The following is a 72,089-nucleotide window of genomic DNA, read 5'->3' as shown; positions in this document are numbered from 1 at the left end:
ACCTAAGTGTCCAGAATGTATGTCTTTCAAGGTTTCTGGTCTAAGAGCCTCCGGAATAACAATTCAGTTTCTGTACATTAGAATACCATTCCAGACAGACAGTTCGGATCGTGCGGAAAAGTATGGTCGGATTTCTGCTTTCAGTGATCTCTCATGGTCTGGCCACCAGTTCTGAGTCTTCTTCAAAACTTCAGACAACTCTGGATCATCTGCTGTTGCTAATCGAATGCGCTCTAGTCGTTGGTCAGATATCGGAAGATTCTTTACAACACAGTCTACATAAAGATTGACTTCCTCCTCTGTATCCTCAGCATTTCCAGTTAGCGGACTCTTGGAAAGAGTGTCGGGAACCACAAGATTTTTCCCTGGCACGTGTTCTGCTATTGGATTAAATCTGCGCAAACGCATCGAAAGTCTTTGACATCTCACTGGTGTCCTGTCTAGAGCTTGAGTGTTAATAAGTGGAACGAGAGGTTTGTGATCAGTGATGAGTTTGAATGAATCGAGTCCAATGATGTAGCGCTCGAACTTCTCACAGGCCCATACAGATGCTAAACACTCCTTCTCGATCTGTGCATATTTGGTTTCAGCCGGTGTTAGTGTCCTTGAAGCAAACGCAACGGGTTTAAGTTGACCATCAAACTGCTGAAATGTGGCAGCTCCTAGGCCATAGCTGTGGCATCTGCACTAATCACGACTGGCTTTGAAGAATTGAAGAAGGCTAATGCAGGTGTTTCTGTTAGCATATCCTTCACCCTTTTGAAGGCCTCTTCCTGGGGGTTGTCCCATATCCATACCGAGTCACTCTTCAAAAGGTCAGTAAGGGGGTGCATGACTGTAGAAAGATTTGGTAAAAATCGACCAAGATAATTCACCATTCCAAGTATTCTCTTCAGTTCAGTCACATTTGTTGGTGCAGCCAAATCACGTATTGCACGCACACGTTCTGGACATGGACTGATCCCACCTGAACTAATCAAGTGTCCAAAGTATTCGATACTCCGTTTCCTGAACTCGCATTTGCTCTTGTTAAGTTTAAGACCAACTTCCTTAATACGGTCCAGTACAAGGTCCAAACGCTCGTCATGCTCCTCCACTGCACTTCCGTATACGATGATATCGTCCATGATAGCATCTGCTCCATTGATATCTGCTAATATATCGGACATACGACGCTGAAATATTTCAGGGGCTGACGTGATACCAAAAGGTACTCGCTGGAAACAGTATCGTCCAAAGGGAGTTATGAAGGTAGTAAGGTGACAACTCTCTGGAGCTAGAGGTATCTGGTGAAAACCACTACTAGCATAAAGCTTTCAAAAGACTGTAGCCTTGCTCAGCTTCGGGGCAATGTCATCCAAGTTGGGCAATATGTAATGTTCACGCTTGACTGCCTGATTCAGTTTCTTAAGATCAACACACAAACGAACATCCCCATTTTCTTGAATGCTGTCACGATCGGTGCACACCAATCTGTCGGTTCTGTGACTTTCGCAATGATTCCAGCATTCTCCATTCGGTTTAGTTCTGCCTCGACCTTCGGGATCAATGGAAAAGGAATCCTACGTGCTGTTGTGACACAATATGGAGTGGCTCCGGGCTTAAGCGTTATCTTGACAGGTGGGCCCTTAACGCATCCATGTGTACCGAACACATCCTGTATTTCCTCAATTTTCATCACGAGTCCCATACCGTGTGCAACACTTCGACTGAGCAAATTAGAACCACTGTTAGAGTTCTTAAGCACATACACTCGAAAATGAAACTCAGTGTTCTTGTGAAAAGTCTTAGCAACGAACATCCCTTTACACTCTACTGACCCTCCTGGGCTGTACAACTGATTTGTTGAAGCCTGCAGTTTGAGCTTTACTGGCAATGAATTGTATGTCGCTTCGGTTATCACCGATGTGTCAGCACCAGTGTCAATCTTAAATGTAATGTACTTTCGACACACCTTCAGCTTTACCGTCCACGCATCTGTGTTGTCCGACTGGCTTAGGTCAATTGAACCCATGTAAAATGAATCAGATGATGAACATACATCTTTTTTTTTTTTTTTTTTTTTTTTTTTTTATTGCCCCAGCGATATATAAGATTCGATGGATGGCGCCAAGGTTGGGGAGCCCTGGACTCACCAAACTTACAAGCATAAAATATAGCCAATAGTAATGATGACAGTCACATGGCACTATAGTAAATAAACTACTACATATAATGTACTACTAATATAAACACTGTATATTTTAATATTCAACCAGGACAATTTTTCATTGGAAAAAAAAAATAATATGTAAACAAATCCTTTCACACCCCATGCATCCAATATGTGTATGTATTTACCAGAAAAGTTATCAAAATAATGAATAACATAATGGTTTTAAACAAGTACAATTTTTAACCAACATTAGAAAACAGTGAAGAAAAAAGACCCCATCTCTTTTCAAATAAAGCCAATTCATTGTTCTTTTTATACATAAATTTTTCAATTTTATAATAATGATTGATTTCCTTTTTTGCTCCTTCTATGGTTGGTAGTGACTTACAAATTCTTTTCTTATAAATATGCCTTTTTACTATACATATTAAAAGATTCAAAATAATATGATATTTACCTTCTCTACCAAATATAACATCAATTATGTTTATTTCAGTATTGTGCTCTGTTTTATAATTGATCCATTCTACTAGTTTACTCCATAATATATCAACATATAAACATTCCCAAAACAAGTGGGTTATAGACTCAGGATGCGTACCACAAAAAGTACACAGATCGGAATCCACGATTCCTATTTTCTTTAAATAAACATTAGTACTCATAATTCTATGTACAATTCGATAATGAAACCATCTAAGTTGTACATCTTCAGTGATACTAAAAATCAGTTTATTATGGGTTTTCCACCACAACTGGTTTACATTCAAATCTAGTACATTTTCCCATTTACTTTCATATTTGGGTTTATCCCATTTAGATGAAATTAAAATGTCATAAAAATCTCTTGATCCCTTTTGACTCTTAAAAATTATTCGGAAGAAATTGGGATAATAAGGAGAATTATAAAAAGCATCCTTTTCAGTATAAATTAAATTCAATTTTCTGACACTTTGTAAGACACCGTGAAATAATGTAAAAGGGGTTGACAAATTATACACATCACAAAATTCTTCAAAACTCATAGGCTGGCCATCAGGAAGAAACAAATCTTTTATGTATTTTACACCTTTATCAGCCCAATGTTTATAGTATATAAAATTATTTGATATCTTAATATTGTCATTATACCAAAGAGGATCAAACATAGACAAACTGTCAGTCTCTATAATCATTCTTAATTCATATAGGGCATTAAAAACATCTTTCCAAAAATGGTTTGAAATTCTATTGGAAATAACCCTTGTAAAACTATTACCAAAACAGGGAAGAAATTCCACTTCTGGAATTATACTATAAAACAGAGTCTTCCATGCAGACATATACATCTTGAACTTCCTCTAAGTGCTTGGGTTTACTTCGACAAACTACCTTAAAGTGTCCCTTTTTCCCACATTTTAAGCATTTCTTCCCTGATGCTGGACAGTTTCCAGGATTGTGCTTCATATTACACTTGTCACAGTTATTGTAAACTCTTTCCTTAGCTTTAGGCTGTCTGCTGTAATTGTATTTAGGGTATTGGCCATTTTGCTGCCTAACTCTCACTGCATCCAAGTTCTTAGATTGTAAGTCTTTAATCTGATGTTTCACTAACTCTGAATTACGTGCCATCTCGACAGCTTTTGTGAGTGTAAGTTCAGATTCAAGCTGTAGTTTCTCGCTTAGTTCCTTGTCGATAATGCCCACAACTAACCTGTCACGAATTTGGTCGTTCTTATCTCTAAAATCACAGTGCACCATCAACTCGTGCAAACTTCGGAAGAATTCCTCAACTGACTCTCCCTGGCGCTGGCTCCGGATGTGGAATTTGGCGCGCTCATGAATCACGTTTTTCTTTGGAACAAAATATTTGTCAAAACTTTCAAGAACCTTCTTGAACTTCTTCTCATCACCATTAGAGAACGCCAAGGACTTAAATATTCCCTCTGCTTCCGGTCCCATGGCGTAAATAAGAGAACTTATCTTTATTTGTTCATCCTCGTCGGTCAGCTTCGTCGCGATCTGAAAACGTGTGAATCGCTGCTTCCATTCCAGCCATTCATTCGGCCTGGTGAAGGCGAAATTTTCTGGGGGGTTGAACTTCGGCATGCTGGCGACTTCTACACTTCTGACACCATGTTTGGGTGGCTTGGTTCGTTAAATATAACGCCGAGTTCATATGCACATGTTTATTCAATATGGCGCTTAAACTACACATACTCATTAGGTCGTACATCAAAAGGTTACACATTGACTAGATAGTTCGTACGATAGCACATTTACTAAACATGTATTAAGGTATAAGTTAATCTAGTTAATGCTTATTATTTTTGAGAAACTGAACAAGAGCATATTTCCAACTTTTTGAGGGTTCTTTTAAATGTCTTTGTTAAAATCATCATCGCAGCAAGAGACACATATTATCTCTCTAGCCAGGCAGGAGAGAGCAGATGATGGACGGTATGCTTAACAGCAATATACACTGTACTTGTTTAGAATTTTAATCCTTAATTCCAGCTAATTCCTCGTTTTCATTTTCTAACATACATATGAGGAATAAAGCTGCAAATATACAATAATATCATAAGACAGAGGTCTTTTAATCATAGTTTATTATTTAACAGCACAAGTGGTACATATCAAATATTAAAAAATCGTATTAGTCATTATAAAAGCACAGATTTATATTTTTGTATACATTTTACAAATTTAAAACAAAAATGTTTTCCTTGACATATTAATTAGAAAAGGATGAAAATGACACAGTTTTTTTTTTATATAAGATTAACATTATTCCCAAATCTTTGTTTAAAAAAGATTTTTGTCTATGATTATTTCATATTTAAGTCTGTTGTCAAATTTGCTCTTTGAACTGTAAATCAAATTAGGAAGATTTTAAACATTGTTTGCAACCGGAAAAGAGCGAGGTCCGAAGCATAAAAAAATTGCACAATGATCACAATAATACATAACAGTGCACTAAATTAAAATGTACGGTAGCAAACCTTAGCATTAATATACTTCGCCATCTTTTCTCGTAGTCAAGCACGTTGTTTGTCAGGTCAGCCTCGTTTTCGTTTTGTAATGGCGGACGCGTGAATAGAGTCTATTGCAAATATATTTTACGAATCTTTTCGATTCCTGTTGATCACTGAAGTCAAATATGGGACAATATTAAGAGTTTCGCACACATATATAAGCAAATATATAAAAATATATATATAGATAAAGCAAAAATCATGCAATTTAAATACAAATGATTACATAGATTAACCTATAGATATTTCGATAGGCTTGAATTTAGCAAGAGTTATTTCCGTCGCCATGTTGGAGGTCAACATGCTGGTATTCCTTCATTTTTCAACCAACTTTAACATTTTATAATGGCCATTGCGGGGTAGGAAGCATTGTTTTTCTGATTATATATTTGTTGAATCTTCCTTTACTTCATCATTCTTATCTTATAAAGATTTTTCTAAAATTATTTCTGCTACATCCGCTTAAATTTGGTAAGACAAAAAAGAAAAATCACCAGGTTCACCTCCAAGATGGCGGTCAAGGGAAATAACATCATACGAAAACTATAACTAATGTGCAATTTTAGTTGAATTTTAGACATCAAATTGAGCTAAACAATCATTTTGATGCCTTAGAATCTTTTATTTTCATGCGATTAAATCAAGAAAACAACGCTCACCCGATGAATTTTCGATTAACCCCCTTAATATCTCGTCCTGACAAAAGTTTGACGTATGAAATAATCATAATTTCAGTTCTGTTACTTACTATAAACTATACATCACCTGTATATCCGTGTTGTCGATCATATTTGAACAAACCAGACTTTACACTAGATCTTATTGCTAACGGTAAATATCAATTTCTTTCATTATGAAATCGCTATTTTCAAGTCGGATAGTTTTTAAAGATCTTATACCATATTAATTTTAACATGCACGACACTCTGATATCTATTATATCTCTAACCTTGCAAAATTTAGCTGTTAAACTTACTTAAACTACCTTTTTCGGATCTACTTTAGCTTAGGAAGCATGGTATTGAAAAACTTTTTTAAACTATGATGATTGTCTATTACACTATTTCACTGATTATGGTCCTAATATTTTTTGAAAAGGTTATCTAAATATATTCACGCGTCACTTTTACCCCTATTGGGACCAAGAATTAAAGACATTACCCCCTGTTGTAGGCCTACGTAGGTTATGATTTAACATACGTTTCATAAATGTTCTGTCATATTTATTTGGAATTTTTTTCAGAATTTATCATGACCTTACTTATGTTTACTATTTTATAATTATCTTCCCTTGGAGAGGACAAAGTCATTTCAACATATTTGAAATATCTTAATCAAAAGAGGATCTGTGATTTTGTTGTAGTTCCATAGAAATATTCGTAATGTTAATATATGCATGTGCATAACAATCAGATATATGAACATCAGACGACGAACTTCACAGTTCGATCACAAAATTGGAAAAATTAGCAAAAAATATTTAGAACTTAATCCTCTATAAATAGGCGTCATTTGATTTTTCAACTTTTTTGGACGTCCTCAGTCAAATAAAATGTTCGCATCCAGTATTAATTTTCAAAAATTGAATATGAACCATACTATGGGTCGCTATTCTATTCATTCAGCCCCAACAGTTCACGCATTCCCGAATTCAGAAACATTCCATTAGGATCTGCTCCACTTTTATCCAACTGTTCCTTGAATAATTTAATTGGATATTCCATTTTCTAAACATAAAAAAGAAAAACATTACCGTTTGATATCTCAAATTCATAAATAAAATATTTTTTATAAATTAAAATATTATTGTCGTGAATTGTTGTCAAGAGATTCTAGATAGATCATTGCATGACCGTTCGTTTGGCACTAATTTTGCCTTTTCTTTCTTCCATTTTTTTATGCACAAAGTGTTGATTGTTAAAAAAAACAACAACAACAACGACATCCAAGGAAGTCGTAGATTTTGCAGCATTGATGTAATTTCCTCCAGTGGGAATGAAATATGTGGAATATATGGAGATAACGAACAGTATTCGAGTTCAAAAGTCCATTAAACAATACAAAATAGTAGCAGAGCAAACACGGACCTCTATGGCATTAGAGGTGGGATCAGGTGCCATGGAGGAGTGAGCATCCCCTGCCGACCGGTCACACCCGCCGTGTGCTCCTTGTCATGATCGGGAAATAACAGAAAAAAGTGTGTAAATAATGGCCTAACAATTAGTATGAAAAATGTCAGTCAGCATGTGACTTAATGGTAGATTGTATTTGCTGACAAGGTCATTGTATCGACCATAGAACTTACGAAATGATGACTTTAGACGGGACTGCTAATATTCTTGTTTTATCAATTTGTTTGTCAATAACTTATGCCCTGTTCACACGGAGAGTTTAATTCGAATTAAACGTAAGTTACTGCGAATTAAATTTGAACCGCGTTCACACGGGGAATTTAATGCGAATTAGTTTAATTCGAATTAATTTACTGCGCATTAAATTACTTCGCATTAGCTCCGTGTGAACGCTAAGCGAAGCTAATTCGAATTAAATTTCGACGCATGCGTAATGGCACAATTAAGTCACATGCCACATGTCGGTGGTCAGATATAGGTAATTATGCTAATTTTTAGTGGAAAACAAAGAAAAATTATGTCAATCACTGAAATGTGTATAGACACTATGACAGAACGTCATATGGGTCTGCTCCGCATAAGGTGACGTGATTTTAAAATGACGTCATAATAGCCTTACTGAATAGCCTTACTGTAGAAATAAAATTTTAATTCGCATTAGTTTACTTCGCATTAGCTGCCGTGTGAACGCAATTTAATTCGCATTATTTTAATTCGCATTATTTTACTTCACATCAATTTACTGCGAATTAAACTCTCCGTGTGAACAGGGCATTACATCGTTTTAGAAATTGTTCATACGTAGCGCATGCTCTGGCGTATCGAATCAACTGAGAGATATAAACCCCATATGCAGGTGCTTAGAGTATATTGCTGCATAAGTAAGGGAAGTTGACGATTGAAAAATCAAAGTCATCACGTTTATCATAAAGTTTTATTGTTAGATTACCATTAACGTCTTTTTCTAATAAAAAAGAGATTGGATATCAAGTTCGAGGTAATTGCATTAATTTATAAGTGACCGTTTTAAGGTTGTCATTCCTTCGGTTATCTTCTTGTTTCCTAAACACTTTATAAAATCTCTTTAAATTCAATAAATAAAGTACGAATATCCATGCTACTTTTGTCAGACAATAACAGTATAAAAAGTATTAACTGTATTCTACAGGAGAAATAGTAACGTACATTTGTATCATTTCTGTGGTGGTTTTACTTTGATGACCACTGTGTTTTTATTTTTTTTTTTTTTTTATACACCTTGACTAGATGTTCTCTAACAACCATGCTCTAAATATTAAGATAGAACACGACAGGGTGATGATGCAACAATTCCAATGACCCTTAACCTTACATTGATTGATGAAAAAATATAAACAAAGTAGCCAACTATACAAGCAAAATACAAACTCGTGTAAACATAGTTAAGTATACCTTTCCTTACATTAAAAAAATTCTAAATTTTGCACGTCAATTTTTTCAATCCAAAATGGAATTCACACAGCACATTTTTCGCTCGACCGTCACGGTAGCTCAGTCGGTAGAGGGCTCGTTCCATGATCGGAAGGTCGTGTGTTCGAATCAAATTTTAAGATAGGTTGCAACTGTTCTTTCGCCAAGCGCTCGGCACTTTGACGATAAAGTTGCCGGTCTTTCGGATGAGACATTAAAAAACCAAGGCTCCGTGTCACTGTAGGCGTTGACACGATAAAGAACCCTCACTGCTCAATGGCCCTGAGTGCCGAGTAAAGGTCTAAATTTGAAGCCCTTCATCGGTATATGGTGACGTCTCTATACGAGTGAAAAATTTTCGAATGGGACGTAAAACAAATTCAATCAATCGATCGTATTAAATGTTTTCGTCTCTCATGAAGTGCAAAAAAATTCACACACAATGTAGTTCAGGAAACGAGCCTCATGTGAATATTCCGAACCGTCTTGTTTTAATTTTTATATTCCAACACAAATCTTTTTTTCATCTCAGTCAAAAGTGAGACATTGTCCCGTGCAGCACGCCACTTGTTGAACGTTTCAATTTACCATTCGGTATTTTTACGAGTGCTAGGATTTTTGTGAGTCTATCAAACGCTGAATTTCATCATCAGGCACTTGATCATTTTTCATCTCTGTCTCGACCTCGGGACTGGTGAAATTTGGCTCACTCAACTCAGTCTCCATCATGTCTAAAATATCACATATATCGAAATCCATGATAGGTTCTGATCATTTTTTTACTTCCGGTAGATCGAGCGTCAGTCATACTTTCAAAAATTTTTTTTATCTGTATTTGGTTTTCTGCGGATTCTGCAAATTGCAAAAAATCCCAGTAACCTGTCCATGTTGCTAATTTTTTTTTCAAAATATGCCACAGTGTCAGATTAAATTGTGATTAAATAATAGGTCTAAATTTTGGTTACAACATTTCTTTTTAGAGCACAGTTTTTAAATTATTGATGATGCAATTGTTTCTGAAGCGAATCTTCGTCTCGGGGGAAGGGTCCCTTCGTCTGATTTTTGGATACACTACATGTAATTAAAAGGTACTCTATATATTACACATCCCTGTGTTCTAACCAAAATGAGTAGAAATGCTAATTTCAAGAGTTATCAGTCCTTGCTGATGTACATCGTTAGAGTAAATATCTTGGCATTTCCTTTTCATACAAACTTAATCTTGCCTAATACTCTGATGCAAACATTTACTAAATACCTATCTGGTTGTGATAACTGATGAGGTGTCCCAAATACTTGTTTTCTATGTACATTTATATTTTGTTTTACACTTACTTCTCTGACATGATTAAAAATGCCAGGAATGTGGTCATATTGCTTTGCTAAATGTGGAACACCACCAAGATCCATCCACTTCCTTCCAACATCTTTGCTGAACTCTGTCCACTGTGGCGTTCCCTTTAAACTCAGAATTTCAATGCAAACTACATGACCAGATCCACAATAAGGCTTTGCTTTGTTTCCAAGTATCCCAGTACCAAGATATGCATCACTAAGAGAAATGGTCACGGAAATCGTCAAATTACATTATTTTTTGTGTTATAGATTTTCAGTTCTGCTTGAACTATCAATATCATGTATTAAATCGAAAGTAAGTGAGAGAATTTTACCTGTATGCCATGAATCGCATCTCAAGAGAAACGTTCAGTGGATACTGATCTCTGTCGTAGTAGCTTTTAACAGATTCTACGACAACATTGATGATTTTCAATACTGTATCAAAGTCGTCGTGGTAGTCAAATACAAATTCCAAATCATAAACCTCTGCTTTTTCTATGTATTTTCTATAAAAAAAAAACATATACATCAAATCATAAAGAAAAACAGTGCAAAACGGCATGTTTTATGCCGCATTTAAGATCTATGAAAGAAGCTCACCGGAAATGCACTGCATGGGGGAGTTCTTGGTAAATCGGTCCTTCTGGATAAAACAAGTGTTTAATGGCAGAAAAAGCTGATTTCTGGAAGATCGGTACGAGTTTCGGATATTCTGTCAGATAAGGGCTAACAATCCTGAGTCCTTCCTCGGTTCCATAATCAGAGACAGCTTTCAAAGCGTAATATAATTTCCCTTTTACATTCTCTTCATCAGACAAGGTCTCCTTGTTGAATGTTCTCACCCAAACATCATCTTCTTCGAGATCGTATTTTCCGAAAGGAAAAGCGTTGAAAGGAAACCAGAAAATCTGTACTGCCCAGTTTTTCGTGACTATGTTTTTTAATTCTGTGGTTTTGAAAACATCCTTCAGAGGTTTATAGGAATTGTCTGTTTTAATTATCAATTCTTTGTCCATCTACAATGTATGAAGATCAAATGTGGAATTAAACAAGCGTTCTTTGTAAGTTTATCTTTACAAAGGTCTATCAAAAAAAATCCATCGAACACGACGCTAACTGTAGTTTGTTTGGCTTTGCAATTTTTCAGAGAAGACTTTAAAAAGTTTTTTCATCTTTTTTTCTCTAAAATATTTCAAACCAAATAATGATCCCTGTCCAATGTGACGCCATGGGTAATGACTTTACCAAATTTGAAAACCTGTCTAGTATATCGGGATGCCCCCCCCCCCCCCCAAAAAAAAAATCAATTTTCAGTAAAATGGTCTTTAGGCTTTACAGAAGGAGTTTTTTTTTCCTGCATGCATGTTTAATGTAAATATTTCACCCTTAATTTTAGTCCTACCATACCCTGACCCTATGAATACTGCTTGAAAAAAAGTTATCAATAGGACCTGGGATTTCATGTGTTTAATATATTAATTTAATGCTGTACTGTTTCAATTGAAAAAAAGTTTCTTTTTTTTTTTAATTTCATGTATATCCCCATCTAAAAAATTGAACTTTGTAACAAAGTAAGGAATAATTTTTCCTACCGTTTGATACGAATGGATTGTGTAAGACTAGAATTTTTGAAATATATTATTTCTTTTAAAAAAATACCTATTATAGGTATTCTGCTCCCAAGACCATATTAACGCTTCCTGTTCAAATAATAAACACTGACGCTAGGATGATGCCACAGTTCGGCGTCAAAGATGACAATAATATGGTAAAATATTAAACATATTTTTTTTTCAAAAAGAAAAGGGCTGCAAGCAATTCTTTTAGTGACGATTTAATTTTGTGCAAATTACGCATCCTGGTTGTATAGCATGGCCACAATAAGATATCAAATTCTGACTTGGGAAATTACGGGGCAAATTCTTTCCTCTTGAGAATACAATGTGAATAAAAATAGACATATACATTGTAACGTTTCAAATAAAACCAGTAGAGAAAAGGCATTTTGAACCAGAGTCAGGCCGTTAGGGGTTAATTTCTTATTTAGGGCACAACCTATCAGAAACTCTGTACAAGCAAAAGAAGTTACTTTAGAGGGACACACCCGTAAGACAACTTTAATATCTATTGTATAGTATATACTGACAAATTTATTTAGGTTTTAAAACTGTAAAATTGTTTTGTTTTATATTTTAAAGTATTAACTGGCAAAATTATTGAAAAGAAGGGGGATAGGGTGTGCAGAGTAGGGGCCTGATGGTCTCTTGGACGATTTGAATTTGTCTGTTATATATCCAGGAGCACTGAAATTTTCAAAGAAGTTATGCATTTTATAAAATCATCTATTTAGCCCCACCACAACAAGAAGACCATCTGACTCTGGGGCTATGAATTTCACAATTTTAGTAAAAAGCTCTATGCTTATTAAAATAATGTCATTATTTTACTGATTTATATCCAGGAGTAAAAAATAATTTTTTATGACTGCATTAATTTTGACGATGTTTGTTCCCGAACCCCTCAGGGAGGGGGAGGGGGCAGATATCATAAAATTTACAATTTTTGTTCCCCTTTGCTCATAAATGCTATTTTACTACATTAGAATGAAATTGAATTAGAAATCCCAGAGAAGACGCTGAAATGGTTCAAATGTTAAGACAACAACTCAGATGAGTCAGATGACCTAAATATCTTGCTTCCCAAAACAGACGAGGTACAGTTACTTGAATCATTTTTTATAGACACAAAAGTTTTAATGTAGATAAAATTTATTGACATAATAAAACTAAGAGTGTTGTGGCCCTTGGGTTTCTTGCTTTACTTACTTTCAATGTGACGTCATAAACAATTCCAAAACAGCCAAAGCTTGCTGACATTGCTCTGAACCGCTCTTTTGGATCATCATTTATGCAGTATGTTTTAAGATCGCCTTTTGAGTCAAATACTCTCATTCTGACCACGTAATCACTTAAACAGTGTGTGTCCTCGCCAACTCCCTAAAATGTTTACTGCAGGGTTAAAAGATGATTTTTTTTTTCATATTCTAAAAATTACTATAATAATAAAGTTAAAAAGTTAAAAATAGACTTGTCTAATTGTTCAAACCCCTATATTAGCTCTTTTGCATTGTTCTTATGGACTATATATATATATATATATATATATATATATATATATATATATATATATATATATATATATATATATATATATATATATATATATATATATATATATATCTTACAATATTGTTTTCAATTTCAAGCAAGAATATAGACAACAGATAAGTGCAAAGGAAAATTAAACTCCTTACAAAATGTATCAAATAAGAAAAAAATGATTGTTTTGTATAACATAGGCGTGCAATTTTCACATGTAAATGGAATATCAATCTTGTTCTATTGTTAGTGCTTATAAATCTTATATTACATGATTAATCGTTAAATGGTGATAAAAATTCAAAATTTTTCTTTTTAGTCCATCTAGTCTCATAGCACAGTGCAATCTCCTCAACACTTCCTTAGTGAAGTTGAAATGAGCAGACCTATAAATATGACCGCATTGAAATATTTTTATATATACTTAAAAAAAATAAATGATAAATAAATAAACAATCATTGCGTTACACAGCCGCAGAGCATGAAGTAATCTTTGTGCACAAAATTAAAAATGACTAATACTCACGTGACATCCCGTAACAACGACACTGACCATTTGAACCACATCAAGTATGACATTTGTTTTAAGGTTCATCTTATGCTTCAACTGAAATTTCTTCAAATCCCCAGTTGTGGCTCCAGTCATAACATCAACCTCTCTTTTTTCTTCCTACCAGGAAAACAATTATATCGGAAAATGAAGGAAATTTCTCTCTTGTGACCAATTATACGTTATTCATACAAATTGTAATAAAAAATTGCTTTAAGAGTTATTTATCTTTTATTACTTAAACTTACCTCGGCAATTCGAATTTTGGATCCATCCATAATCACTTATCATGTCCTCAACATTGATGCAAATCTGGTTGTCGTCAGGGAAGACTGGTGCCCAGCTGTGACGCTGGCCAGCACATCTTATGCCTACTTTCACCTCAGAGGCAGCTTTAATGACCTTGGTCATTTCATCTCTCGTTTTAGGATTACAAGAAATGACACAACTTTCTTGTGTTGCTGCCCAGTTTTGAAATTTTTCAATTCGAAAAATTGGCGTGGCTCCAACTAATGCTTGAAGCTCTTGCATTGTTTCTGCATGAAGAAAGCAAAAACAAATTGATAACATCAAAGAAATTAAAAAACGAATATGTACAACACCTCCTTTTGAACAGATCAAATTTATACCAGAGGAATTATTTCTCATATTTAAGTATACTCATAACAAAGTAGAGATTAAATCACACAAAATTAGAATAAATCATACTTAAGACAGCTTTAAAGAATTGGACTCGATTCTGACGTTCTGCCAACGAATAAAAAATACAGAGCTTTGACATTATAAGACACAAATGCTCTTTCAATTCTTCAAAGTTCACATGGCAGAAAGTGAAAAGATTACCCAAGAGTCTTTTCAATACATGTACATGTACAGTACCTTCGTTTACACCCATCGCTTCAGTTGCTGTCGGAGATTCGCCCACTTCTTCCTAAAACAAATAAATAAATTGTAAATTCATGCACCATCACAAGTCGAAGAAAGTTAAATATTGCAACAAATGCTGGAGAATGAAGCGAGTTCAGTATTTTACCAGAATTGTCAAAATGATGTCATGTAAACAATTGTGAAAGTTAAGAGTTACTTTGTATAATCTAATTAAGAATTATTAAACTTGAATTTTGAAACATCACAAAGACATTTTGCTTCATACAGCACATTTTAGAGGGGAAGGGGGGGGGGGGGTTAAGTTTAGAATTAAGCCAATTCTTGACTTACCTTATCATCGAGTTTAATTTCTTTATCGAAGTGTGCTTTCAATATCAAATTAATCAAAAGTTTTATTAATCTAAAAAAAAAATCGCATTTTGCCTAGCTCCCATAAAACTGTCCCCGCACAAAAACTTTTTTAAAGGTAAAACACGAATCCTTTATCCAGCTTATACCCATAGTTCCGTTCCTAAGAAGTAAATTCTTCAAAATTGTATGTCAGTTTTGAATATTTTTAATATTCCCAATAACCAAAATTAATTTGAATTACCATATTTATATTGGATTCCGAAACTTCATAAAAATCCTTCCAAACAAAGATACATAGCGGTTTCAAGTAAATTTTCTACCAAGCCTCTTTATTTACTCCTCACTAAAATATTAACAGCCGTGAAAGAGAAACTTCAGGAGTACTGTGCAACAATTTATTCGAGAAGTGTTGTAAATCAGATTTGGATACTTAAAAATTTCAAGGAACTTTTGAAAAATTTGAAATCACAACATTTTACCAAAATCAATAACATAAAAAACGTACGAATTTTCAACTCTGGATACAAGTATTCCCCACGATAAATTAAAGTCCAGGCTTAATTTTTAACATCATTGACAGCTGCTTTTTCAATAAAAATGAAACTCGTAAAATTTACTTACCTTGTCATTGGTCATTTGCAAAATTATTTTGTTAAAACAATCTGATTGTACACACAAGTACTCTGAAGATGATATAAAAGATGCTTGAGTTTCAGATTGACAATATCAATGTGGTTTTTGGAGACCAGGTCTTCCAACAATCTGTTGGAATTCCCATGGGTACCAATTGCGCCTCGTTGTAAGTAGACCTTTTTTTGTATTCATATGAAGCAGAATTTATTCAAAATCCTATACATGAAAAATAGAAATCTCTTGCTGTGGCCTTTAACTCGACATTCAGATATATCGAGGACGCAATAGTTTTTTTTCCATCCATGTCAACACAATATATCCCACTGGGCTTGAAATAAAAGATACCACAGAGTTTGACACATTTGGATATTTTACTAGAAAAAGACGTTAATGGTAATCTAACAACAGAGCTTTATATATATATATATATATATATATATATATATATATATATATATATATATATATATATATATATATATATATATATATATATATATATATATATATATATATATGATAAACGTCATGACTTTAACTTTTCAATTGTCAACTTCCCTTAATAAGGCAGCAATATAACCTTATCACCTGCATAAAGGGTGTATATGTATATCTCTCAGCTGATTCGATACGTGAGAGCATGCTCTACGTATGAACAATTTCTAAAACGAGGTAAGTTATTGACAAACAAGTGTATGAAACAAGATTAACAACAGTCTCGTTTGAAGTCATCATTTCATAATTTCGTAAGTTCTATGGTCGATACAATGACCTTAATTGTCAGCAAATACAACCTATCATTAAGTCAAATGCTGACAGACTTTTTTCATACTAATTGTTAGGCCATTATTTACACACTGAATTGTCGACGGATTTTTCCGTTATTTTCCGATCATGACAAGGAGCACACGGCGGGTGTGTCCGGTCGGCAAGGGATGCTGACTCCTCCATGGCACTGATCCCGACTCTGATGTTTTTGGTGGTCCCTGTTTGCTCTGCTCCCGATTTGTAATGTTTTAATGGACTTTGAGCTCGAATACTGTTCCTTATCTCCATATTTCATTTAAAAGTACTTTGACAGACGTTCTTCCTCGATTGATTGATTGCTATCGCTTTTTCAGAGACTTATACAGGTACATAATCTTTGAATATTTGCTGACCAATAGTTCCTTAGTATGAATGTTGAATTGATGAATATATATAATTGCCTGTGTTTAGAGATAGATTATAAACAATTATATAGGCGGTTGATAAAAAAAATTGCTGAGTTCAATAAACATTCAAAGACACAGTATAGAATATTCAAATAAGGTATTAATGAAGGAGAGTGGGTATTAAAATGGATGGATTTCAACGTTTTGTATTTTGAAAGGATAAGTATATGAAAGCAAGGTTTCAAAATAAATAATAAATATGAAATAATAAACAGATGGGTTTTAAGAACTGAATATCGAATTACCTGTACATGTTGATATCTCCCCCCCCCCCCAAAAAAAAATCAAAACATAGGAACTTTTTAACCTTTTGTTTGAGCTTTTCCACATCTATGAAAGCTACTTCGATGTCCTTTAACTCCTCGTCATCTATAAGGCTTTTCTCGTTCACATTTTTCCTACTGAGGAAAACGGGAACTTTTTTTTCTTTCAGGCATTTTTCAAGCGCTTCTTTTAGTTCTTGGGCAGTTTTTGGTGTGTAAGTTTTCGCGACATTCGCCATGATCTGAAAATAAAAATACAAATGTACAGTTACAAAATGTTTAACATTAGCCCAACTCCATTGTTTGCAATGCAACCAAATAGATTTCTGTGTTAAAAATAAACCAACAAGGAGACATTGGAAATAGAATCAGCTTTAAACGTTGCATGAAAGTAACATTTAAATAAGAATGCAGTTAGAATCCATGAATGCAGTCGCAATATGATGTTTCATTCAGATATTTAAAAAATGCTCAAAATTGAATAACGCAAAAAGTTTTAGGAAAGTTATAAACTTTTTTCATTATTGAATAAGAGGAAAAATAAACATTCGGAGATTGTTGCATGTGCCGTCATTCCATCAAATATCACTGCAAAGGAACGATATGCAAACATGATCTGTACTCATTACGATAGAGTAAGACTCGCTAAAAATCAGCTCAATCTATAAAAACGGATAGGGAAGAAAGTCTGGATAACGAAGTTGAAGAGACTGACGAAGAGATTATGAGGAATCCCCAGCGATTTCAGGGCAAGTGTAAAAACAATTATTGGGGTAAATCCACGAAAAAAAAAAACGCTAAGCGCTTTATAAAATAGCTTATAATAAAATGTTTTAACTCAGGTTATTCAACTGTAACTTGGGTATCTATTGAATTATTCCTAATAATTAATTTTCTACAGTTAAGTGAAAAAAGGATAATTTTCGAATTCCCTTCAAATTCTATGAATTTTAGATGTAAGATCAAGAGTATTGGTACATTTGTGATTATGACGTGGGCAAGCACAGGTCATATATATATATATATATATATATATATATATATATATATATATATATATATATATATATATATATATATATATATATATATATATATATATATATATACATTAGTTGTGTAATAAATGAATAACATTTGAAACTGATTTTCATATTTTATAAAATGATAATTTTTTTTTACATGTTTTAATGTAAATGCTATAATATGAAGTTTGAAGGGATCTGGTGTATTTGACAATAAGTCAACTTGACACATCAAGCCTTTAAAATCTCACGTGATTCCCTTGGTATGATGACGTAACAGAATTAAGAAATTAAACGAGATTTACATGTAAGTTGAAGTTTGATTAGAATTCTGTTGCGTCATCAGGATACCAGAGGATTACGTGTCCACCCGTCAGTCCCACCCAGGTTGCTGTGGGTGTGGCTCTTGATGAGTCAAGTTGTATACTTTAGGACTGATCCTATTACGCAGACACAATGCTATCTTGCATATGACGTCACAGATGCATGGCGCCGCATTTGAATTTCAACTCTCAATATCGCTTAAAATGTGCTTACAACAACTTATTTATGTTTCCTCATGCTGCACAAACTCACCGCAGCTCTGTTTTTGCTGAGTTATAATCAATGAAATCAACACCATGTTGAGATGAAATATGTCATTTATTAAAAATGACGAAAATAAGAAATATATATACATAAACATGATAGGGGATCAGACCAAAAGGTATTCACACAATACATGTCAATATGCTGATCCCCTAAATTTACAGATAAGCAATATTTGCAAAAAATATAAAAAACAGTAAGTATACAGCAAAAAGATGGCACATCAAAAATAAATATGCCAGTAAAATTAAAATATATAAATGCAAAATAAGGTAGGAAAGACTGGGGTGGTGGTGGGTGTGCCAAATTTTTTGTTGTTATCAGTAGCATAGATGAGGCGAGAATGACCCAACGCTGACTGGTCAGCTACCGACAGCATCAAAACACGTGACCATGATGGTAATTTCTGATTGGCTATTAGCTTACATAGGGGTAAGGTTTGACCATGGAAATTTTTGGAGTTGTGTTACAAGTAGCCGAAACTGAAGAAATGGGGAAATTGCATAACGTGCACCTGACACCTGCAAGGCATGGGAGAATTCAAGCCAATGAAGAAAAATCAAAATATTGAGATTTAAAACAATACAAAATACAATATTTACTTACTTACATTTAAACAAAAGAAAACTAAACAGCATTCAACACATAAATGAAACTATTTACATAATTGTTGTTATTGTGTTCAGTATTTTAAATAAACAAGGCTGTAGATATTTTTTTCCTAAAATTCCAAATTTCTAAGGAGCATATGATAAGTCCAAAATTGAAACAACGACACTTTATTTCTAAATTAATTTCCAGAAGAACAGCCGATCAGATAAAAGGTGTCATTCGACCAGATTTATACATGTTCAATTTTGGCGCAATTCAGAATTGGAAATAATTGACCATTACGAATAGAGACTGGCGGATGTCACGGCAAACCTATTGAAGATAAAATTTGTACCTTTTGCTCTGGAAATAGTGAAGAAGATGAAAGTCATTTTTATTGCACTGTCTTTTTTGCTTTGAATATCGGTCAAAACTTTTTGAAAACACTGCAAGTATGGTCAAATAAAGATTCATTATCTATACTGATTTCAAATTATCCTCATCAGGTTGCAAAGTATTTGTATTCCTCGTTTATGCAGAGACAGTTATTTTCAGAAAATAAGATTACTAATTGTGCACTTGTATTTTAATGTTATATATATTTTCCAATATTTTCTGACAGGCACTGCTAATATTAGCACATAGGTGTAATTTACAAAATATATATTTCAAAATTATGAATATTTCAATGTTCCATCCACCCATACTTTAAATTCATATATAGTGGTGAGGCCACCAAATGCCTTGAGTCCGCACTCCAATCATAGTGTAGTAGAGAGGCCACCCTTTGGCCGTAGGGTCCATCCTCCAGCCAGTGGAGTGGACGGAACCGGCGGCATGACTGGAAAGTTTTGGGGCAAACAACAAGGGATCTTGTATATTTGTTCATGTCATTGTTATTAAAAAGGTTCGCTCCTCAGTTTTTGAGCAGATTTTTGTCTGGATCTCTATTTCAAAAAATCTGCATATTATTTCAGTTCTTTACAATAAATATGGATTCTACAATATCACTTCAACTATATTCAATTAAAATCCCACGATTCAATGCTATACCGAAAGCAACACTAAGTGAGGAACTATATTTTGTGACGGAAGGTTTTTTTTAGAAGAAAATTATTAAGGTTTCTCTTTAGAAGTCTTTACAGTACTATTAAATTTTGATTCCTATTTTTCCATGCAGGTTGCACACAGAGTTATTTTGTGAAGTGAAATGTTTAATGCTGGTCTAAGATTATTTATTAAATTAACTGTCATGAGAATTATATCATCATATTGTGGCAAAAAAATATTTTTCCAAAAGAAATAGCCTCACTTTAAGCTAAAGAATTAACACTATTTTATTTTAAATACCTAAAAAAAATTACAGCATAGACCCCCTCTTTAAATTTTCTTTTCTGAATATACAAAATAATTTTAACCATTCTGCTGAAACTCAACAAAATCTTTAAAAATGATTTTGCTTATTAAATCTTTAATGCCAGAAAAAAAATTTAGTGTGTCTTTTCAAGATAAAATTAGACAGTATTTGGAAAATGATTTATTTGGATAAAAAAAATATTGAAGGAAAAACATCGAAAAATTGATTGATTTGTTAGACGTAATTCATGTTAATTACAGTGAAAAAAGGTTTTTTTAAATGCTCCGTGGCGCCAAAAGAAGCACATTGACCAACTTTCTTGTTCTGATAGATAATTTAATAAGCTATGTGTGTAGATTCTAAAAATATACCTGATAAAAATATTCTTAATACTTTTGATAGCAGCATCAAACCTTCTTGAATATTTCAATTATTTGGAAAAAGTTTTAAGTTATACGTCACATGACTATGTATTTTATCCTAGAAAAGTAAAGTGAATTGCACTCGACTATCTGTGACAATATAGATTTGAAATCCTTAATAAAAAAAAGTAATATTTTGTTCGAAAAACATTGTAATCAGTGTATATGTAACAGTAGAACTCTTGTAGATTACTCAGAGTATGTGTCTTTAAGATATCTTATATGGGTGAATTAAAAAAAGAGACCAATCACATATTTAGCAACCTGCACTAAAAATACAGGGAATGGGAATAAATTTCTATGTCTCAGTCGTCATGATAGCTCAGTCGGTGGAGCGCTCGCTCCGTGATCGGAAGGTCGTGTGTTCGAATCACGGCCGCTACTGACCTAAGTTGATAAAAATAGGTAGCAACTGTTCCTTCGCCAGGCGCTCGGCACTTTGAAGTGAAAGTTGCGGGTCCTTCGGATGAGACCTTGAAACCTGGGGTCCCATGTCATGGTAGGTGTTGGCACTATAAAGATCCCTCACTGCTCAATGGCTCTGAGTGCCGAGTAAAGGTGTAAATTTGAAGCCCTTCACCGGTATATGGCGACGTCTCTATATGAGTGAGAAATTCTCGAACGGGACGTGAAACAACATACAATCTATCAATTAATGTATGTCTATTTATATGTCTTTATAAAGTTCTCAATACATGTACCTGCCAAATATCTCATTGATATCTCAATTTACAAAAAAGTTATGCCCAAAAAATGATGCTAAAAATATCAAGAGAGCAACACCTTTTTGTGACATTTTGAAATTTTCTTTTTTTTTTTTTTTTTTTGAAAATCTGTGAAATAAATAATAATGGTTTATGTTGGAAATAAAGACTTTCCTGATCACATTCAAAGTATCGAGCCTTAAATGTAGACTGCAGGAACTTTTTTTGACAAATTGCAAGTTGTGGTCATAATTGCAAGTTGTGGTCATAATTGCAAGTTGTGGTCATGGTTGATGTTGAAGAAAATGTTATACCATGTCAGGAGTGCAACAGAAAAAATGCAGTGTTGCCAAAAAGATCTATTTTAAAAATCTGAAAGACAATTAAGTCAAAAAGAATTTACAAAGTGTAAAATAATAACTGATATAAAATTTAAAACTTAAAAATACTAATATAAATCACAAGCAGCATTAATGAGAGTCAAGTATCCGTGCATACCAAATAATGTCAGGAATGCAACATGTAATGTTTTGCTCCCCAGCATGAAAAAATACTTCTATCAGTATCTTATTATCTGATTTTATTTTTGGAAAATAAAGACACAAAAAAAAAAAAAAAAAAAATTCAAAATAGATTTGCAGTGTCTGTCTGTGTTTCAGATCTATATTTCAGATTTATGGTCAGAAGTGCAACAATTTTTTTTAAAGATTCAATATGATTAAAAGACTTTTATCCATGCTATATAAAAATATTATTTAATGATCCATTTGAATAAATAGATACTTATTACTGACAGTATTATTATTAAGATGCTTCTCTTTTTCAATTTTATCAATTCTGATATGTTTTTAATCATTTCTTTGATTTTTTATGAATGTAAAAACAAACACACTGGTCACTGAAAAATCATTATAAAATTCAAAAAAATATATGGTGATATCGCAACGTATTCAAGCTCAAAAGTCCATTCAAGCAATACAAATCAGGAGCAGAGCAAACACGGACCTCTTAAACATCAGGTGTCATGGAGAAGTAAGCATCCCCTGCAGACCGGTCACACCCGCCGTATGCTCCTTGTCATGATCGGGAAATAGGGGGAAATCCGTTGACAATTCAGTGGCCTAACAATTAGTATGAAAAATGTCAGTCAGCATTTGACTTAATGATGGATTGTATTTGCTGACAATTAAGGTTATTGTATCGACCATAGAACTTATGAAATGATTACAGTACTTTAAACGAGATTTCTGATATTCTTGTTTCATTAACTTATTTGTCAGTAACATACCTCTTTTTAGAAATTGTTCATACGTAGAGCATGCTCTTGTGTATCGAATCAACTGAGAGATATAAACCCCATATGCAGGTGATGAGGGTATATTGCTGTGTAAGTAAGGAAAGTTGACGATTGTAAAATTAAATTCATTATTTTTATCATAAACTTTGTTGTTAGATTACCATTAATGTCTTTTCTATATAGCTAGTTAATTTTCCAAATATGAAACAGATGTGTCAAACTCTGTGGAATTTTTTTATTTCAAGCTCACGGGGATATATCGTGTCGACATAAGAATGGGAATAACAATTATTGTATTTTTGTTAATTGATAATACGTCGTCGATATATCTAAATGTCGAGTTTAGGGCCACAGCAAGAGTTTTCTATTTCTCAAGCATAAGATTTTGAAGTAATTCCACCTCTATTTCACTGAAACACTAGAACAGGTTCTGATGTATTTTTCTCTTAACAATTCCTATTTAAAGACTCCTATGCTCTTGGTAGGAGTGCTACAAATATGTCAGAGTTATTGCCGATCACATATGAATAAATATAAAGAACAAAATGATGAGTAGAATGTTTCTGGTTGACCTCAGTTGCTCACAGTATTTTGTCCTGTGAAGGAAAATATACTATAAAATATATTTTATCTTCTAAATATATATTTAGCTAGTATTCTTTTTTACCATAAATAGGGAATTATTCAAGATATAAAGCAAAGTTTCGATACTTTCTTGTGTTTTAATTATGAAGTATTGAACTATAGTTTTGGTACTATTTCGTTACCACTTGATTTGCCAACACTTTATGAATTTTTGTGTTCTATGGTTTTAATTTTAAATTTTACTGCATTTAGGAGTGCAACAAAACTGCACGTTTTATAATGATCTACATTTATCTTAACTAAAAAAAATTCGAAAAAAATGTTTGATACTATTTGATGTTCAAAACATTATGTCTATCAACTAATTACAGAATCTTAAAGTCAATTCAAAGAATAGTTTTTATCACTTAACATATACGATGTATATATTTTACACATTGCAAATAATCATGTCTTGAAGTCTTGAAAATATGAAAAACTTGCCATAAATGATAAAAATTTCAAAAAAAATGATTTACAAACTAGGAATGTGTTATTGTGTGTTATAATTTTTAAAAACAATGTTAAATAAAGTATATATCAGATGTCAGGAGTGCAACACAATAATGTAAAATAGGGTCAATTCAAAATCTAGTATTTTTTGAAAAAAAAACTTATGTATCAAAAATCATTTTTAGCTTAGATTTAAAGAATTGACTTAAATGGACAAAAAAGTTATTTTTAGGGAATTTCAGTGTTTCATATTTCTTTCATATTAAAACTTTCACACCAAAAGTGAAAAAAAATGTAAAATAGCAATCAAAAAGCCATTTTTACAAGAGAGGAAACTCAATAAAGGATTAGATCTAATAACTTATATCCCATATACTATCTTGAAGCATAAAAACTTTAATTTCTTTTGATCATGTATTTCAGAAAGTCTTTTAGGATGTAGTGTTTTGTTTTGTTTTTTGTTTGTATGTTGTTTAACGTCCCTCTCGAAAATTTTTCGCTCATATGGAGACGCCACCACTTGCCGGTGGAGAGCTGCAAATTTTTTGTCCTATACTCGGCACTTACGGCCATTGAGCAGTGAGGGGTCTTTTTCGTGCCAGCACCTACTGCGACACGGGACCTCGGTTTATACGGTCTCATCCGAAGGACCGGTCTCCACGTCCCACAGTGGGATTCGAACCCGCGACGTAAGGATCAACTCCTTACTTCGCGACTCTATAGAGCAGACGCTCTAACCACTGCGCCACGCGGGAGACTAGGATGTAGTGATATTTTCTTTTTCAAATATAGTTTTACTTTCTGTTTTCCTTACTTAAATATTCTGAAACTTTTTTATCCATTTGTCTATTCTATTGCAACTTCAGAAATTTTAACTAAAATGCATGTACAATATGATGACATAAGTGAAAATATGTTATGGGTAATTGAATTGTTTCGAAGAATTTCAGGTTGGTGGTCATTATTATTTAATTCACCCATATACCCAACATATATGTAACTGTCAATTATATCAATTTATCTGTGATGACAACCATATAGTATTCATTGTGTTTGAATAATATAAATAAAAAATAGAAAGGATCTAGTAAATGAAAGAACTAATATGAAATCCTTTTGCAAATATTATTCAATAAAATATGTTGAAAAATTAACAAGTACGTATGCGCATGTCACTATAGATTACTTAATTACTTAATTTCACACAATGGGAAGCAGGATTAAATTAACAGTGTACACTGAACCAAACTTCTAAGTGTTCACCTAACATTTTTTAAGTTTTAAAAAACAAATGCATACAATAAATAATTTTTTTAATTCATGGTTAATGATGCATATTTCAGTTCGATGTTGCGTAAATTTCGTGTAAGTATCTCGTCAGAATTTTAAGCAAAGTGTCAAGGACATGATGTACCCCCAAAATGAAAATTCACATAAAATAATCTCTAAGGAATAAGACCACCACTCGCTTAAATTACTGCAAGGAATATTCTTTTCTCATGGATACCATGTACCTCTGAATAGGATATTGACCCATCTGCTGCCACACTTACTGCATGGATCTTTCTAAACCGTTGAAATTGTGTGGAGGGGGGGGGGGCTTTGACATTCCTTAAAAAAATCCCAAATGTATTCAATAGGATTCAGATCCGGGAATTTGACAGTGCGTCATCACAGATACCTTTTGGTCAAAATTCTTGGGCGTTTCGCACGTAAGTGTACCTCTTTAAGTATGATTCAGACTGTTTGAGATGATATTAGACTGCCACCAGCACCAATTTCTTATCATTTTCTTACCATTTAAGTCGTTTGTTTTAATGTTTCTAAAATTGTTTCTGGACAATATAATAAACTTTTAACCTAGTTGTGATGCGAAACGTTGGCCTCAAAAGAAGATCCAGATCACTTCCGGTTTGATGAAATTTTGTCCAAAACTTTCAAATTGTGACAAGTTGGCGATGAAAATGACACAGAACCTATAGAAAAATGTGTTTGAATGGGTTTTTATACTTGTTGTTAATTTTTAAAAGTAATTTCAAAGACAAATAAACACTAAAATAAAAGTGATTGCGCAAGGATGATCCAGATAACAACATTCCAACGGCTCTCCCTCCTTTCTCAATGGTCATTTTGCCAATGTTTTGTGTTTTTTAGTTAAACCAGTTTTCAAAAATTGAAAATGGTCACAAAAAGATGCCGATCACACAAAACACTTGCCGCAAAGTACAGATTTATTGTTTTAACGCTTCGTCACGGTACATTGGTTTTCATCGGCGATAATTGATTTTCTTTCAACAGTTGTTGAGAAGACTTGTTGGTTATAATAATTTGAAAATATCATACCATTCTATCTTGTAGTTTTTAAATAAATACTTTTATTAGAGTGAACACTTAGAAGTTTTGTTAAGTGTACAGTTAGACAGCAGTACCACCGAGTCCCTGGTTAACTAATAACAGCTGAACAAGAAAATATACACGCAACATACAGGGTCAGATTTTGGTGATCAAATTTTTGCACAAAATTTAAAAGGTAATGCAAGTAGATATAAGATAAAGATTAAGATTGCAAGCAATACTAGAATTGTTTCGAAACCCGTTTTGATATAAATATAAAAAAGGTGTATTAAAAAGTATTTTAAAATTTTAATATTACGCAAAAATTGTCAAATTACTTAGCACACAAAAACATGAAATATACGCGGCATATATGAAACTATAATCTCTCGCCAGGAGTACGTGATTTAGAATTAAGTCATAAGGTCGTTTCATCACAACAAATCCTCACTTGTATAATTTTTAGGTAATATTAAAGTGTACTTTTATATAATAAACATAATCTATGTTCATCTTAGATCAGTCATTCTATAAAAACATGCCCAAGTAAGAAATTTATATGTCGCTTGCAAATTCACCGTTGTAATATCTTAGCTATAATTTAAAAGATTTATTTCAACTATACAACTTAACAAACACACATGGATTTGTAAATATTTACCGATATATACTGTAAACGCATTACATCTAGCTGTATATTCATTTAAGCGCCTTTCGCGAAATGAAACTTCCGCTAATTCAAGTACAACACTAAATGTCTTGAACATATATACATAAATGAGAACATAAAGAAATGCGCTATATTAAAACTACGCTAACTTTTTCAAAAATCAATTTCCGCCAAATATCGTACACCCTAAATATAGTACATTTACAGTATATGCAGTTAAAGTTTTTATATGAGCATAATATAATGTTAAAAAACGTATTTCATTGAAACTCTTAATGTCGCTTCATTCATTTACAAATTTCAAGATGAAATTTTCAGCCGTATAAGAGTTTCAATTAAATTGCAAGGATTGCTGAAAAAAAAAAGTTTAACCCTATATAAAAATAAAACAAACCACTTCTCGCAAAGAAATGGATGGATCTTCTTTCATACGAAATCATAGCAAGTCGCTGAAAATCAGTTTACTTCCGTAACGATTTTGTTTTAAATCGCACACACAGAACACAGATTTCAAAAAGAACTGAAACTTATCTGAAAGTGACCATGGGACCTTATATCATCCATTCTTGTTGCGAGACAGCAACGGTAGACCATTTCATTTTCGACATAATAGAATAAATATGACAAAAACAGTTGTCTCTCTTAAAATTATTCAGGAATGTTTTAGCATTAAAGGTATTAAAAAAATCGGGGGGGGGGGGATGCTTCATACTTTCGATCAACATCTTAAAACAAATGTTAATTTTAACTATTGCCGAGAATATTAACATTCATTGATTAAAATTTACTTCCGTAACGATTAACTTCCGTTACAATATTTTTCTCGAAATTTTTACTTAATGTCGGATTCATGCGAGACTTCAGCATTTTATACTGAACATCAGAAAACAGAAGAATGGTCACATTCAGCTTTATTTAAAAAAATAATAAGACTTGTTCGAGCATTGACTTTCGTAACATTTCCTTAAAATAAATGGTATATTGATGTCATTGTAAAAAGGTAACGATACCAGATTTGTGGACAATTCTTTTTTTTAAAGTTTACTGATATGTCCTTTAGAGAACTATGATGTTCAATTTGCAATTTGAAACAATTTTTTTTTTCATGTTTAAACCCTGAATTGGACCTTTTATCGCAGAATGACTGAAATTCTACACACATTTAGTCAACAATATAGATTGTATACTACAAAGATGTAAATAAAAGCCGGTGTATCATAATGGTTAGCTAAGGGCTTTCTCCTTTCAATGAAATGGTCTTAAGATCTAATTTTTTAAACAGATTTTTTTTCCTTTCTTTAAAATTCTATTATGCCTAGGAACAAATTATTTGCAAGACGACATTAATATATGAATAATATTTTACCAAAGAAAATAGTCTATCGTGTAATGGTGGTTTATAGATGGTTTAGAGGCAGCTTAAAGGAGTGTTTGAACATTTAGCACCTATAAGTCTGGCTTAAAGGTGGCTTAATGGTGACTTAAAAACTGCTACAAGTCTACTGTCTACAAGCCACCTTTAAGCACTTATAAACTATCTGTAAGCCAACACTAAGCTACCTTTAACCACCCATTCAGGATTTTGAGATGGTGTAATTGTACTTAAAGGTAGCCTAAAGGTGCTAAATCTTGACTTAAAGATGGTCTTTAATCAATCATTAAGCACATATAGGCCGTCTTTAAGTCCCGCTTAAAGGAAGTGTTTTATCTTGTGTTCAGCACATAAAATATGAAGATAACGAACAGTGTTCAATCTCGAAAGTCCAATGAAACGATACAAATTTGGAGAAGAGCAAAAACAGTCCTCAAAATTAGAGGTGCGATCAGGTGCCATGGAGGAGTGAGCATCCCCTGCCGACCGATCAGACCTGCTGATTACTCTTTTTCATGATCGGGGGGGGGGGGGGGGGGATCCGTAGACAGTTCAGTGTTACTCAATGTTTTTTAATCATGCGCAGTAAATTTCAATGAAACATTTGCTTTCAAGAAATATAAACTGAATTATAATTTTGTTAATAAATGGTTAGGCTTTTTAGAATATTTTTTTATTCTTATATCCAGAGATATCTATTAACGAATTCTTCTTTGATGGAATTCAAAGGGACAAAATTATTGATTCATTTCTATTAAAAGCTAACTTTTCTTCAATTAGTATAATTTAATCTGAAAATTGTTCATTATTTTCTGCAGAAAGATATAACAAAAAATCAAAATTCTTAAAAAAAAACAAAAAAAACAAAAAAAAAAAAAAAACAACAACAAAAAAAAAACAACAAAAAACAAACAAACAAACAAACAAAAAAGAAAAAAAAAACAACAAATAACAAATTACATCATGGTATATAATTATGTTTCTTTTTTAAGTGATGATTCAAAATCCAATTTTTTTTAAGAATGCTTATAAAGCGAGTTTCAATCACGGAGTGCACATAACATCAATATACGTTATGACTTTCATACAAATCAATTTACTTCGAAATGTTTTACTTGAAAATCATGGATTGCAGGGTAAATATTAGCAATAATACAATGATTCAATTGCTAGCAAAAATTTTAGAAATACAAGATAAAAAAATTAAAACGTTCATGTGCATAAATAAACGTAGATAGACGTTTATATGACAAACTGTGAATAATAATTCTAAATTCTTAAAAGACAAGGGCCATAAGTTAAAACCTGTTTGTATTTCATTTAAGCTCATGTAGGATTATACTCAATTATTTCGTTGCATAATCTATGTATCTTTTGAATGCTTAATATAGTCTAAACCTACAATCTTTTTTTAGGTAGATAGACTAAAAAAATCCATACCTGATAAACAAAATAAACACAGGTATCTACATATATTTACAAATTCTCTTACGATGCACTAGGGTGCATAAAGAAAAAAAAAACATTTTAAGGATACATTTCCCGAGATTTTCATGAAAAAAGTTAAAATTTCATAATCAATATCTACATACTTTCAAACAACTCTTGCTGCCTGACTAATTTCTGAAAACCAATATATGGGGCTTACCACTGAGTGATTTTGGCTTTTCCTCTCAGCAACCAAGCAGAGTGCTGAATATGTCTTTTTTCATCGTTTTTATACACAGAGATTACATCAGTACAAGGAATGATGCGCAAAATCCGGTTTAAGTTACATATTATATAATTCAATTTTTAAAAAAAAAATCCACAGGCCTTGCGTGTAAGAAATAAATAGAACGTGCTGTAATCTTAACGAACCTTATAAGTAAGTAAACAAGCAGAAGCTTAGATTATAGTGTAGGTTACAGGTCATTTGACACATCTTAAAATTTTGCTTTAAATCAGATCAAGAAACAGTTGTAACACACAAACTTCGTGTCTCAAACTGCAAAGAGACACGGAGACAAATAGAAAAAAACAAATTTGTTCAGAAAATTCAGTTCCAGAAAGGACTTATCTAATAAATATAGTTGAATAGTTTTTTGTTTTTTTGTCAAATTGACAGAATTAGTATTTTAGACACTCGACATGAATATTTATCCAGTATTGTATGTTTCATTGATATCGACAAATCATGACAACCGTAACTTCCATGAGAGTTTATGCATTGAAGAATATTTCATAAAAAATGCACCAAGATCTTAAATATACTGATGTCATTCTTTTACCCATGAGGACAATTTTTTTTTTCATTCGTACCCATTTTGTAACTGTAAATTGTATTTCATTTCTTCATCTGCCATAATGTTATCGTCATCCTTAACTGCTGATTTTATCTCAACGACATACCAACTGAAAATAAAGGATTGATTTCTTTTAGTAGAAACTGGGCGACAGTGGTACGGATGCTTGAGGACAGCTGATGATAAACTTTTTTCTGTAATCGTGAAATTAACTAGTAAAACTATGTTTATATCAGTAAAATGAAATAAGGAAATTAATTAATTTTGTATTGAGTTATAAATATTTTCTATAGATTTATCGAAACATAGAAAACAGATTTATAAGTGTGATGGCATAAAGAAAGAAATTTAACATCAAAGAAAGTCTACAATTTATGAATACTTTAGAGATTTTATATAAATGTATCATTTACAAGCAGAATAATTTCATAAATATACACAAATTTATGCATCCAATTCTAGTTTCTAGTATCTGTTTAATTTTTTCATCAAAGTTATGAAAATTTATTAATTGGGTACATAAGATTAAAAAAACAAAATGTGTTTGTGAAACACTGATGCCCCAGTATGGCAACATAGCGAAGGTTAAACTTTCTCCAATGCAAATCACATATGTTGGTACGCAAAGAAAGTTCTTGTCCCGAGGAATATACCTTTGAAATATGTAAGCCCTAGCAGCAACCATTAAAAAGATATGGAAAAAGTTAAAAAATTTCAAATGTAAGTCAAACATCAAGGTCAAATGGTCAAAATTAATGGTGCGAAAGGAAAGGCCCTCTCACAAGAAATACACATGTGAAATATGAAAGCCATAGCGCCAAACGTTCAAAAGATATGACCAAGTTTAAAGTTTATCAAAAGTAGGTCAAACTCCAAGGTCAAGGTCAAAAGGTCACAATTGGTATCCAAAGTAAGGTCTTGTCACAAGGATTACATATGTAAAGTATGAAAGCCCTAGCACCAACTGTTCCAAAGTTATGGCCAAGGTTAAAGTTTTCCAAAAGTAGGTCAAACTCCAAGGTCAAATGGACAAAGTTGTTAGTATCCAAAGTAAGGTCTTGTCACAAGGATTACATATGTATAGTATGAAAGCTCTAGCACCAACTGTTCAAAAGTTTTGACCAAGGTTAAAGTTTTTCAAATGTAGGTCAAACTTCTAGGTCAAGGTCAAAGGGTCAAAGTTGCTGGTATCCAAAGGAAGGTCTTGTCACAAGGATTGAACATGTGAAGTATGAAAGCCCTAGCACCAACTGTTCAAACGTTATGGCCAAGGTTAAAGTTGGGTAAAATTTTGTAAAACTAGGTCAAACTCCAAGGTCAAAAGGTCAAATATGATGGTACCCAAAGTAAGGTCTTGTCACAAGGAATACACATGTGAAATATGAAAGCCATAGCTCCAACCAATCAAACGTTATGGGCAATGTTGAAGTTTTTGCGGTCAAACAGACAAACAGATTAACAGACAAACAGACAGACAGACAGACGGACGGACAGAGCAAAAACTATATACCCCCTAATCGTCGATACGGGGGCATAAAAAACGTCAACACATTTCAGGACAGTAGGGCGAAAGGGGTCACGAGAGGGGGGATAAAAATTTTTCTTGAAGACAGTAATTGGTATTTCAATTTCCCAATTCAGAGTCACAATAAAGCCTGGATGTTGATATTAATCATGTGCATTTCGTATCTTATTTAGGCTGCCAAAATTAATGACGTGTACCCAGGAAAAATCATACTTCATATCTTACTAATTTGCCATTGTACTATACTCTGTACTGCACTCATCTATCAATTTGCTATTACCAGCTGGTGTATAACTTTTCAATATTCTTGGCAGTTTATTCAAAAAAATGACAGGCTAAGGAAACTACTTTTTGACTTCAAAAATGCAAATCTTTGGAAAATTAACTATCGTTTACAGTAAGGTTAACAAAAATAGTTACAAGGGTGATATCTCTGAAGAAAAGGTCAGATAAATAGACATACTACTCAACAAAGTGTTTTAAAAATGTGTTTTAAAAATATTTTTGTACATTTAAATTATTTGTAAAAAAAAAAAAAATAATAATAATTTAAATAAGCCAATATTCATTACATCCTTTGATACATACAATTTAATATTACATGTTATAGACTTTCGCTAAAGAATATCATTCAAGATATAAAACTATTTACATTGTAAAACAAATTTAAAATTGGAATTTAAATAAAAAGACAACTTATTAAGTACAAGTCTCTGTAAGAATCAGGCAAAAGGTGAATCATGAGGGTTCTCAGAATTTGATGATTTTCAACACATAGATTTCTCTTTCGCTATAAACCATGTATGCAAAATGAATTAGGTTTTGGGTCATGCTTGCTATGGAAACATGACAAAAGAAATTTCCCTAGCAACCGGTCAATTTTCCATGTGTATGGACAAAAAAATCACTAATCTTTCGGGCTTGAAATTGATTGTAAATATTATAGAATTTCTTCTTATTTATTCTTATCGTAAAGATAAACATGTAAAGTGTTTTCACAATGCACTACATAGAAATAAGAATTTGAGATATAACTGTACTAGACATGGGTAGATATGCATGTTTTGTGTTTTTTGCTGATTCAGCACTTTTGTTGATTTTGGTACTTTTCAAGGCCTTATTACTAAAACTTCTGGCGTAATACAGGAATTGCATATATTTCGCATAAAAGCAGAGGAATGTCTCTTTTGGACTTTTAATTCAAAAAGGTGTGTTTTTCGAAAATTCCAATCCTTTGCCTAGCAACAAAAATGGACGTTCTGATAAATAAAAATGGAAAATCGTACAATGTTAAAACATTATTGATCTAATAAATTGTAATCTGAGAGTACAAAAACACAGTTTAAAGTAAGAAAATATATCTGAGACAATTTTGCAAACCAGGAAATATTGTAAAGATACTTATCTTCATGGCAACAGCAAATTCTCTATAGCAACAAAGCAAATAAAGTCACTTTTGGCACATATTTATGAACAATTGTAAAATATTAATCCACAGTTTGGTAGCGTATTGCAATTAATCAAATTTGATTTTGTAACAGATGTCTTAGCAAAGTATATTTTTATGATTTTAATCCATTTTTATTCTTTAAAACAAATGGCAACAACATTTGAGCACATAAGAACCAAAATATGTTAGGGAGAGTTAAGAGAAATTTTCTAACCACTTGAACTTTTTTTTGGGGGGGGGGGGGGGCATGCATGGTCACTGATTTTCCTGAAACTTTGTTCATTATCACTGATTATAATAGTTACAATTATAATAGTTTGACAACAGAATTTTAAATCAATTAATGTTTGGTTGCTATGTGCCTTAGTTGTCATGGTAACAAACAGGATAATTTCAACAAAATTTAGATTTTCGGCTACTTTGAATCTTTATTGACCCTTCTCAAGCACTTAGAAACCAAATTGGCTATTTACATATGAAAAAACCCTACAAACCTTGTAGCCACTTATTATGTAAAGAAAGTTTTTGGAATATATCTCTATATAGATGGTTACCATGGCTACACTTGGCATACATTTTATATGCAGAAAAACGCTCAGTTTATTCTTATTATGGGAGTTACATGACTCAACTCGATCGCCAGTGATAAAAATTCAAAATACTTGACCTTATAAAAAGAAAGGTTTTAGCAATATTATTCTAACAATGAAAATATCAGTTGCTAAGATGAAACAGCAAAGTACCTTAATTTTTTATAACCCAGCAAACAAAAATATTGGTTATAAAGGTATCACCTGTCTGTCTCGGTGTCCTTTTGTCCGTGCAATCATGTCCGGGTCATAATTTGTGATGCTTTGTAATGTAGAAACATTACAAGAGTTCATTCTTGATAGAAAAATTGTTAATAACCTGAGGGTGTATCTTGACTTTTACCCAAGGTCATTTCAGCTAGTTCAAGGTCGCTAGCAGTTAAAAGTGTAAAATTGATGTCTGGTCTACAACTGTCTTTTTCTGTATTGCTGCAAACGTTAAAAATGGGACTCTCAACATGCTCAAAAGTGCCATTTTCAAACTTTAAGGCATGTTGTCATAGTAACCATGAGACATAGCAACCAATATTTGCTTGATATGAGTTAATGGTATTGAATTTAGGCTGAATCATGTCAATAAGAATGGAAAAAAGTTGTTTAGCCATGGTATTAACCATAAATTGGGGGGGGGGGTAAAAAAAAAATTCATTGTTTCATCTGTTACCATGTCAAGAAGTCTTCTTAACAAAAAAATATTATGCTTCCTGTCAGTTTGTCTCTATATTTAATCAATACCCATCTATTTTCGCTTAATGTTCAAAGGATTTATAAAGCGTAAGCATACTATGCCGAAATAGTGCACGGCTTCTTTTTCTAAAGAAAATCCGACGACAGGGATCGAACTCATGATCACGAGATTGTCAGTCCGACGTGCTACCGACATGACGCCATTATCAAATACTGTATTTTTATGTAAATAACCGTAGTTTCAAATATTTGACACTTAAAAGAAAACAAAACAAAATATTTTTTAACACAGTTTCTTACAATTTTCTTATCCCTTTATTCAATTAAAATTCGTGAAACTTTCTGTACATTATACCTAACTGCATGAAACACTCAAAATTATGACGTAATAGTATCACATCGTGACATCTTAAAAGGGGTTTACCAACATGTTCTGTTTTGGGTACGATCAAGCAATTTTTGACAGAGTTATGCCCCTTGGACTTAGAAAACTTCCAATTATTTGCAGTTTTCCTTCATTTTCTTCGCATAGGTTGCACATACTGAAAAGAAATTTAGTATACAGATTTAATATAAGAATATGTTGGTCAGCTTCTGTTTTGGGTGCGATCGAGCAATTCTTAACAGAGTTATGCCCCTTGGACTTAGAAAAATTCAAATTATTTGCAGTTTTCCTTCATTTTCTTCGCAGAGGTTGCACATACTGAAATGAAATTTGGAATACAAATTTACCATAAGAATATGAAGGTCAACCTCTGTTTTGGGTATGATCGAGCAATTTTTGACAGAGTTATGCCCCTTGGACTTAGAAAAATTCCAATTATTTGGGGGGTTGGGGGCGGCATGTGTTTCGCAAACATCTCTTGTTGCTTTTATACAACAGTCAGCATAATAATAACAATAGTGTTGTGGTTTGCATGCTCCTCCGGCTCGTGTTCCATGTGTCAAACCCTGACTACTATTTAGACATAGTGCATGCAAAGCACAACACTTTTATATAAATCAAACACTTGAATCCACACTTTTCAAAACTTATGTCCCTTGGTCGCCATCTTTGGGGAATACGTATAGAACCCTCACAGCAGGCTTTGTAGTTTTCTGGTTTATAACTTTGTCATTTGACTAGAAAAAAAATTTGCTTCTATGTTGATCGCCACAGGATAAGGCTACCCATACATTGAAGGAAAAGAATTTAAACACAATGGATGCATTGGAGCACGCCTAAATGTTTGATAGGAATAAGTCGGGTTTTTTTTTCCCTTTTGACCTTTTGGTTGACCCACAAAGCTGAAAGGGACACAACTTTTGCAAAGTATGGATTGCATTATTCACCAAAGTGATGTGGAACAGCCTTTTAATGTCCCCAATTTAACATTCCAAAATTATACATGTTGATACAAATTAATAAGGAGAATATCATTGGTTCTGATATATCTACACTTAACCGAAAGTGACATTGAACTTTGCCGGTATAACCTTGAATCAAGGCAACATAATAACTAAAGGCCATATGTAATATTTTTGTGAACAATGAACGTTCAATGTTTTTCAATTAAGAGCTGTGTACTAGAAATGAACTTGACATTTTTCCTGGAAGCGACCTTGACTTGCCAAAATGACCTTGAATGAATATGAAGGCACACCCCTGAGTCATTAGCAATATTTGTGTTAGGTATGGGCTTCTAATGTTTAATCATTTCAAAATGTAAACAGGACACAATGTATACATTTTTCAAAATTGACTATGAACTTGATCAAATGACCTTACGTCAAAATCATGACATACTTTGAGGTCATAATCAATTTTTCTATGAGGTTTAAACATCCAATACTTTCCATTAGAAAATAAGATCAGGCACAAATTTCACATTTTTTCTGCCAGTGGTCTTCACTTCCTAGAATTGTCATAGGTCAAGACAATGACACACTCTTTGTTCACATGCAATCTACCGGTATGTCAAAAATGAACTTCTAAATGGTTCTCCATTACAAAGTTATGTGTTCTGGACAGATATTTTAAACTTTTTCTTGTAGTGACCTTGATCTTGCTGGAATGACCTTCGGTTAAGGTTTGAACATACCATTGGGGCATAAATCTTTTTGTCAAGCATGAGCTTACAATATTTCTCCGTAATGAAATGTGGTCAGGACACGAATTATACATTTTTCTATAAAGGACCTTGAATTTTATCATCTGACATTGAATAAAGAACATGATACACCTACATGTCTCAAACAATTTCTGTATGAAGTATCAATATCCGATGTGCCTTCATAAGGAAGTTATAGACCAGACACGGAGTTTACACTATTTACTGCCAACGACCTTGAACTAGATGAAATGACCTTGGGTTAAAAAAGTCAAAATTCAACCTCAAGATTATAAACAATCATTTTATCAAGAATGAACTTTCTCCATTAGAAAGTTATAACCCTATCATAATTGCACAGACAAAAGAATACAGAGACAGACAGACGAAATGATTCCTTTATACCCCAACCTTTGTTTGCTGGGTTATAACTATGGCACAAATGATTTGTTATCATGGCAACTGATATTTTAATTGTTGGAATAATATTGCTATAACTTACATCTTTTCGTAAGGTAAACTTTTTTTATTGTTTCTTTATCACTGGCGATTAAGTTAAGTCATGTAACTCCCATAATAAGAAAATACCGAGCGTTTTCTGCATATAAAATGTATGCCGAATGTAGCCATGGCAACCATCTATATAGAGATGTATTCCAAAATTTTTCTTTACATAATAAGTGGCTACAAGGTTTGTAAATAGCCAATTTGGTTTCTAAGTGCTTGAGAAGGGTCAATAAAGATTCAAAGTAGCCGAAAATCTAAATTTTGTTGAAATCATCCTGTCTGTTATTATGACAACTAAGGCACATAGCAACCAAGCATTAATTGATTTAAAATTCTGTTGTCAAACTATTATAATTGTAACTATTATAATCAGTGATAATGAACAAAGTTTCAGAAAAATCAGTGACCATGCATGCCCCCCCCCCCCCCAAAAAAGTTCAAGTGGTTAGAAAATTTCTCTTAACTCTCCCTAACATATTTTGGTTCTTATGTGCTCAAATGTTGTTGCCATGGGTTAAAAGTATAAAAATGGATTAAAATCATAAAAATGTACTTTGCTAAGACATCTATTACAAAATCAAATTTGAATAATTGCAATATGCTACCAAACTGTGGATTAATATTTTACAATTGTTCATAAATATGTGCCAAAAGTGACTTTATTTGCTTTGTTGCTATAGAGAATTTGCTGTTGCCATGAAGATAAGTATCTTTACAGTATTTCCTGGTTTGCAAAATTGTCTCAGATATATTTTCTTACTTTAAACTGTGTTTTTGTACTCTCAGATTACAATTTATTAGATTAAAAATGTTTTACATTGTACGATTTTCCATTTTTATTTATCAAAACATCCATTTTTGTTGCTAGGCAACGGATTGGAATTTTCGAAAAACACACCTTTTTGAATTGAAAGTCCAAAAGAGACATTCCTCTGCTTTTATGCGAAATATATGCAATTCCTGTATTAAGCCAAAAGTTTTAGTAATAAGGCCTTGAAAAGTACCAAAATCAATAAAAGTGCTGAATCAGCAAAAAACACAAAACATGCATATCTACCCATGTCTAGTACAGTTATATCTCAAATTCTTATTTCTATGTAGTGCATTGTGAAAACACTTTACATGTTTATCTTTACGATAAGAATAAATAAGAAGAAATTCTATAATATTTACAATCAATTTCAAGCCCTAAAAATTAGTGATTTTTTTTTGTCCATACACATGGAAAATTGACCGGTTGCTAGGGAAATTTCTTTTGTCATGGTTCCATAGTAACCATGACCCAAAACATTTTTCACTTTGCATACATGGTTCATAGCACAAGAGAAATCTATGTATTGAAAATCATCAAATTCTGAGAACCCTCATGATTCACTTTCAACCTACTTTGCCTGATTTTTACAGAGACTCGCACTTAAATAAAGTAATTAATCAATTGTAATATTCCAGTTTGATTTTCTTTAGACCTCGATGATTTCGTTCATAAAAATGTTTGTAGACTATTATTTTCTCAAGAATTGTCAACTTTTTTTTTCTGTTGACTTGATCATAACAGTGAGCACATGTCTGAGACTTGTTGACAGGGATGCTTTCTTCTCCGTGGCACCCCATTCTACCGTTGCGTTCAGAGGTCCTAGTTGCTGTGCTCATAAATGGACTTTCAGAATAGATCATTATTTGTTATCTTCACGGTTTTTTTTTTTCTTTTTTGTTTTTTTTTTGTTTGTTTGTTTGTTTGTTTATTTGTTTTGTATTGTTTGTTGGTTGGTTGTTGTTTTTTTTTTTTGTTTTTTTTTTTTTTTTTTTGTGTTTTTTTTTTTTGTGTTTTTTTTTTTTTTTTTTTTTTTTTTTGTTTTTTCTTTGTTTTTTGTTTTTTGTTTTTTGTTTTGTTTTGTTTTGTTTTTGTTTTTGTTTTTTTTTTTTTTTTTTTTGGGGGGGGGGGGGGTTCTCCCTTTTTTTTGGCTATATGTTTAAATTTGTCATCCAACAGAAGTAATTGCACTATAAATGCACTACCGGTGTCGCTCTGTTCTTAAGATGATACCAATTTCTGTGTCGAAGAAATAAAAATCTACTTCAAGTGTCACCTCATAAAAGGAGTTAACCGAGTTTGCGTCTCGCTTCTCGGAAGAAAGGGTCAGCTGAATTCTCTGAAGCCATACACTCAGACCGGTTATCAGTAGTTTTTAGTTATTTAGTTCATTATACGATGTTGATAGATGTGCTATATATCGTACATTTAGAATTATCGTAATGAAAAAATATCATATGTAGATGGTATATTAACAATAAATTTACTATATCAAATGGCTTCAAGTGTCTTTCATTTAAAAATCTTAACCACGCTTTTTGGAGCCAAAAGTTATTTTGATAGAGATGAGGCTAATAGCTGTCACTAGAGGGCGCTTGGAAACTATAACCCGGAAACCCCCCTCAAGACCCATGCATTCATACAACATTATTAATAAATCAAAATACCACAATCCTGTAAGCATTTAGATCACATAAATTCATTTATATAAATAAATCCACATATCTAATGGCTTCAGATGACTTTCATTTCTAAACAAATGTTGAGCATGTTAAGTACATGAATGTAGGTTAAAAAAATATTGAGTTCTTGTTCAACCTGCATATTTAATGTTTAACTTTAATTCGATCGAAAAAATATTCCACCAGAGACTTAGATATTTGCAACTCCGGCATTAAATATTTATTTGCTAAGATACATGCAGGATCTGGTATTATTCTTAACATTACTCTTAATTGCTTTTATATTTCTATCTTAATTTAAATAAATATTTTCCAAGCAGGTGTCTTATTACAAAGTTTTTAAACTTCGTGTATACATTGATTGATAATAGAAATAAAGGCATAAGAAAAAGGCCAATAATCGAAGTATACAGGGAAGCATTTGTAACAAGGAGCATTTAAGTAATTTGAACATTTGAAGTAATTGATCTGTCTCATATACTGGATTTTCTGCACTTTGTTTACAAATTCTTACTGACGTTTTTTCATGCAAATTGTTAGGCCATTATTTAAACACAGAATTTTCTACAGGTTTTTCCGTTTGAGCACACGGCGGTTGTAACCGGGATACTAGTTTGAAACTCCAAAACCTTACCTCCATTTAAATGCTGAAAGGTCACAAATCTGGCATATTTGCAGATTTTTGTAAATTGGTGAAAATAACCCTACTTAAATAAGTAATGCATTGACTTTCTTAAAATTGCTTTTACCTTTGAGAGAGCATTCATATTATATTGAAACTTTTTTTCTGGATTCTCAGTAATACTGAAAATATTTTTACTTCAAGAATGGTTTTCTTCTGCTTGCTAATTCTTCAGGATATGTGGTTGATCATTGTATATAATAGGTTTATCATAAATCAAAATATTAGCTATTCAAGCAAAATTTTACTGAATTAGGGTATTAATTTTGCAATTTTATCCTAATATGTACAATACATGCATTAATAACCTGAAATATACTTAATCTGAATCTGTAACAATGTGCTATGAATGGTTCTCGCAATACTTTTTACCCTCAATTGAAACAAAGACCCATTATATATTCACTTGTACATTGATACCAACTCAAACTTAAGGATTATAATATATCTATTTATTTAAATCATTCATGCATACAAATAGGCCTTTAAATGGAAAGTTTTAGTATCTCTAGAAAAGGTAACTGTATTTGTGAGTCAAATAAAAATTGATATACCGTAATCTATCAATCTATATAGAGAGGATATTCAATATATGGAATCTATTTCACGAGTTCGACGGGATTTTTTTTTTTAATATATATTTTCACGAGGGCAAAGCACGAATGATTATAAATTTTAAAAAAAAATCCTGTTTCATTCGTGAAATAAATTCCATATCAAAGTATAAAATTTTCTGTTTTCTTTGATTTTCCCATTGCCTCTGTCTTTTTGTAGCACAGGGTCATAGGCTGTGACGTCATAGTTGAGCAGTAGAGACGTCATAGATTTGCGATTGTGAGATTGAAAACATTGTAAACATGAATTTTAATAACATACTTGGAGAATCTTTGTCAGGATGATTTATTTACTCTATCTTAACAGACCAGAGGTTATTTGTTACAAAATTTTCGTAAAGGGAAGGAAAAATTCGAGAGTTTTGACGAACTTCTGATATTCTGTCACACTGTGACAGAATATCACTTTGATATTCTTTCACACTTTGCTTGAATCTCACTTTTATTCAATAGATATATTACATGTACAGTATCACTGTTGACATGTAATAAAATATCTTATAGTATATATTATCATTTTTTCTTATATTTTGACTCTGATCTCTAGGTTTCTTAATATATGTTTTATGTAGTTTTCTATCGAATTATAATTTAAATACTTACCGGAGTAAGCGATCACTATAAATGTGCTTATATTGGAAACATTTTAAGGAAAAGAGTTTTGAACATTGTTTTATATTATTTTTTCTTTTGGGACTTGGATTAGATCGTAAATTGAACAATTCTTAATTATCCAACTACATGTATCTCTTGCACTGGTTTGAACATGAAATCAATAAACAAGACATCAGATCTGCTCACAGACCAGAATGCCTGTATTCAACATTGTGGACTGTACATCTTTTGAGATTTTCAAAACAAAAAAAAAACGTTCTTGCCTTTTTAACCATGCAATGCAACTCTATTTCCTCATGACTGATAGACTGGTGTATATTTGGTAGACTTATTGAACATTGAAGTCACGTCCAGTTGTGATAGAAAAGTGTCAGATTGCATCTACCAGTCTTTCAATGAATAGACACATGAAAACATGAATCATCTTCGTCTAGACTGTATGCAAATGTCACTTTAAATATTTTAAATGGTAGTAATCTATGATGTAAAAATATTTAATTCTATTCCAGAAAAAAAATTTGAAGATTTCTTTGTGAATGCAAAAAGAGTTGTTGTTTTTTAAATTAAAAAAAAACTCCTTTGCAGTTGATGTTATTTAAAGATATTCGCTAAGTTTCCATCTGTTCTGCTTTTCTATTGTACAGTATGCTTAAATCAAGAAAGCGATATTAGATTTATCTGAACATTGTTGAAAAATATATCCCCAAATTTGAATTGAAGCAGTTTTGGTTAACTGTTTTTAGATACTATTAATGATATTAGATACTATTAACTACATAATGGTTTCAGATTTTGACAACTCCTTTGTTCTCCAAACAGTTTGCAATTTGTATTTGCAGGTGCATGCGGTTTCCATAATACACTCCAATACAATGAAGCATCACCGTCCCATTCATACTTTTTGTTTTGTTTTTATTTTTTTCTTCAAAAAATAACAAAAACACGGATCACATCTCTAATATTGTGACTCTGCAAGAATGAACAGTAGCTTAGACTAAAAATCTTAAGGTGTAATATGAATGTGTGAAACACATATTCCATAGTCTCTGCATATAACGAAAAGGGCAATCTTTCTATCTGGATGAGTTTTTATTTTGTAACACGAAACAAGGCATTGACATTGCTGCATCGTGTAAACTCTCTCTCTCTCTCTCGAGAGAGAGAGAGAGAGAGAGAGAGAGAGCACCCGCGTTTACCAACTTGTGGGGAACTCACACCTGACAAAGGACCTTTCTTATGGGGAAAGTTGAGAATTGTGGGGAAATCTCTCGTTCCCCACAAATATGGTCATGGGTATTTTTGGATTCTACGTAGTCTACTGATAAAATTTAATCGATTTGTTTTCATTTTCGAAAAATTCCCCATAAGTCGGCAAAATTAACCCACATTCTGTGTTCTCACTGCACCGTAAAACGAATGTATGGGGATGCTGGGAAATGTTCATTCGGAATGCAGCGGGGTTTAAACTGGTCCCCCTAACATCGTAAACTTTCAAAGGCTAACAAGGAGCGGAAAACCAACTTATTGCGGGTAATGGCGGCTCCGAGGTGACAGTCATGTGGTAAGTAGTTAGATTTTTTATTATTGACAGGGTTCTCACTAGGATTTTGTTAACTTGAGTCCCAGGACTCAAGATTTCTGAGAAGGTTGCGTCCCAGCTAAATTTGATGCGTCCCAGAATAATTATGTTGAGTCCCAACTAAATTATTGCAGTATCCCTCCATCCAAACATCAATATAAATCTTTACCATTTTATCAGTTTGTTTACGCAATATTAACATATTCAAGTATATAAACTGGTAATGCATTCAAGCCATATTCTAAAATACACGCGTAATCAATTGCCATAAAAATTAACTTGGTGTTTATAAAGCTAAAATTAACTGTTGCATAATCAACTAGTACCCGAAAGTTGACTGTATACAATCACAGGTGTCATGTGCAATGAGGCGTAACTAATCCTGTCGGTCGTCTGCACTGGGTGAAATTCACGAGATAATCAAGCCGCATTGTGTATACAAGCAGTAATTATGGTTTCTATATGTAGATAACACTCAAGATTCAAAAGTGTGTGTGTGTTTTTTTTTAAAAAAAGCTGCAGTGTGTTTACAGCTGTCGGAGTTTGGCATGCGACATTATTATGACTATGGACTATAATAAACATGAAGTATCTTAATTATGATCAATCCCTGTTTAAAAAAAGAGAAATAAGTACAAGAAAAGTTATTTTCTGGATGAACTTTATGATAGTTACAGGAAGGTTTCAATTAAATATTTCTTTGACAAATCCCAACATCTAAATTCCCCGTTTTTGAAATTACCCGAATTTTCTCGCTAACGAGGACGCGTCCGATCAGGAGTCCGCGGACGCATCGTTTTTAAGAACCTTGCGTCCCAAGTAATTTTGCTGCGTCTAGGACGCAGATTCTTGCGTTATTGAGAACCCTGTATTGATTAGACTTACAACAACCTGCTTAGCTTTAGACACGTAAATCATGCGTGAAGTAATGCATATAGTAGTACATGAAGTTCGTAGTAGAAAAGTAACATTTAAAACCATGTAGTGTAACGTGAAACATTGGCCCACTTCAGACAGTGTCAGAGTCGTCGATTTTATTTTATAATGGTAACTGTTAATCCTGTTAAAAAAAAAATAAGAATTTATATTCAATACTTTACCCCCGGGATCTGATAGGCGTTGGAAGGTTGTTCCTTTTTTTTTTTTTTTTTTTTTGCAAATCATATGCCCATGTAGAAATATGTTTGATGGTGCGACCGTTAGCAGGTCCAGCACAATCAGTACATTTAGCTACCTAGCTAAAATTACCAACCGTAGCTTTATTTACCTACCTCAGGTAGCTTTATTCAGCTATTTCAAGGAAACTTCACAAATTTGCTTTTTATTTTAAAAAGACAAAAAACGGCAAGTAAATTTCTACTAATATTCATTCTAGGTATTATTTAAAAAGCAATCTAAAGCAGAGATAGCTTTAACATTGCTGCGTTTAACACTTTTAAGAAAAATATGTATTTCCATTGTTTGAGTCAGGGATAGACATTAACTTTCAGATTTACTTGCCCTTCGGGCAAGTGATCTCAAACTTTGACTTGTCCGAACACAAAACTTGGTTGCCCAAAATAAGGAAAGAACTTCAGAAAAAAAAAATTTATTACTGTAAATATTATGACAAGAAAAAATGTGACCAAATACACTACCGTCAATTTGGCAAGGTGAGGTACCTGAAAAAATTTTGATGCTGCGTTTGTACATAAATGTATACCACTGTCCCTGTAAATTTAACCTGTTAACACACACTGCCATGAAGCCAGGGTTCGACACTAACGTTAGTCCGTTAGTCTCAGACTAATACATTTTCATTCGGACTAATAAAATATGTGACTAATTAGTCCGAACGGACCAATAAAAATTTCTGAAAAACAATATGAATAAATTACCCATGTCCGATTCTCGACAATTTTTACTGGAAAACCCTGCGTGTATTTTTAGATTTCCAGCTTTTGGCGGGTAGTTACACAATGCCGGGTCAGTTCAGCGCTTAATTTTTCAACTAATCGAAGTATAAGGTTTTAGCGATCATGATTTAGTATGACATTCTTAAGAAAGATGTTGGACGTAATGTAAAGACAAAAAAAAAAAAAACAAAAAAAAAAAAAAACGAGATCGGGAATACGATTGCACTTGCTGATTGCGAGATTTCAATGAATCTGTGGAATAATATATTTCACGTAAATAATTTGTTTATTTCAAAAAATAATACGTATTTTAATTGTCACATTAAATTAATGTTAAAAAACATCAATTTGATGTTTCTTTTTTTTTGACGGACTAATAAAATCGCGTGCGGACTAGTAAAAGTAATGAAGCACTAGTCCGGCTGGACTAAAGCCTTAAAAAGTTAGTGTCGAACCCTGCATGAAGCAATAACCCTCCATTTATTTAAATTCATACTTTTAAAAAAAATATTTTCGGTAGGATTCTTTTGTGAATCATAATTTTCTGAGATAACTGTGAAACAACGCTGAAGGAAGATAGTTGCTACATAACACACATCGATCTTTACCTTGATCAGGATACATCGTGTTACACTTTACTTATATTCTGTAAGTGAATATAAATAATCTAATTTCCAAATAAGAAGTTAACAAAAATGTTAGACGAACAGCATATTTACCAGGGAAAAAGAACGGAATAACGAATCCGATTTTCAAATGATAGGTATAATCCAGAAATGCTGAAAAGGAATTCCGAATACAAAAACAATGTCAGTCAGGTACCTGGCAAAAATCAAGTCTTCAATTTATTGTTTTTTATATATATATATATATATATATATATATATATATATATATATATAAATTAATGTAAACTAAATAAATATGTACATTTCTATGAGGAAAAAATCACTTGCCCGATCGGACAAGTACGTCGCAAGATTCACTTGCCCGAACGGAGAATTTACTTGTCCCGGGCAATCGGACAACCGTTAATGTCGATCCCTGTGAGTAACTGTGTACCACCTTGTGTGCGATGAGGTGTGGATAAGTATGATTACTTCACATTGTGCTCATGTTAACCAAAACTGGTTTTCTTTGTTATTTCACTCAAGAAGTAACTGTTAGGTCACAAATTAACTGTTGTTTATAGCCCCAAAACTTTTAGAACTTTGATTGCAATTGCGCAGAAAAAGACACATCTCCATACTTGCCAACCTCCAACATGTAAAAATCTGGTCATGACCAGATTTGGAAAGTAAAAAATCTGGTCATATAACGCGTAACGACATTCATGACACATTTACCATGATTAAATTAAATATATATGCATATATAAGCATTTGTGTATTGAGAATTATTTTATTAAAATGTGGCTTTAACTTAGAATGACAAAAAAATTTATATATATTGATTAAATTTACATGTTAGAAGAGCATTTAAGGTTTCATTATTCAGTATATTGACCTGAATTAAGTGTGCATATTTTTTAAAGGAAAGTCTTTTCAGAATCTGCGTTGCTGATTTGAAGTACATGGAAAGTTAAATGTGCTAAATTTGAAAGTATTCCAATTTTGATTTTGAAGTTATTTTTCCTCGAATTAATTTAATTAACAAGTGCTATTAAATTTACAGTTATGTCTACACTATCTTCAAACACTTTATTTTATCTAATGAAAGTTGTTTTCCAAGATTCCTTGATATGTACATAAATATCGTTTCTCTTTTACTTGGTTCAATTTGTTCCTGCTGGCCCTGATAATGACCTCGTTCTATCCGAAGCCATTTTAAATTGACTTCAAACTTTGATTTTTCAAAACAACTCTCAGGTAATTGTTTACACCTGCACTGATAATTCACTGGTACACGGCCTACTGAACATAGCCATCGGCATTGCATGTTTACGTACTATATCCAAGCTTGGGTTGTAACTGGAAGTTAAAAGTGCAACCTAATTTATGAACCAAATCTGGAAATCAGGAGATTTTCGGGTTGTTCGGCAAAAATCGGGTGAAAAGCATGACCCGCTGTGTCATAAAAAATAATCGGGTTAAGGGTCGAAAAATCGGGTGTAACCCAACGAAATCGGGTGAGTTGGCACATTTCCAAGAGTCCGAAGGACCCGCAACTTTCACTTCAAAGTGCCAAGTGCATGGCAAAGGAACAGTTGCTAATCATTTTTTATCGACTTACGTCAGTCGTGGCTGAGATTCGAACTCACGACCTCCCGATCGCGGAGCATGCACTCTACCGACTGAGCTACCTTGAACAGTCTAAAGCTAAGAGAAAATAAGCCTTTGGGAATTTTATTTCAAGAGATGACATACATTTCCTATTATAGAATTTTTGCTGTCTAATAATCATATTCTGGATGAAAGAATACCCAATTGAAAGATATTATTAATCACATATTACTTGAGATTCTGCCCAGAAACCTATAAAATCTAATTATTATCCAGATTCAATAAAAGGTGGTGCAATTGATATGATATATTCCATGAAAAGATATAATTTTTTTTAATTTTAATTTACTTGCTCTACCATGTCTACCAGTTGCAAAGTGTAGCAAGCTAAGTGGTAGTCTAAGAGCTTGTCGAAGCCACAAGCAGTTGGGGCATGGACCTCCTCCCCCCTTTTCCATTTTTTTTTCTTGATAAATCTGGGTTGACATCTTTTTCATATTTTTGTATTCTAATACATGTATGTTATTGATAAATGTAACTCTTTTGTCTCAGTAAGCTGTTTTTAAATATCTTGTTTTCTACTGATACATAAAAAGAAAGAAAAAATTTAATATTCACTTTTATTTACAGATTGTGCCCTCCATAACTTACATGTATCTATATAAAGGTACAAGTTTATAAAATTTTCTTAGCTCTTGAAGATCCCTGTTTTCTATTTGTTGTTGGGAGTTTGTTGTTACTAATTTATAAAGGAAAAAAAGTTATCGGGAAACGGAGCAAAAAAAGTATTGATTTCTCAGAAAAAGGTGGGGGGCAGCCCCCTTGCCCCCTTCCACTCACATCATGTGTTTATGTACAAATGTATAACTTGTACAAATAAGAACAAAATTTGATTAGGCCAAATAAAAAAATATGTATGGTTCCGGTTACCCGACCTTCCCTATTTTATACCCCCGACCCTAAACTTTTTTTTGGGCAATTTTCATATTTTTTCCAGAATTTCCCCCGATTTCTGTCAATGGCTCCAGTTTAAGTTTTAGTTTCAGCAATGACGGCCTCCTTGCAAAACATAGTGCAAGTGTTTAATAGTGTTAAATCCAAAGCAAGCTAGCATGTAGGTGTCCCCTACCAATATTGACTAGTATATTATCACACCACATCTAAATGCCATTTGCAAAGCAGTGATAGGTATTATTTAGAAAAAATTAAGAAAATCATTTTGTTAAAAAAAAAAAAAAAAAAAAAAAAAAATCCCTACCCAGCTACCCTAATTTTTTTGGAAGTGTAACCGGAACCACACATATTTTTTTGTTTGGCCTTATCAAGTTCAGTAAAATATACTCGAATGTATCATTCAAATTACTCTTTTGACATGTTCCCTTAAGTGTAAAGTCTGCAGTTCAAAGTCTGCATGTTGTCAGGTGTCTGAGATTCCGAAAATGTTCAAGAGTGGGAAAGGGCGCTATACCTCTTTGCATACTTCATAAAACAAGCGCCTATGAAAAGCACTACAGTAAAGCACAAACATGTTTAATGAATTGACACTTACAATCCCAGTGACTTTAAAATATATTATAAACTTCATACATATATGTAAAATAAATTATAACAAAGCATACTCATCTGTTTCTTACACTTCGATCAATATACATGTAAGCATGCTTCACTTAAGTTATAAATTTGCATCTAAAGAAGGTATTTCCCCTTCAGAACAAGTTATAAAAAAGCTTAAAGTCAGCATGATGATAAATCACTTATGGAACATTGATAAATAATTAAGGATTTAAGATATTTATTTTTTTTATATACATGTGTTAGTATGGTAGTATATGATACACAGCTTCTTTAATACTGGCTTGGGCTAGTGGGTTAAACTTGTACCTCAATTGCAAGGACTAACCTAGGGGGCGACTGAGGCGAAATAGTCGCTTTTGAGCTCCAAACTTCACCTGATTTCTGCTTTTTCCTAGCCATAGTGCTCAGGTGAGCGATGTGACCCCTGGGCCTCTTGTTTTTAAAAAGTTTAATAATGATCAATGTGTGCCACGTGCGTCAAGAAGTCTCCCTAGAATTTAAAACTTCTCCCTTATACATTTCTCTGAGGGACAAGTGAAGTCTCCCTAAATTTTGGGTCTAGGTTGGTCCCTGTATTGATAGAACACTGGACTGACATGCCAGAGATGGGTTCAAATTCAGTCATTCAAAGACACAAAATTATGTCTCTAGACTAGTAGTGTTATAATCTTATATATAAATATTGCTTTTTTAAAGGGTAGAGGTGGGATGATATACTGATAAACCAATACATACCAATATTTTCTGCTAAGATACGGTTTATGATATATGCATTGAAATATCAGTACGAAACGATACATGAACAACCTATCAAAAAATTGAAAATGGCCGCTTTTACCAAGTGAAGAGATGATATTGGTATTGTAAACGCTCTTTACAACTAATAAGTCGTAGATAAGAGGGAAAACATTTTCACTCTTGAGCATCCTCGGAAGATGGTTAGGTACTGTACATAGAAAAGTTCAGTATGTAAAGCATCAGAAAGTATCTTTGTAAAGCATCAGAAAGTATCGTTTCCACAACAGTTAATATTATTAGTTAGTGTCCATCTGCACTAACAGCCAGTAACAAAGCATGGATTCTCAAATTTCGTTAAAAAGAATTTGAAATTTTGAAACAAATTGGAAATTACCCTTACTGGAGAAATTGGGAAAATCAGCCGGGGTCTGGGGGCCACTGTCACTGGACAAGCCCTGCTGGGGGGCCCAATTTCAGCATTTTAATGACCAGTTAGAGTGCATAAAATAGCAAAGTAAACCATTTTTCACATAGTCTGAAAATTTTTATAGAAGAAAAAAAAATATTTGTGCTTTTCATTATTGTAATGGGAATTTTGTACTCATCAAAAGGGGAAAATGGGATATTCAGGGAAATTTTCTCTTGAGGAAAAATAAGTCCGAATATCAGTAGTAAATATGCCTAGAATATTGTTTTGTAAATTTTTAGTCAATGAAATTGATGAACTTCAAGTATCAGTTTCAAAGCACATTTGATTTGGTTTGTTTATTGTTTAATGTCCTTCTGGAGAATTTTTCACTCATATGGAGACGCCACCACTTGCCAGTGGAGAGTAGGGTTGGATACCGTTAAGGATGAAACGGTACGATACCATACCGGTATTTTTGAAACGATACGGTATTTTTAACGATACGGTACTATGCATTGATGAATAAGAATGAGGGTTCATTTTATAACAAATGTGCTTTTACCATTCACTAACCTTTCAATGATATAATCTAAAATGAGCTTATAAACTTTGTTCCATGCTTTTAAGATATAAAAATAGATATTCCTAATATTCAAATTATAAACATTTCATTTCAACTTTTCAATAAATAAATGATCAACAAAACAAATCAATTGAATCCCAAACAAATTAATTTGCACAAATCGGCCGACTGCTTCACCCGGTTGTCAGGACCCGTGATGTTTGGTCACACTAAATGACGAAACATTAGATAATGGATAGATCACATTTTTGTGACATTTTGCCTTTTTAATTTACATTTATTATCAGTTTTTATCTGTAAAAGATTCATGTGAATGTATTTTGATTTTTTAAAAAAAAAAATTTATACGTACGGTATTGATTTACCTCGAATATCGGCAGTCGAAAGTAAGTATCTTTCTAAGAATCCATTTCGTTACATGTAATTAGCCTACCCTTTCAAAGAGCGGAGAATTCGATTTTAGCAAGTTTGGAATGTTTATTTTTAAATCAAATTGAATGAACTAAAATGTTTTAAAGATTAAGAAGTATCGTTATTAGTACCGGTATTAAAGGAAACGGTATTTTACCGGTATTTTTGAAGTAACTATTCGGTACGGTATTGGTACCGAGTACCGGTATCCAACCCTAGTGGAGAGCTGCAAATTTTGACCTATGCTTGGCACTCATTGCCATTGAGCAGTGAGGGATCTTTTTCGTGCCAGCACCTACTGTGACACGGGACCTTGGTTTATACGGTCTCATCTGAAGGACCGGTTTCCACGTCCCACAGTGGGATTCGAACCTGCGAAGTAAGGATCAACTCCTTACTCTGCAACTCTAGAGCAAACGCTCTAACCACTGTACCACGTGGGCGACCACATTTGGTTTGATATAGAGTGATATAGAATCTTGATTTATTGTCAAGTAGACAAATATTGAAATAAAATACTAAATTTTTGTGTCACCTGCAGAGCAGAGCGGCACTAAGAGATCACTTTACCAGGTGTCTGTCTGTCCGTCTGTCACACCCTATATCTCAAGATCTGTAAGAGGTATGGATTTGATATTTTGCACATATATTGCTTGGCACTATGGCTTTTGTAAATTACCATGGTTACCGACCTCTTGACCTTTGACTTCTTTTCAAAATAGTTCATAGGGCCGATTTACAGCATATTTTTGACATTTAAAAGGTATTTCTATGCCATTTAGCATGTGCACTGTTTGTTGTAACACAATATGAAAAATACCAGCATTACAATCCACTTGACCTTGACCTTTGACCTACTTTACAAAAAATACCTTGGGAGTTTAGTTTAACTTATGACTTTTGAAATTGAGAGACAGGATTTTGATATTTAGCATTTATACATGTTTATGAGCTCATGATACTGTAATTTGAATCTGTATGATATTCAGTTACCACATAAACTTATATTTTAATAAAATACTATGCAAATACATTGGGACAAGGTATTCCACAATGGATCATGTTAAGACTGACAATTGCTGTAAAGATAGACTGAAATCTCTTTTGGAGGATTATTGGAAACACATTTAGCTCATGATAAAGTACTTTGGAACTGTATGAAATTCAGTTAACTCACATGTAAATACAACGAAAATACATTGGGATCAGTATTCCACAATGGATTGTGTAGAGTGACAATTGCAGTAAGGACGGGCTGAAATCTGTTTTTGAGGATTAATTGTTGGAAATAATATGTATTAATAAAATGATAAAAAGATATTTCTAATAATTTCAATTAAATTATTCATTTGAGGGTTAAAGAACCATATATTCTTTGATTGTCAGATTCTATCGGAGTCTTATACTATCTGTGGGTGCAGTTTTTCTTTGCAGGGAAATGCATGAACTATCGTGCTAAAAGTAAATAAAAAACTGACCAATTTTAGATTTTTTTTTCACCTTTAAGGAAGCTACAGAGTAGGCAACACATGTTCCTTTAAACACTCTAGTTTTAATTTTATAGTTTTCATATATATTTATTATAATATCGAGATATTTATCATATCATGTTATATGTATTGAGATACGTATTGTATCACAAGATCTACCTGTTTTGTCCCACCCCTTTAAAAATGTTTGCTTTTGATGAACTTTATTGCTTTGACGATGATCATTCATCTTTTTTGTACGTACTGTTTTCGCTTTTCACGTTTTTTTTTTAAAAGTACATGACGTACTGGTATAATTTAAAGATTGTGACCCCTTGAACTTTTGAGATTTAAACCTTTTCTAAAAAAAAAATTTGAAATATTGTTCATGTCAATAACAAATAAAGTTGCAGACTGGTGCAAATTTAAGTATCATGTACACCATGTACACAACAGGTTTTCCCGGTTTTTCTTTTCTTCTTCAATGAGTACCTGTATTATTCAATCCCAGATGTTGGACTTGATCTCGCCCCTCCAGAAAAAGCAAAATGTCTTTTAAAACTATCTAAGTTGATGCAAAGATTACAAATTATATTTTATTTCTTAAGTGTGTCGAGACAGAGTTAGTTGTATTGAGAGCTCTGACAAATTATATTTGCTATTCGGGTCAAAAATCGGTGTTGAGTGATGTAGCTCATAGACTTTTCTTGTAATCATGGGTAAAAATATACACATATACTAATGAAAAACTATTATTGCAGATTTTGGAGTTTTCACAACAAGAGCAAACTTAAGGCAACTTTCTTCTTGAAAATGTTGGAGACTGAGACGCAGATGTTAACAGACAACTCTGCATGGAATTGGAGGATAAGAGTTTATAACTGAATGCATTCTGTCTGGATTTCTGTATGGTGACAGAAGGCTTTGGTAAGTCAAGATAACTGTAAAAGATCATAAGTAAACAATTATCATTTTGAAATCTATGCTTCCATTACCATAAAAAAATATTCACTGACCTCATTTGCTGACCTCATGGTTATTCAGTCTTTGAAATGTACTTTTTTGTTTTCAGTTGATCTTACTTGAAAGGAAACTCAAATTAACTTTGTGCTAATTTTAGCCCTTTTTTTTCAAATGAAACCCTAAGTCACTCAGATAAACTATTTGCTATCTGCTTTTGTCCATCCTTCTTTAACATTTGAATATTTTTAGCTTCTTCTCTGGAACCGATGAACCAATTTCAACCAATTTTAGCAAAGAATATCTAGTATGATGAAGGGGAACAAAAATTGTGAATTTCATTATCTCTGCCACCCCTTCCCTTTGGGCCTGAGGGATGGGGCTAAACCCATTAAAACTATTGCAATCTTTAAAAATCTTCTTTTTTTTACTCCTGGAAATCAAGCAGTTGAATTGCTGCCATGGTTGAATAAGCATTAAGCCCTCTATCAAAATTTTGAAATTCATTGCCCCAAGGTCAGGGGTTCCGGTGTAAGGGTGGCACTCCATTGATTAAATATGGTGAAAATGCATTATTTCTTTGAAAATATTCTTCTCTGCTCCTGGATATGAAGCAGACAGACTAAGTACAAAGTTATGATGAGCACCTCTTCCAAAATTATTAATTTCATGACCCTTGGATAGAGGGTTCTAGTGTTAGGAGGGGCTTTAATGATAATTACATGTATAGTTAAAATGCATTAATTTTTTTGAAAATCTTCTTCTCTGTCTCTGATTATTAAGGGGAAAAAAACTAAGTGCAGGTTATAATGAGCAAGGGTGCTTCTTCAAAAATTGTGATTTTCATAGCCCCCAGGATGAGAGGTTGGAGGGTGTGGTCTATGGATAATACAGGTATAGATTTCTTTGAAAATTTCTTTTCTGCTACTAAGTATTGAAAACAATACTAAGTTCATGGTTATGATGAATAAAGTCGCCTTTTCCATAATTTTGAATTTTATTCCCCAAGGGGTCAGTAGTTTTGGTGTTAGGGCAGGGCCCTATTGGTTATATAGTGAAAATGCATTATTTCTCTGAAAATCTTCCTTCTTTGATCATGTGCATCAGGTTACCAATCTTACTACATAGTTATGATGAGTAAGAGTGCCTCTTTTAAAATTGTGAATATCATGGCCACTTGTTCTGGTGCTAAGGCATGGTTCTATTGAATATACACTGAAAATGCATTAATTTTTTGAAAATCTTTCTTGCTTCTGGGTATAAAGCAGATAAACTGAGCCCATGGTTATATTAATCAAGGGTACCTCTTCCAGATTTGTGAAATTTGGGTCAGCAGCTCTTATGTTTGAAGATGGGGTGGTCTATTGAATTTGTATAGTGAAAATTCTTTAATATTTTTGAAAATCTTTTCTTCTCCTGGGTATTAAATAGACAGACCATAAAATGGCAAAGTGCCTCTTCCTGAGTTCCAAAATTATGAATTTCATGGCCCCAGGGTCAGGTTTTTTTTCTTTCTCTTGCCCTTAGATTTAGTTTTGCTCAAATCATGACCCCTGGGGGCTGGGTAGGGCAGGACCACAATGGGAAATCAAAGTTTTACAGAGGAATATATTGCAAAAGATCTTTAAACATCTTCTTCTTGAGAACAGCAAAACCATGAGTAGTCATATTCATATGGGAGCATCCTCAGGTAGCACATATTTAAGTTTGTTCAAATTGTGAAACCCTGAGGTAACAGTTGAGTGGGGCCACAATTTTGGATCAAAGATTTACATAGAAAAACATAGGAAAAACCTATAGATAAAAATTAGCTGTTCAAGAAAATAAAGCCTTGGTTAGTCATATTCATATGGTTGCATCTTCAGGTAGATTCAAGTTTTTTTTTTTCAATCATGATCCCTTGGGGTATAGAAATGGCGTAAAAAATCTATGCAGAGTGTTTAAATGCCTTTTAAAATTAATTCTGATGTAGAATTTTTTTTTTATTTATCAATCAGACATTCAGCTGTATAATACACTGTAGTGTACATACTGATGCATCAGTTGAAAAAAGTCTTCTCTCAGTATGTCATTTTTAGCTCACCTGAGCTGAAAGCTCAAGTGAGCTTTCCTGATCACCTGTTGTCCGTCTGTCCATCTGTCCATCTGTGAACTTTTCACATTTTCAACCTCTTCTCAAGAACCACTGGGCCAATTTTAACCAAAATTGGTACAAAGCATCCTTGGGTGAAGGAGTTTAAATTGTGAAAATAACTGACCAAGCCCCCTTCCAAGGGGAGATAATTAAGAGAAGACAAAAATAGGGTGGGTCATTAAAAAATCTTCTCAAGAACCACTGAACCAGAAAAAAACAAAACTTATGTGGAAACATCCTTGGGTAGTGTAAATTCAAAATTGTTCAAATCATGACCCCCGGGGGTAGGGCGGGGCCACAAAAATGAATCCAATTTTTACATTGAAATATGTAGAAAATATCTTTAAAAATCTTCTTCTCAAGAACCACTTTGCCAGAAAAGCTGAAACTTATGTGGAAGCATCCATGGGTAGTGTAGATTCTAAATTGTACAGATCATGACCCCCAGGGGTAGGGTGGGGCCACAAAAAAGAATCCAAGTTTTACATTGAAATATGTAGAAAATTTCTTTAAAAATCTTCTTTTCAAGAATCACTTGCACAGAAAAGTTGAAACATATGTGGAAGCATCCTGGAGTAGTGTAAATTCTAAATTGTTCAAATCATGACCCCCAGGGATAGGACGGGGCCACAAAAGGGAATCCAAGTTTTACATTGAAATATGTAGAAAATATCTTTAAAAATCTTATTTTCAAGAACCAATGAGCAAAAAAGCTGATTCTAAATTGTTCAATTCATGACCCCTTGGGGTAGGGCGGGGCCACAATAGGTATTACAAGGGGGAAAATCAGATGAAGAAAAGCAAGGCCAAAATTACTCAGGTCAGCGTTGTGGCCCATGGGCCTCTTATTAATTTTACCCTAAAAAATAAGCACTATTTATATAATGTTACCCATTGCACAATATGTTGTTAATGATGAGTATGATGAGGGTAACATTACTACTGACTTGTTAAATGCATTAATAAATTCCAAGGGTTTCATGATTCAGTCATTCAGAACAGATCACTTTAACCTCCAACTTACTTCAGCCAAAATTCTTTGTGAAGATATAACCATGTTGATAAATATTGAATTATCAGAAAATTTTACAATATGTACTAATAAATGATTGATTATAATTGAGAGTAATCAATTGGTTTAAGTTAAATCCATCAATGATTAAATTAACACCTATACCCCTATGATTTATAACTTTTACCTCTCTTTAATCTACTTTTCAGTCTATGCGAAAGACATCAGACCGTCGAACCTGACCGATGTGCAGTGCTTCTGGCCTGATGTGTCAATTTTTACACCGGACCGGAATGTCTGATGTCTCAGTGTCCGGTTTTGAGCTTAACTATTTCGACGCAGTCATTTCAATGTTGTTTTTTTTTATTAGTAAAAACTGTCGTACAATTCCAAATACGTAATTAAATGTCATTAAAACTGCATGGACTCTACAGAATTATGTGGGAGTGATCCCTGGTAAAAGAAAAGCTGTTAGGCCTACTCAAGAGGTTTTTTGGTCTGACAAAATTTGGTTCAGTCCTTTGTATTCATTGCATTAATTAAAAATTACACAGGACTGAATGTCCAGTGTGGTCCAAAAAACTTTCGCATAGACTGACTTATAAGTTCTGAATTGAAAACAGTTTTATGCAAGAAAAAATAAAAATTTGCAATAAAATTCTAATTTAAATCTAGTTAAGGAAAACTCTCTAAGCAGCATATCAAACATGTTCAATGTGCATTGATTTAGAGGACTTAATTATGAATATTATTTGTATGTTTCAGTACATTTATATTATGATTGATTCTTTAAATTTTAGATTTGGTAGATATTTATTGAAAAAAAATAATTTTTATCTTTTATGTAAATCTATAGTAAAATAATGCATTGCTCCAAAAGCCAGTAGTGATAAATATTCCTCACAAGTCAAAAGTGATAAATATTCCCCACAAGTCAACAATGATAATAAATATTCCCCACAAGCCAACAGTGATAAATATTCCCCACATGTCAACAATGATAAATAGTGATAAATATTCCCCATAAGTCAACAGTGATAAATATTCCCCACAAGTCAACAGTGATAAAAAGTGAAAAATATTCCCCACAAGTCAGCAGCACAGATACTTATAGATAGGACCCCCCCCCCCTCCCTTAGGACTTGGACTTTTTTTTCAGAAATTATATTTATTACACTTATTTATCATGTGTACCATTTGAATAAATCTGTAAAACCCTAGAATAATCATTCCACACAAAAAATACCCCACTATACATTATAAGAGAGAAAGGTAAGCCTCATCATTTTTACGTTGTTCCCCCTGCTGGTCTTTCTGGGTTTAAAAACATTTATTGGATGTATGGTGGTCGAAAGTGTTAAAGTACCCCCCCCCCCCAATTTTTTTGGAGTTATTAAATTGTATGTTACAAAGCAAGCAAAGATGCAGTATTATTGGAGCTAGATTAGGTCACATTATGAGGTCACAATTTTTCATGGGGATAAAAAAGTTTCTGAAGAACAGCAGAGCTTAAATGACTCAAGTGAGCACTGTTGTACATTTGACATCTTTTAGAGCATCTTTATATTTAAGATTAGACTTAAGTTTATAGGAAGCTATTGATCTTAGGTTGAGTTGACTTCTTTTTCTCTTTGAAGATAATCAAGACAATCAAGAATTGGAGTGGCTAAGAATCAGATGGAGACCAAATGTCAGTTCACATGGAATACCAGGGTTTGCAAAGGAGGACATTGGAACTGGCTTAAGTATTCAAATTTCTGATGGCAGTTGATGACAGAAGATGTCATACTTAGGGAAACATTAGATTAAATTACTTTGAATGGTAAGACTTGGTTATTATACCCTGTAAAGTTCAGTATATAAACAAGATATACTGTAAACCAACTTTGACTTGCCTGCAAGAAAGATCTGCAATTTTCGCAACCTTCATTACTTGCAAATATTTCTCATTACAAACCAATCATAAGTTGTGACAGTGTATTATGGTAGAATGTTTCCTTCACTGCAAAAATTAATGCTTACTGTTGCAGATGGATTTCAAGGTACAGAATCCTGAATAAAAATTGTCGGGAATAATAGTTGGTTTACAGAATACATGATTGTGCAGTTGAACATAGGTATTTTGAACACTGATATCTCGAATACAGTGGATATGTGTGTAATTTTTAAGTCCCAATCACTTATTATATTTAATAAGTATTTAACCCTTAACATCTTGAATCCTCCCGATATCTCCAAGTTTTTCCACAGTTCCAATGATAGTTCGAGATAACAGGGTTTGAGTATCAGGGTTTGACATTTATTTTAACAAGTACTAGACATGTCAGGCTACCTTCCTTAATTTTTACTAACCATAAAATCACTTGCCCTGACCAATCTTCTTTTAATTGCTTATTTTAATTGGTAACTTTTGAAACTATCTCTTATGCGTGTCAAGAATCTGACAGCCATTTTGAGTCTGGTTCATTAATTGGGACATGAAAATTATGAGCCTTGAAGACATTCAACAAACTTTACTAAAATTATTATGATATCCTAAATATTATTAAATACAGAAAGTGTTATTTGGTAAGTATTTATACCATATCAATACGTTTCAGCCCAGACTTGTCTACTACAGCTAAAAAAAATACAGTGCTACCTCGGTATATTGCCCTCCATCATATTGCCACCCTCGCTTATTGCCAGGAATTCTTGAACAGATTTCCCCCTGTATTAATACACCCGTTATAATGCCACCCCTGCTAATTGCCATCTGCCACTGGTTTTGGGAAACAAAAGGTCAAATTATGTAAGAAAAAATCCTTGGTAACAATGCCAATTATCTAGCTTGCGTCGGTAATTTGGACACCACACCCGTGCTTTGACAGTGGTTGCGGTGAAGCGACTTGCTGGACTAGGAATTCAGCTAGATTAAAGATAATTGTTGCATAAAACTCAAAATTAGCAATGTCTTTGGAGTGTGTTTATAAGATAGAAGAATTATTTCATCACAGTAATGGAAACGTAAAGCGAAAGAAAGCGTACAAATTTAGATGACAAAAAAAAGGATTGATCAACATTCGACCTATTTGATTGTATATCGCCAATTATTGCTTATCATGGATAATGCACAAAACCATAATAAATGCAAAAAATCATTTGCGTCCCCTTAGATTAAGAAGCCATTCAATCATTCAACAAGAGGCCCAAGGGCCAGATCGCTCACCTGAGCACTGTGGCTAGGAAAAAAGGAAAAATCAGTTTAGTATTGAAAAGCATAAATGCATAAGTGGTCCCAACCTACCCCTAAAAAGGGAAGGGGGGGGGGGGGGTCATGATTTGAACAAACTTGAATCTACACTATCTGAGGATGCTATAAATATGACAAACCATGGCTTTGCTGTTCTTGAGATTTTTAAAGATTTTTCCTATATATTCCTATGTAAAACTTTGATCATACATTGTTGCCCCACCCTACCCCTGGGGGTCATGATTTGAACAAACTTGAATCTACACCACCTGAGGATGCTTCCACATAAATATGACCAATAATAGCTTTGCTGTTCTTGAGAAGAAGATTTTTGAAGATTTTTCCTATATATTCCTATGTAAAACTTTGATCGTCCATTGTGGCCCCACCCTACCCCCGGGGGTCATAATTTGAACAAATTTGAATCTACACCACCTGAGGATGCTTCCACATAAATGTGACCAATCATAGCTTTGCTGTTCTTGAGAAGAAGATTTTTGAAGATTTTTCCTATGTACACCTATGTTAAACATTGATCGTCCATTGTGGCCCCACCCTACCCCTGGGGGTCATGATTTGAACAAACTTGAATCTATACCACCTGAGGATGCTTCCACATAAATATGACCAATCATAGCTTTGCTGTTCTTGAGAAGAAGATTTTTGAAGATTTTTCCTATATATTCCTATGTAAAACTTTGATTGTCCAATGTGGCCCCACCCTACCCCCGGGGGTCATGATTTGTACAAACTTGAATCTACACCACCTGAGGATGCTTCCAAATAAATATGACCAATCATAGCTTTGCTGTTCTTGAGAAGAAGATTTTTGAAGATTTTTCCTATATATTCCTATGTAAAACTTTGATCGTCCATTGTGGCCCCACCCTATCCCCGGGGGTCATGATTTGAACAAACTTGAATCTACACTACCTGACAATATTTCCACATGAGTTTCATCTTTCCTGGCCCACTGGTTCTTGAGAAGAAGATTTTTCAATAATGCCATTAATTTTTTGCTATTTCATAATTATCTCCTCTTGGAGGAAGGCGTGGCCCTTCATTTGAACAAACTTGAAACCCCTTCACCCAAGGATACTTTGTGCCAAGTTTGATTGAAATTGGCCCAGTAGTTCTGGAGAAGAAGATGAAAATGTGAAAAGTTTACGACAACAACGATGCAGACGACGCCGACGACGACAGACAACGGACAAATTTTGATCAGAAAAGCTCACTTGAGCCTTCGGCTCAGGTGAGCTAAAAAGGAAACCCCATATCTTTTTTTAGACTACTATAATTCCGCACATGAAAATATTAGGAGTATCGTTAGCCTATCATGGATAATGCACAAAACCATAATAAATGCAAAAAATCATTTGCGTCCCCTTAGATTAAGAAGCCATTCTATCAATCAAAAAGGAAACCCCATATCTTTTTTTAGACTACAGTAACTATAATTCCGCACATGAAAATATTAGGGATATCGTTAGCCCTGAAATTTCCTTTATTCGTCAGGCATATATTGGTTTGATTGATAAATATCAAAACAGAATCGGAAGAGAAGTACGCAGGTATTAGCAAACATGAGCATACATGTCTAATTTAACGGGTTGACGTGTTCTGACATGTGACTTACCATTCGTCAGTCATGATGCTTTACCAACTGAACATTTTAACCGATTCAGAAATTCTTGAGACGGTGAAATAATCTACTTTTGATTCAGATGACATTAATGATAATTCTCAAAAACTTTTTTTTATACCAAGAGGCTATAACGGCCACTGACATCTTTGTCATCGGGTTATTAAATTCTTATTCAACATGTGCATGACGAAAGGAAATTGATGTGTTCAATATTCTGATATTTTTATTGCTTTTCAGTCAAAATATTGTAAACAAAAAGAAAAAAAAATAATAATGACTTTTTTTTCAAAAAGAAATGAGAGCTGCCCTTATATCATGTGACATAAATAGATTGTAACGGAAATAAATTACGTAATCTACGTGTATTTATTTTGTTTTGATTACCCATTGAATTGTAATTTATGGCAGAATATGTTATATTGCCACCCTCGCTTTAATGCCAAAATCTGTCTTGGACAAAAGTTGGCAATGTACTGAGGTAGCACTGTATTTTAAAAAAATTTTATGGCTAAAACGCAGCTAGGTTAAGGACGCCCATGAAATATACGCCGTAATATATTCAGGGAAAATGAATACAATTTTAATATTTTTTTTAACGGAATAAATCAACAATGCACAACCAGCTCCCAGCACTTTTAAGAATAGTAGGAATAATAGCTAGAAGTGTTTAAAAAATCAGAATTTATAGTGAAGCGGATATCGTTGAACTTTTGATATTTTCGAGGGGCTGGACCTGTCATTCTAGCACGTTACTGCACAAATTTGCTCCCTGTGGCTTTATATAAAGTCTACACATTATCAATTTAGTTTGAAGATAAAATGTGGATTAATATAATTCAGAATATGTCTCTCTTTTGGTCCGACTACGCGTGTTTCGTATTTATTTTTATTTTTACAAGCTACGATAAAAGCTTGATCCACGCCTCAAGTACAGAGAAATTGCGTGTCAAACTAAGAAATGACTTCATCTAAGTAAGTACAGCGAGATCAAGCTGGCTTTCATTCTACATAAGCTAAGTGCTATTATGGCAAGATAAGTTGCACATCCATTTATCTTCATAATATTTATGATAAACGAAAGTATTTAGTGTGTTTTAAAAAGAACATATAGTACTTATTCATCGAGATTCATTTGAATTGTTTTAACGTGACGTCATAATAGCTTTACTGAACCTCTGCATAGGCTGACGTATATATGGGAGTCCTTAACCTAGCTGCGAAATAACAATTGTGTTATGAAGGGAATTTCAACTTACAGAGCAATGGTTGTGTTTACATTTGTAAAAATAAGATATTTTTTTTTTTACAATTTTGAATATATTTATTCAAAAGACTGAAATGGAATTAACAGTTATCAACCTGACCAAAAGGTCTAGTTCACATACATTGCACACAACCATACCATTCATTTAACCAAGTTGGTCTGATGTGCCTTAGTGTTAAACCCTGACTGTATTATTTATAGATGGCAAAGTTCTTCATTTCAGATTACTGGTTAACCATTTTTGGGAGACATGTATCAGTACTATAAAGACATTTATAGATAGGTCTATAAATACAATGCATCAGAATACATTTTTATGACATGAATATGGTCAGGACATATAGAGTTTGTCATGTCTATCTTCCGTCTTTCTGTCCCTCCGTTATGCTTTGTATTTAGCACAGTTTAAAGCTCAGTTTCAAAGAAACTATGATAGGATCTTTTTATCAAACTTCATATGCTGATACATTTGGAGGAGAATTATTCAACTGCATCAACATTTCATGATCATGACCTTTCCTTTGACCTTGACTTACTTTTCTTAAATTAGTGTTTAGCTCAGTTTTAAAGAAACTCTTCAAGATATTTTTTATCAAACTTCATATGCTGATACATAATGAAGTAAGCTATTGAACTGCATCAACCATTTTTTACTTTGACCTTGCCAATTGCCAAAAAATTGCCAATGACCTGCTTGGAAACATTGATATTTTTTGTTAATTCAGATTTTTCTGCCCCCGCCATAAAATGGCCAGGGGAATATAGTGTTACTCTGTTCTGTCATTCCATCATTATTCACTTCCCGTTCATTATCTCTGCAACAGTTGGACACATTCAACTCAAATTTGACATATGGATATGTCATTTGAAAATGCAGGTCAAGGTCGAATTTGGTTATGGTCCGATGATTTTTGACAGAGTTGTTTGTCTTGAACTTAGAAAAAAATAAGAAATGTTCAGTTTCCACTCTCTTACTTTTGTAGGGATGTATGTATAAGGTTGAAATTGCATATGCAGGTATTTTTACCAAAAAATACAGGTCAAGTTCAAATTTGGTCATGGTCCGATGATTTTTGACAGAGTTATCTCTCTTGAATTTAGAAAAAATTAAGAAATTTTCAGTTTCTGCTCTCTAACTTTTGTAGGGATGTATGTATAAGGATGAAATTTTTTTACCAGAAAATACATGTCAAGTTTGAATTTAGTTATGTCCCCTGAACTTAGAAAAAAAATCTTTTGTGCAAACAAATTTAAAACAGAATTTGGCATTTGAAACTTATTTAACTGCCTGCAGAGTCATTTGTGGCATTCGACACATCTAGTTCATACAATATATACAATTCAGGACATTTCAAGAAATGTTAAAAATATGACATTTAAGGGGGGAGGGGGGAGGATTTATATAGCTCTTTTCATGTTGCATTACTAATATACCCACGGCTGGGCTTTCATGTTCTATGGACATCTTTCTGTGAGATTTCTAATATTTAAGTTTTTAATATGCTTATCATTTGAATGCCTTCCAAGTTCATGATTTTGTAGTTGGTATTTCACAAATACTCTGTGCCATTTAACTAACTTAGAATACTGCCAAATGCATTTTACATCTCAGGGGGTGAGGGGTGTGCAATTACAAAAATTGGCAACTAGTTGTATTTTTTGTTGATATTTCCTACATTGCTTTAAATGCTCATGACAGATGCTTTCTTTTCAGATATAAAAACATCAAACGACAGGGGAAAAAAGAGGACTGCCTATTTCCGATATATCGATCTCTTCACATAGCAACACCCAAAGCACTACCATCGAAAAATTAAAATCAATATTTAGGAAGAAAAAATGAAGACAATGATCATAAAGAAAAGAAGTAGGAAGAGTTTTGAATATTATGTCAAGTTGTCAACAACAACACAGATCTGGAAATGGATTTTCTTGCCTCATAATTTATATTAAGTGCATGTTCATGCATGACTTTTGATATAACTGTGTTCTCTGTATCAATTCCTCCATCATGTATACATGTAGAGCAAGGGCAATGTTGCAGCCATCACATCTTGTGTAACACAGCAAAACAACTTTTTATTGTTTGGATTTTAAATGCTTATGATTATACTTAAAATTGCAAGAAAAAGGACTGTACCTGTGTAAAGTACAATGCAGCAATATACAAAAAAGATTGTCAAACAATATTTTTGTCTTTGTCATTTGTGTCATACTGGTATACACTTATGTATTGGAGCATGAGAAATCAAAAAAAAAAATAAATAAATAAATAAAAATAAATAAATAAAATATTTCTTGATTTAAGAGATGAAGAAAGTTTTGGGAAGTCTTGGAAATAGTGTTTGAATGGTATATATTAACTATGTTGTGTATAAATCTGTACTTTTGTTAAATCAGAGTGCATATTTCTTTAGATAACTAAAAGAACTTAATAGAGCAATTTATCAGGTAATCATCCAATAAGTAATGCATTCATTTCATCTATATTTTGAGAATTTAAAGAATTTTTAAATCAGTGGAAATAATTCCTTATCTTTATACAGTCATGTATGTACAAATGCTTTCATGATGAAATGACTATGCAAAGAATGGAATAAAACAGGTCACTGTCTTGAATTGTTTACTTTATGCATTCATATCCAAGTTGGCCTGTGTGGAAGGAGAAGGGTTCATGAAATAGTATCCTTAAGGAGTATATACAGTACTTTAAAATGTTGAGCAAAATTTCTTTACTTGCATGTTGCCAGACATGATTAATTAATTATGAGTGTGAGGTTACAAACCGTATATTTAATTCTTTTATATGGAAATAATTTTAACTACTAACTTCAATTGTAAATGTCATGTAACAATGACACTTGTAATTGTCATGATCCCAGCAAGCACTTTGGTGTGCTGAAATGTATCAATAATAAAGAAAAAGGTTGTCTTGGAAAAAAAGGAACATATTATAAGGATTATTAAGAAAAAATAATATGAAAGAAAGCAAAGGTCATCACTATTATTATGTGAATTAATAATCTTAGCTCTCTGATTGGCTGAGATCCAACATGATAGAAAAAATACAACATGAGCATTAAGTTCACCTGCATGTGACTTTCCAGGTGAAAATATTATACTTATTGCTGTTTTTGATGTCAATACGATGATTTAGACACCCGAGGAGTACATTATTCACTGAGCCCGAAGGGCGAGGTGAATATTGTACTTCGAAGGTGTCTAAATCATCGTATTGACCTCAAAAACAGCAATAACTGTTTTATTATATGATTATCTATTTTTGGTCCAATGTAGAATAAATAATTCCTTATATTGACCTGGAAATAATTCCTTATATTGACCTGGAAGGTCACGTGCAGGTCAATATAACGTAGTATTTTTCTAACATTGTTGGATCTCGGCCAATCAGAGAGATGGGAATTATTCAATCATATAATAAGAATTTTTAGCTGCAGTAATGTAGCCCTCTCCAATATTTTTCATCTGATTTAAAAAAAAAATATCGGAGAGGGCTACATTGTTGCAGTTAATGAATTTTGTCTACATTGGACTAAAAAATAAATTGAGAACTTCCTAATTGATAAAATTAGAACTGAAAAGTTATTTCACCCGTAGAGGGAGGGGGGGCACTTTTTTCTGAACGATGTCTACTATCGGTTAAGTATAAAATGTTCGTGGAAAGGCTTTTTGCTCTCCCCTCTCCCTTTTTGATACAGTATGATATTGTCACAGGCGACATTATGTACCTCCCATAACTCCACATATTGTCATCTGTCGGTATATCTTATTGCAGGCGACAACAAAATTTGCGTACCCTGAATGCACATATTAAGATAATGCTGGTGATAAAGATGATGATACTGATGAGGAAAGTTAAGAAGGCTTGGTAGCAGACAGGTTGTACATACATGTACATATCTCTTTAATTTGAAATATCTGAAATATCTATCTAAATTGCATCCTACTATTAATTTAACTTTTTAAAATTACACTGATATCCAATGCTTTTGAAGATTTAATCACATACATGTAGCTTCTATGGAGGCAGGTTTATTGAGAAGACTTTTAATCAAAAGGGTCATGGACCACAAGGCTTACTGAGAAACTTTTGGCCTGTTGTTCTACATTAAGATCCCCCCCCCCCCCCAATATACACTGTACATGTAATCGGATGTAAATTTCTGATCGCCTTTTGTGACCCAACCCAATATACAGCGGACGTGATTTGATAAAAAAAAAAATGAATATTTCTAGTCTCTACCATTGGATTTTTCCTCTTTAGTACGGTTCCTTATGGCTTTGCTGTTCTTTTAAAATCTAGTACACCAAGTAAGGAAGCTTCCACACAAGTTTCAGCTTTTTTTTTTTTTTTGGTCTTGTGGTTCTTTTTGTTTTGTTTGTTGTTTAACGTCCCTCTCGAGAAGTTTTCACTCATATGGAGACGCCACCACTTGCCGGTGGAGAGCTGCAAATTTTGTCCTATACTCGGCACTTACGGCCATTGAGCAGTGAGGGATCTTTTTCGTGCCAGCACCTACTGCGACACGGGACCTCGGTTTTTACGGTCTCATCCGAAGGACCGGTCTCCACGTCCCACAGTGGGATTCGAACCCGCGACGTAAGGATCAACTCCTTACTTCGCGACTCTAGAGCAGACGCTCTAACCATGTCTTGTGGTTCTTGAAAAGATTTTAATGACCCTACCATATCTTTGGCTTTTCTTGATTATTTTCCACAAAGAGTGATTTAAAAAGTCACTTGAGCATCCAGCTCAGTTGAGCCAAAATTTGGAACCCCCCCCCCCCCGACCACCACCATAATTATATTGGCACATGTATAAGAATAGCAAAAAATACTATCTAGATACATATTACTACTGAACTCAAAAACTATATATAATGACAACTGACAAAAGAGAATATTCAGGAATTCTGAAATCTTTTGTAAATCATAGTCGTGTACAATGATCCTTGACAAAAATTTTTTACCACAAAATTTTCTCTTTTCTTTTTTGCGAGTAATTCTACTGTCTGTCTGTCCATCTGTCTCCCTCCGTGCGTGTTTGTATGTGTCTTTTTGTCAATCTCTTCACGGCCCCAGTAAATATTCGCTATTATTACACGATTGAATAATTCCTATCTCCCTGATTGGCTGAGATTCAACAATGTAGAAAAAAAAATGCTACGTTATATTAACATGCATTTGACCTTCCAGGTGAATATAAGGATTTATTTTCTCTACATTGGTCAAAATATACATGTAGATCGGGAAATTGATACCAATAGTTTTGGAAAGCTATGTCACGTGCTACCGACTTCCACTCAGGTGAACACATCATTAGGGAATATATACATGTAATTTGGGGTTGGAATGGTTTTGGGGTGGAAGGGACCCCCCCCCCCAAACACTTTTTTGTGAACGTAAATTTTTACTTTTAATTTAATTAGAATAAAAACGTTCATTGAAAGGCTGGTCCCCAACTAATGGTTCTTAATACCCCACCCCTAACCCCACCAAACCCCAAATAAAATTTGAAGTAAATAGAATTCTATTTTCGTGGGGGCTAATCAAAGATTTTCCCTGATAATGCCCCTATTGTCCCCCCCCCCCCTTCCCCCGCCAAAATCGATCCTATCAAAGAGCCTGACATTATTTCTTTTATTATCATTGCAACTAAAGTTGATTTCAAAAAATCCAATTTAATACGACCGGTAACATTTATTTAATTCTGCTTCTCTCATTGCAATTGGCTAGTAACAAGTAAGATGGCATGAACTGCTTAAAGATTTCATATCATTTCATCATTGAATTATATATTAAAACAATCATTGCTGTTTTTGAGATCAATGCGATGATTTAGCCACCTTAGATGTACAATATTCATCTCGCCCTTCGGGTTCAGTGAATATTGTACTCCTCAGGTGGCTAAATCAAAAACAGCAATAATAATTGAACGAAATAATTTATCGGCGACAAAATGTGCAAATGTTCAAAGTACATATTGTCGCCGACGACAGTATGTGCCGATGCTTGACTGTACGTTTAATTCATCGTACATTATGCAGAAGGAAAATAAGGAATTGTCGCCGGCGACAAGATGTACCGATGGACGACAATATGTGCAATGGGGGTAGGTACATACTGTCGCCGACGACAATACGAACAGAACGACAATATGTACAGTCACATTCCTTCACAAGAAATAAAATTTGGAATTTGGAAAAAATTTTATACCCCCACCCCCCAGGTTTCAAAATCGATGCAACGTGCCTGATATTTTTTTTTTCAATTGTATTAAAAATACAGAGTCAGAAATTCCAAATTAATACAACTATATAGTTATTTTTATTTTATCTTCAGCAATTGTAAACAAGAAAGGTTGCATGTTAGCTTAACAAGATTGTATTTATTTATTCAATCATTGAATCAAATAATAAACAATTATACAGTTAAACTAATAGGTATCTCGAACATTGATATCTCTAATACCATGGATATGTCGAGGTGAGATGAGAGTCCCCAATTCTTTTTTCTATGCATTTTAACCCTAATATCTCGAATCCTCCGATGTCTCGAGGTTTTTTTCTTGGTCCCATGGAGGTCGAGATAGCAAAGTTTGACTGTAATGTTGTTTTTCCAAGTCAGTACGATGATTTATACACACATACAAGTTATACCCCCGCTCCGAATGAGAAGGAGGGGTATACTGTTTTACCCTTGTGTGTCTGTATGTCTGTCTTTTTGTCTATCTGTTGGTAACAAATTTTTGTCGCAGTTTTCTCAGCAACTACTCACCGCATATGCTTAAAATTTTAGCACACTCTTTCTTTAGGCATGTCATATGTTGGGATTCATTTTTGTACGAATCTGGTGTCATGTTCTTGTTTATTCGTGCGTCTGTCTGTATCAAATTTCCGTCGCAGTTTTCTCAACAATTACTCTTTGCAGTTCACATGAGAGCGTATATTCACATCAGATTACTAATGAGCATCGCCTCACAGACTTCTTGTTTAATATGTGTGCAGAGCTAGAAAATTAAATACCCCTTCACAGTGTACAGCAACGAAATTTAAGATCCTACCAGCTAGGGTATTGAACGCAGGCACGTTATATCTATACTTATAGGAAAAATGTAAGCAAAGTAGGTCAATCGTTCTCGTTGAAGAATGCAAATGTAATTTTCTAGAACTATACTGACTGCTTAACTTATCGTAATGTTCAGGATAAAGACTAATATTTTTTTAAAACCAAAAGCCAAACAATCATGGACAAAAGAGTGATATCACTGGCATCGGAAGCGGGCGGAAATGAAAAGATACACATAGGGAAGGGGCCCCTTGTTTCTTAAACGTGTTTGTTAATAGCTTGCCTCGTTTTAGATATTGTTCATACGTAGAGCATACTCTTGCGTATCGAATCAACTGAGAAACATAAATTCCATATGCAGGTGATAAGGGTATCATTGCTACATAAGTAAAAGAAGTTGACGATTGAAAAGTTGAAGTCATTACATTTATCATAAAGCTTTGTTGTTAGGTAACTCTAGTGACGCGCCAGGTCTGATCTGTAAATTAGTAAAAATTGTTTAAACGGCAAGTATTACAGGTACTTTCAGTGGCACGAGGAGAATGAAAAAAGAATCGAGGCTCAGAAAATTGAAGATGAAAATGTTGCGGTCATTTGCAAGAATATTAATAATTTTTTTTTTGCACTACATTTTATCAAATTGCACAACTTACTATCTCGTGAAAAGTACTCTCCCCCCCCCCCCCCCCCCCGCCTCACTCTTTTCTCAGTATATTATTTTGCTATATTAAAATTTCCACTGACAATTTCCAGGATTTGGACAGTAAATTACCTTTTTTTTGCTTGTCTGATTTTTTGGGAAGTTGCCCCCCCCCCACCCCCCACACACACACTTTTGAAACCGTTGCTACGGGCCTGTATATAGTGAACACCTCTTATTGTATCCTTAACGCGACTTGTAAGGTACATGTATTTTCTTATTTGCTGTGCCTTTTTTTTTTTTTTTGCTCTGAAAGTGTACTAAACCAACCAGAAGACGTGTATATGGTATTGTAGTATACATGTTTAAATAATGCATGTAGTTAAATATATCACATTGAAAATTTTCACCCCAAGAAAACGATTGTCAACCTAGGAGCAGCCGAGGTTGAAAATGGTTTTCGAGGAGGTGACAATTTGTAATATAGATAAACAGGCGGATAAAGGGTGAAGATTCGAGCTAACCCATTCCCTCAATAGAACCCCTTGTTTATATGTGCAAATATTTGTTACCCCCTCCCCATAAAAATATAGGATTGTATATCCCCTTATGTTTGGGCTCTCTGCGGGTCTGCGTACTGAAGATTTTTTTAAGCTGATGCTAAAAGATATTAGCTGTTTCAGGGAGTATGGTGCAAACTGCGAAAATTCGAGATATATAGTGTATGCGTCCAAAACACCGAAATAGAAATTTGAACGTTGCTGGTTGTTGAATGATCTAAAAACAAAGTATGAAAAATTCTCTTCATTAATTATTACTAATAATTTAGATAGCATACGACTTGCAAAGCATTTCCACCATGAATTCCATAGTATACAGATACACATTACTGATGGGCCATTAAATAAAATGATTGCACAGATTTAAAAATAATCTTAAGAAAATCATGCTGTATGAACATGATATTATGGTGACATATTTCTGCCACTACTTGTCAGATGTTTATGTCGACTTGTCAGATATTTATGTCAACTTGTTGAATAATTATTGTCGACTTGTCAGATAATAATCATCAGGACCAGGAACTCGGTATCTTGTTATTAAAGTAT

At 33.4% G+C, this 72,089-nt stretch overlaps 1 protein-coding gene and 1 long non-coding RNA gene across 3 annotated transcripts; one reads left to right on the top strand and one right to left on the bottom strand.

Annotated features, from left to right (window-relative positions):
* Window positions 1–6,785: 6,785 nt before the first annotated feature.
* LOC133188026 (uncharacterized) lies at window positions 6,786–17,387 on the bottom strand. The gene is made up of 9 exons (XM_061323416.1): window positions 17,193–17,387; window positions 14,679–14,730; window positions 14,048–14,335; window positions 13,776–13,915; window positions 12,917–13,087; window positions 10,692–11,107; window positions 10,424–10,597; window positions 10,089–10,305; window positions 6,786–6,899 (listed from the first exon to the last, which is right to left on the bottom strand). Exons 1-9 carry the CDS (start codon window positions 17,385–17,387, stop codon window positions 6,786–6,788), a joined length of 1,767 nt encoding a protein of 588 aa, XP_061179400.1.
* A 26,178-nt stretch (window positions 17,388–43,565) lies between these two features.
* LOC133187786 (uncharacterized) lies at window positions 43,566–65,090 on the top strand. 2 transcript variants are annotated; one of them, XR_009721246.1, is made up of 4 exons: window positions 43,566–43,684; window positions 53,766–53,931; window positions 58,748–58,932; window positions 64,966–65,090. It is a non-coding gene; the product is annotated as an uncharacterized LOC133187786 (long non-coding RNA). The 2 variants fall into 2 exon arrangements; XR_009721247.1 differs by lacking the exon at window positions 43,566–43,684 and adding an exon at window positions 50,236–50,337.
* Window positions 65,091–72,089: the final 6,999 nt, after the last annotated feature.

This window comes from Saccostrea echinata, unplaced genomic scaffold, assembly GCF_033153115.1.
Source record: "Saccostrea echinata isolate AGI-Se365-2 ecotype Australia unplaced genomic scaffold, CSIRO_AGI_Sech_v1 ptg000015l, whole genome shotgun sequence".
In the NCBI taxonomy this organism is placed as follows: Eukaryota; Metazoa; Mollusca; class Bivalvia; order Ostreida; family Ostreidae; genus Saccostrea; species Saccostrea echinata.
This window is presented reverse-complemented; position numbering and strand designations above follow the sequence as displayed.

Bases quoted from the DNA above. Each gene is read 5' to 3' on its own strand.
- LOC133188026 (XM_061323416.1), bottom strand. From the start codon at position 17,387: ATGGCGAATGTCGCGAAAACTTACACACCAAAAACTGCCCAAGAACTA. The intron at 14,731-17,192 runs GTTAAAAAGTTC...TATTTGTTTTAG, and splicing joins TGGAAAAGCTCAAACAAAAG to GAAGAAGTGGGCGAATCTCC. The intron at 10,306-10,423 runs GTAAAATTCTCT...CATTTCTCTTAG, and splicing joins ATGCGATTCATGGCATACAG to TGATGCATATCTTGGTACTG.